This window comes from Salvia splendens, chromosome 6 (assembly GCF_004379255.2).
Source record: "Salvia splendens isolate huo1 chromosome 6, SspV2, whole genome shotgun sequence".
Taxonomy (NCBI): Eukaryota; Viridiplantae; Streptophyta; class Magnoliopsida; order Lamiales; family Lamiaceae; genus Salvia; species Salvia splendens.
The window spans coordinates 7,880,554-7,952,041 of NC_056037.1; the positions used below are offsets into that span (position 1 = coordinate 7,880,554).

General features: G+C 38.5%; 6 protein-coding genes across 8 annotated transcripts; 3 read left to right on the top strand and 3 right to left on the bottom strand.

Annotated features, from left to right (window-relative positions):
* Positions 1-7,083: 7,083 nt before the first annotated feature.
* On the top strand, positions 7,084-10,119 carry LOC121808187 (transcription factor TCP24-like). The gene is made up of 2 exons (XM_042208574.1): positions 7,084-8,213; positions 9,896-10,119. The coding sequence occupies exon 1, from the start codon at positions 7,331-7,333 to the stop codon at positions 8,186-8,188; it is 858 nt and encodes a 285-aa protein (XP_042064508.1). The 5' UTR covers positions 7,084-7,330; the 3' UTR covers positions 8,189-8,213; positions 9,896-10,119.
* Positions 10,120-14,355: 4,236 nt separating this feature from the next.
* LOC121808163 (F-box/kelch-repeat protein At1g30090-like) lies at positions 14,356-16,743 on the top strand. Its single transcript, XM_042208540.1, has 2 exons — positions 14,356-14,503; positions 14,867-16,743. Exon 2 carries the CDS (start codon positions 15,365-15,367, stop codon positions 16,580-16,582), a length of 1,218 nt encoding a protein of 405 aa, XP_042064474.1. The 5' UTR covers positions 14,356-14,503; positions 14,867-15,364; the 3' UTR covers positions 16,583-16,743.
* Positions 16,744-18,217: 1,474 nt separating this feature from the next.
* Positions 18,218-29,894, bottom strand: LOC121808135 (cullin-4-like). Of its 2 annotated transcripts, XM_042208504.1 has the most exons (18): positions 29,386-29,894; positions 28,254-28,369; positions 27,840-28,186; positions 27,494-27,674; positions 27,215-27,337; positions 26,837-27,124; positions 20,917-21,042; positions 20,706-20,807; positions 20,559-20,612; positions 20,286-20,392; positions 20,139-20,199; positions 19,915-20,046; positions 19,688-19,825; positions 19,536-19,616; positions 19,356-19,436; positions 19,181-19,261; positions 18,439-18,568; positions 18,218-18,355 (listed from the first exon to the last, which is right to left on the bottom strand). In XM_042208504.1, the coding sequence occupies exons 1-17, from the start codon at positions 29,714-29,716 to the stop codon at positions 18,455-18,457; spliced, it is 2,463 nt and encodes an 820-aa protein (XP_042064438.1). In that variant the 5' UTR covers positions 29,717-29,894; the 3' UTR covers positions 18,218-18,355; positions 18,439-18,454. The 2 variants fall into 2 exon arrangements, with proteins under 2 accessions (XP_042064438.1, XP_042064437.1); XM_042208503.1 differs by having other exon boundaries at positions 18,218-18,568.
* A 6,564-nt stretch (positions 29,895-36,458) lies between these two features.
* On the top strand, positions 36,459-37,917 carry LOC121808177 (glucan endo-1,3-beta-glucosidase 11-like). Its single transcript, XM_042208558.1, has 2 exons — positions 36,459-36,583; positions 36,778-37,917. Exons 1-2 carry the CDS (start codon positions 36,520-36,522, stop codon positions 37,773-37,775), a joined length of 1,062 nt encoding a protein of 353 aa, XP_042064492.1. The 5' UTR covers positions 36,459-36,519; the 3' UTR covers positions 37,776-37,917.
* Positions 37,918-38,055: 138 nt separating this feature from the next.
* LOC121808162 (katanin p60 ATPase-containing subunit A-like 2) lies at positions 38,056-42,881 on the bottom strand. Of its 2 annotated transcripts, none has more exons than XM_042208539.1 (11): positions 42,635-42,881; positions 41,704-41,853; positions 41,561-41,616; positions 41,310-41,375; positions 41,106-41,213; positions 40,963-41,029; positions 40,745-40,829; positions 40,115-40,275; positions 39,191-39,292; positions 38,756-38,978; positions 38,056-38,377 (listed from the first exon to the last, which is right to left on the bottom strand). In XM_042208539.1, the coding sequence occupies exons 1-11, from the start codon at positions 42,671-42,673 to the stop codon at positions 38,244-38,246; spliced, it is 1,191 nt and encodes a 396-aa protein (XP_042064473.1). In that variant the 5' UTR covers positions 42,674-42,881; the 3' UTR covers positions 38,056-38,243. The 2 variants fall into 2 exon arrangements, with proteins under 2 accessions (XP_042064473.1, XP_042064472.1); XM_042208538.1 differs by having other exon boundaries at positions 41,704-41,880.
* Positions 42,882-53,465: 10,584 nt separating this feature from the next.
* On the bottom strand, positions 53,466-54,797 carry LOC121808718 (gibberellin 2-beta-dioxygenase-like). The gene is made up of 3 exons (XM_042209312.1): positions 54,469-54,797; positions 53,907-54,231; positions 53,466-53,717 (listed from the first exon to the last, which is right to left on the bottom strand). The coding sequence occupies exons 1-3, from the start codon at positions 54,795-54,797 to the stop codon at positions 53,466-53,468; spliced, it is 906 nt and encodes a 301-aa protein (XP_042065246.1).
* Positions 54,798-71,488: the final 16,691 nt, after the last annotated feature.

Sequence of the window (71,488 nt, forward strand, 5' to 3'; positions counted from 1 at the left end):
GAGAAGATATTGAATAAATTCAAAGCCTATGATGGCGCGCCGGTTAAGACTCCAATTGAACTCGACGTTCACTTGAGCAAAAACAAAGGCGAGCCCGTTGCACAAGAAGAGTATGCACGGGTCATCGGGTGCATTATGTACTTGACTAATTGCACTCGACCTGACATTGCTTGTGCCGTGAACAAGTTAAGTCGTTACACGAGCAATCCAAGCAAAGAGCATTGGAGAGCTCTTGTGAGGGTTTTGAGATATTTAAAACACACTCAAAATCTTGGGCTACACTTCTCGAGATACCCCCCGGTGCTTGAAGGGTACTGTGATGCCAATTGGATATCCGATAATAGAGACTCACTTTCAACAAGTGGATATGTCTTTACTATTGGGGGTGGTGCTGTATCGTGGAAATCCACAAAACAGACCTGTATAGCCCGATCAACAATGGAATCGGAGTTCATTGCCTTGGATAAGGCTGGTGAGGAAGCCGAGTGGCTTAAGAACTTCCTTGAAGACATTCCATGTTGGTCTAAGCCAGTGCCACCAGTGCTGATTCACTGCGATAGCCAAGCGGCTATTGGAAGGGCAAACAATGGTTTTTATAACGGTAAGTCTCGACATATACGTCGACGACATAACACCGTGAGACATTTGATCACAACAGGGGTGATTACAATTGACTATGTGAAGTCAATAGATAATCTAGCGGATCCGCTAACCAAAGGGTTAAACCGTGATCAAATGAATAAGTTGCTAGAGGGAATGGGTTTGAAATCCACAAACTAAAGAATTGTCATAGTGGTAACCCAACCATGATGACTGGAGATCCCAAGAACTTGGTTCAAAGGGACAACTAAGCTATGAGAGTTCATGGAAAAACACTCAAACTATATCTATTCCCTAGAGAGCAATAGAGTGTTGGAGAACTTGCCTCGTGGTAAAGGCTAAGTCTATGACTTTTAATGGTTCTTAAGGATCTCAAAGAGATGGAATTCTCAAAGAGACCAAGTATGACAAGGTACTTGACTAAGAATCACCTATGTAAGTGCGAAGTGTGGTCGCTTCATAAAAAAAACGCACTTATGAATCCAAAGTGGTGTCCAAGACCGCAATGGACACAAAACGTGAGAACGGATGAGGTTGAGGTGTTTAAGTGTTAACACCATTGTCTCGGTGCACGCCGTGGGGGATTAGTTCAAAGCATCGCGCTACTAAGCCGCCTGTGTATCCGATGGTGTCGACTATGGAGGGTTCAAAGTCAACAACTACCTATCCTTATGCTTATATACCTCGCGAGGGTTGAGCTTGTGTCTGCATGCATATGCATTCGGCTATTTCCACTCATGTGGGGGATTGTAAAAAATCATGGATTAAATATGCCCGGTCAATGGATTTTGACCAAATAATAAATGTGACGAGACATTTAATTTTGTGAAATTAAATGACATAGCGTCGATCTACATTTTACGTAGGTAAATGTAGTATATTCACTTTCTCAAATCCGATTTCCGGTGAGTGAGAAATAGTGGATTAAAGTTGGGCATAATTAGCTTTTAATTAAAGCTTGGAGATGGAGCTTAGGGAATAATTAACTAGTATTAATTATCCCACATTGGAGGATTAACACATCTTTAATGTGTATAAATTAAGTGACTTTATGTTACTTAATAATTATAGTGGACCAAGATGGGTGAAAGAGCCCACACGCGCGCACACGCGCGCGCGCGCCGCCGCCGCCCGCCCGCCCGAGCCCGTGCCCGTGCACGTGCTCGTGCTCGTGCTCGTGGTCGCGGGCGCGGGCCGCGGGCCTCGGGCCCCGAGCCCGAGCCCGATCCCGATCCCGATCTTGGACTTGGATCTTGGCAATTGGTCTTTGGGTGGTCTTTGGGCTTGGTGCTTGGCCCAAACTATTCTTTTTGGACCACCGCCGAGTCAGCAATCCAAGTGGCTTGACACGTCGTCAAGCGAGGCACAGTCACGGTTGCCACGTGAGAAATCCACACGCTCCACACACGGGTGGCACATTACAGCCACACGCCTGTAACCGACGTCGGTTACGTTTTTGCCATGATGAGGCTTCAATGGCTGGTTGACCCTGCATGGTGGTTGGCCTATAAATAGGCTAGCCATACCACTGCATTAGGACACACACACCTACAAGCATTCTCTGCATAAGCTCTCTCCCTCTCCCTGCATTGTCTTTCTGTCGAAGCTCTGCCCTCTCCTCCATCCCGTTCGCCGGAGCTCTGCTGATTGCGGTGCTGCATCAGAAGAGACATAGCCGTTTTACCTTTGGGGACGACACGCCAAACCGAGAGCACTACCGGGGCGTATCTCGTCTTGCGGGAAGAGGCCTCCTCGACTCGGCTGTCATAGCATACTGGTTTAGTTGTTCCATTTTCGTTGTAACTTCAGTTCATTTTTGTATTCCTTCTTTTGGGTTGTATTACGCCCGGTTTTGTTATCTTGTAATCCCAGAAACCAACAAGCTGAAAATGGCTTTTGCATCTAGTAACTATTTTATTTGTTTCGTGGATCGATTAACATACATTAATTAGTAATATGTACTAGCATATTCTAGGATATTTAATTGTACTACGGTATACGTAGTGATTTTTGCCCAAAAGGTCAATGTGACCAACCTCTATTAATTTATTTGATGCTTTATGAATTACGCTATTATTCTTTCATTTGAGTTAAATAAGTAACCTATTAATTATTTAATTACTAGTACTAATATGCTAATTAGTTTTGTGACTGGATATATATGGAGTGTTAATAAAAATAAAACGCAAGTTAGGAGTATGTTTAAAGATGCATATGTCCAAGACACAAATATTTTTTGAGCTTGCAATCGTTTCTCTGCCATAATAATTAGTATCTTCTTTATCTAATCTAATCATATATTCCCTGCGATGGAGAAAATGATTTTAATTTATACCCTTTAATATGCATTCCTAACTGTTAAACGGATTTTTAGAGTTTTATTATTTCAACCATCTTAATTGCTCACCTTTCAATATCTCTCTCAAAAAAAATTTGTGCACCTCCCACGTATACGTATGAATAGTGAAAACCAAAAGAAATTTAAAGTACTATTAAAAGTAATTGTTATGTTGAGATGAAATGAAGAGTTACACATGCTTCGAAGAAATTGTATTTGTCAACTTTCAAATAATACTAAGACAACGACATTTTAGCTTTGCCTAATACATTATTGGATGTATTTAACTTTAATATATCATACTACCAAACAATGAATTATATTTAATTACATAAAATAGATATTTTAATGCTATTATACAGATTTGGCATTCATATAGCAATCATATATTTAATTACATAAAATAGATATTTTATCACTATCATACAAATATGACGTTCATATAGCAATCATAATCAGTGAAATCTATCACACTTTATTGCATACTTACATCTCCCTTGAGACCTAAAATGATATCGTTTCATTAATGTGAATCGTGATCATATAACACCATTTCAAAAATCGTGCAAGAATTACATTATCAAAAAATATTGTGTTATTTCCAAATGTTTGTGACTTCACGGAATCAAACTCCATATGTTACTGCTAATATTCATTGAAAAAAATTATAAATTAATAGAAAAATGCCCATTAATTAATTCCTTTAAAATAAAAAGAAATCGATACTGTCTCATAGTATTACATTTAAAAATTAGGATCAATAATAATTTTCCATTTATCATCCTATACTTACTAGGGGTGGGTAGGTACGATATACCTTACCGAAACCATCATACCGTATACTTTACCGAAAATTCGATATGAGAAAAAATCATACCTTTACCTTGTTAGGGTCGACCACATACCTTACCAAAATTTTCGGTATACCTTATTTTTGGTATGACAAATTTCAATATCGATAACATACCTTATTTTCAGTATGTCATATCTAAATTCGGTATACCGTACTTTTGCGGTATACCAGAGTTTTACGGTATATCGGACTAAAATACGACATACCAAAATATCATTATTTTGTAAATAATTCTAAATACAAACACAAATGAAAATAAAATTAAAAAAACACTTAGAAAATATGAAATTTAATCAAACTCAAACATATTCAATAAAAAAACTGCAACAATTAAACTCCACGCAATCACATAACGTTCAACGATATTTGTTTGGAACTAATTTAACTAAAATCTTATATGTGTTTAAAACTAATTGATTCAACGATATCAAGTTTTCCTAATTGAGTTTATTTGATTTTATATTTACATGATTACCCGACAACTATAATGAGACAAGATTTGATTTCTACATGTAAATATTTATTTGTTTGGTAAAAGTATGAATTTACTTGATATAATTTGGCATCTATTGACATCGGTATATACTGAAGATTATGGTATATACCATATTTTCGGTATATACCTAAAATTACGGTATATACCGTATTTTCGGTATACCCACGTACACCTCGGTATATGAAAATTCATACTGTTATCGTACCGAAATAAATCGGTAAGGTATGATACCTTACCGGAAATTGCGGTATACCGAAAATCCGGCATTTTCAGTATTTTTTCGATACGGTAAGGGCGGTATTTCGGTATTTTGGTATTTTTACCCAACCCTAATACTTACTGACTTGAACCTTGATTAATTAATTAAAAAGAAAGCGCATCAACAATTAATTAGTTGAAAAATATACACTTCCTCCGTCCCACAAGAATATGCACTCTTTCCTTTTTAATCCGTCCCACAAAAATATACACTTTCTAATTTTGGAAATTATTTTCTCTCTAATGAGATGAGACTAATTCTCCACTAACAATACTGTATTTACTTTTTCTCTCTAGCTACCCATCTCTTACTTTACCAATTTTGCATTAAAACTCATGTTGAATCTAAAGTGCATATTCTTTGGGGACGGAGGATTAATATATAGTACTCCGTATTAATTAAGGAGCGCATTATGAATATAGGACACACCAACGCACCAAGATAGAGTTGAATAACCTCTAAAGATGACTAGGAATAAAAGTGAATGCAACATTCATCCCTTTCTTTTTGCTACCTTTGATACTTTTTCTAATCTTCAAACTGTGTCACCTTCTTTTAATGGACTTTAGATTGAAAGATTATTCTAAATATAAAAGTAAGAAATTCTAATAAGGTAAGGTTACTTTATGTTTTTTTAGGTTTAATTGACAAAGTATAGATGACTAGGAATAAAAGTGAATGCAACATTCATCCCTTTCTTTTTGCTACCTTTGATACTTTTTCTAATCTTCAAACTGTGTCACCTTCTTTTAATGGACTTTAGATTGAAAGATTATTCTAAATATAAAAGTAAGAATTCTAATAAGGTAAGGTTACTTTAAGTTTTTTTAGGTTTAATTGACAAAGTATAAGAGAGAATGAAAAAATAATTGACAAAGTATAGGAGAGAATGAAAAAATAATTAAAATAGTGTTAGTAGATAGGTAAAAGTAGGGATGTCAATTTAGCCCGCAACCCGCGGGCTGGCCCGAATAGCCCGCCAAATTTATAGGGTTAGGAAATAAAATTACAGCCCGATTAGCCCGCACTCGATTAACACCCGAAAACCCGATGGGCTGGCACGGAAACCCGATAAAATTTATATTGTTCTATTAGTTTGACTCTAATTCGACCCTTCGTTGATTATTTTATAATATAGATTACTGAAAAATTAACTTTCCATTTTATATATTAAATATATAAATTATATATTAAGTTTTTATTAATATAATAATAGATAAATGAATTAGAAACTTTAAATTCACAAAAAAATATATTTAAATTTCTAAACATGCTTTAAAATTTCTTAATGTTTATGTTTTATTTTACATAAATCTCAAATATTAGTATTTGATCATATTTGTGTTTGAGTTTAAGCATATATCTCAAATTTATCATAATTAAATATTTTACATTTTATAAATATAACTAATTTTCACCATTATTTATTGGATTGATAGCATGTTAATTTTATAAGTAGCAACCCGATTAACCCGATGGGCTAGCCCGAAACCCAAGCTTTTAGGGTTAGGGTTGAACTTATATAACCCGAAAAAATCACAACCCGATTAGCCCGCACCCGATTGACCCGCAACCCGAATAGGGCTGGCCTGAAACCCGGTGGGCTGGGCCGATTGACATCCCTAGGTAAAAGTAGTGTAATGTGTGACGAAAAGGTTTTTAAAAGTAGAAAATTAACTAAAATATACTAATACGAGACTTGTATTTCGTGACGTAGAGAGTATATCTTACTAAAAAGTTAATCTATATTCATTTTCAATGCTCTAAATTAAACTTTTTGATTGCTCTAGTTTTGAAATTATTAGTGTGACATATCATTATGTAAGTTAATTAATTATATTAAACCAAAAATTATGAATTGAACTCAGCTACATTTTCTTAATTAGGCTGCCATGCCTAATATATAGAAATAATTGTCATTTAAAATATAAAATTATACTCCTACTTATTAATTCTTTAAATTGTTCTATAATAGCCAAATTAAAACTGATGTGACATTAGACTACCACATTTTGAATAAATATGTGTCGTTTTAATTAATATTTAGAATAAAATTATCTCATCATTTGTCCATAACATCAACAAAATTAATAATTTAAAAATATATGAACACATATACACAAACTCACACGCATGGTAGTGATAAAAATGCAAACTCTAAATATTGTGGAAATTCTAAACTATGATCTTGACCGTTAGAAAATGTCAACAGATAACAAAATAATAGCAACAGAAAATGTAACACAGTTTCAACACAATGTCAACACAACATCAACTGTTGACATTGAGTTGACATTTTTTGTTGCTGAAATTTTGTCATCTATTGATATTTTCTAACGGTCCAAATCATTGTTTGAAATTTGTATAATATTTAGAGTTTGCATTTGATTATATCCATATGTGATATGTAGAGAGATGAGGTGGTGCCTGCAGGGGTAGCGCAGTTGGCAATGGAGGGACAGATATTGCTCCAATAGAGAGATGAGGTGGTGTACGTATTTGGTTTTCTTGTTGCAGGGTTAAAGAGGGAAGAAAGACAAAGGCTCTGTGAGCAAGCGCTTTGGATTTTTGTTATTAAAAACAACTGCAGAAAAAGCATTTTCTCTCTTCTAAATTCACCAACCCTTTATGTCTCTTTTCTTCAATCTCTCACCATTTATACATTTAACTCAAACAGTTCTCACCACATTTAATCCATCCCTACTGTTCTAGCTGCCTAGCTAGCTCCTTTTTTCAGCTCAAAAACCCTAATTCTCCAAATTCAGTATGCGACTCAAACTGTAAATGGAGGTGGATCAGATCCCGTGTAAATTCCCCAAAATTAGCAATGGCGGCTATGCTTCAGCGATAGTAAGCCAGAGAGAGAACAACGAAATGAACGATGAGCAAGGGGAGAATCAGCGGAGCGGAGCGGCCGATCCAGGAGGCGGAATTGGCGGATTACACGGCTGGCCGTCGTCGCGGATAGTTAGGGTTTCTCGAGCCACCGGCGGGAAGGACCGCCACAGCAAGGTCCTCACATCGCGAGGGCTGAGAGACCGCCGCGTTCGATTATCGGTTAACACCGCGATCGAATTTTACGATTTGCAGGACCGATTAGGCTACGATCAACCGAGCAAGGCCGTGGAGTGGCTGCTTGCGGCAGCGGCTAGCTCGATTGCAGAGCTGCCGCCGATCAATTCCCCCTTTCATCTGCCGGATTCCGCGATGGCGGCGGCGGGAAAATCCTCTATCGGTGGTAGCAGCAGCTCCGAGACCAGCAAGGGCTCGATTGCCAGATCTGAGAAGGCGGTTAAGGAAAATGAGAAAGAGAAAGAGAAATCTTCTTATGTTGCTTCCTTCACCGAGCTATTGAGCGGAGGCAAGGATGCATCCGATGAGAATTCCAACTTCTTTCCGATGGATTACTTCACCAGCGGTTTCTCAGCGGTGGCGGAGCTACAGCCTCATTTCTCATTCCCCTCCGATCAATCGAGTAGTAGGGGGACCCTTCAGTCCAATTCTTCGCAATTTCCTGCGAAATTGTACGGCGGCGTAAACCAGCGCTATTTTTATCCCGGATTGGAGTCGCGATTGCAGCTCTACTACGGCGATGGGGATCAGGGAAATGATGGTGGGCAGAAAAGCAAAGACAAACCCTGATTTCAGTCACTCTCAAAAACAGCTGGTAATATAATTAATTAAACAATCTCGAATTTTGTTTGCTAATTTGGCCTTGATCATTTCGTCTGCTGCATTGATTGATTGCTTATGTTATGTCCCTGTCTAAATTCTAGTCCGGATTTGACGTTTTCTTAAACTATGAATCATTTAAGAGGCCGGATATGAACCAAATCATTACTTGTTTGCTTCATTCTGCATATTTTTCTGCCGATTATTTGATTTATTTCAAACTTCGTCCCAGTACTTTATGCTGTTTTATGTTGAAGAGCAAGTCGAAAATATTTTTAAAAATTACATAAATTCTAAATATATAATATTCTTAATTTTAGTTTATTTTTAGTGATAAAATTTAATTTTTAAAATAATTTTATAACTTATCTTTTAAATATATTATTACATATTTTATTTTTTTATTTCTAGTTTTTTACTTTATCTTTCGTGTTATTCTTCTATATCTTGTTTTCTTGTTTTTTTATTAAATTTTCTAAAAACTCATGATCATGTATATATTATTACTACCCAAGTAAACTGAAAACACAATTACAATAGATAGATTCCACTGTTTTAAGAAACAATGAAAATGATAAAATTATTCTAATTCATTAGTACATACAATTATGTAATTTATCACTACCACTGTTAAAAATAGCTTGAGATATTTAGCTTGTTTATACTTTAATCACTTCTAAATAAAAATTGCAAATATATTAGATTTTGCCGGACATATTCTCAAAACCGCCCCAATATTTGTAACGGCTAAACATTTGTTCTGGAATCAAATTTGATAGTACTTTTGAAAATAATGTGTAGGACTAGGGATTCATCCTCTTCCAATTGCGTTTAAGAAATTATTATTTTTGCCTTGTTAAATATCGACACATTTTTAAGAGTACATTTAAACGTTAGGACAACATAGGAGGAGTATGTGTTTTTCTCAAATACTATATAGGAGTACGATTTTAAAAATAATAAAAGAGCATTAAACTTTTGAGGGAAAATATAAACACTCGTATATGATTATGAGTAGCTACGAATGATAATTTTTAGCGGGATTGTGAAAAGTGATTTGCAAAACGGTGTCCTAGATAATAGAGGCATAGATACCTACGAATGGGGACCGTTATGTTTGGTTTGAACTTTGAAGCATGAGACAGGTGTGCGCATGTTAGCGCAAACCCAGAAAATCCTTGCTTATTTTAATCGATGATTACATTAAATAATTAGCTGCGCTCTGACGGTTACACACAGAAAAACCTTTAGCTGGAGTTCAACAGTTGTCAGTGCTTCGGCGCTCTGTCTCAGTAAATATATGTGATTCTATAATAATATCTGTATGAATAGGGAGGGGGGCATTGTAATTGATGGTTTATGCCAATAAAGATTGTATATTTATTTTGAGAAGTTTAGTACGGGTGATTTGCTTATAAAATGTGATTGCAAGTTATAAAAATATTAGATCAGATATCTTACTTCGTAATTCACTTTGTAAAGGAATTTGGATTGATTAAATTAAATACTACGAGATTAAATGATGAATAGAAACACAAATATAGGTTCTTATGTTTTCTGTTAGTGGTAATACAGATAAAAAAATTACTCGTAAGAAAAGAGTATGACCACATAGATATGAGATATCATATCCAATATTGCAGCTAACAGTATTTATTTCATGGATGATATATGCAGATGTAGAGACAGTCAGACAGGAGAGGTAAGAGAAGCAGCCTAATTTCGTAAGCAGAAAAGACTGGTACTCTGTACTATAATTGAGGCTCTAACTATTTATTTACAGAAATTCTTGTTATTTTATATATATATTTTACGGGAATTATATGCACACAAAACCCTATATATATAGTACTCCTATCAATATTATGAATTTATGAAAACAATAATATGTTTCATATCAATACTTATATACAACAATACTGTTTATATTACAGCAATAATTTTTAATGACAATTTTAAATCATCAAAGATCAATGGTCTAGAAAGATTCCTAGCTAATTAATTAGGTAAAAAATATCTTGATGGCCGTGTGTATTGTCTATCGATCTTTTCTTTGACATACACTCCACTTATACACATATTTACAGTTTATACTGTAACAAATATTTTGAGTTTCTAGATATTGAATGGGAGAATAGGCACAAAAATTAGTTTTCATTTTCTTTTCTTCGTTTTTTCTTAGTTTCCATCTTCTGGTACAATGCTTGGTTATTGAATACTACTCCCTCCGTCCGTCATTAGGAGTTCCATTTCTTGGCGACGTTTTTAAGAAATGTTAAGAAAAGTGAGTGGAAAAAAGTTAGTGGAATATGAGTCTTAGTTTTATATATTAATTTTAAATGAAATGTGAGTGGAGTGTGAGACCCTATTACTTCTATTATTTATGGTAAAAGTGGATTGAGATTCTTATTCGCATACGAACTAAAATGAAAAAACATGACTCCTATTCACAGACAAAAGGTGTACGTCATATTCTATTTTAAGGGTCCAAGGCCCTTTATTTTGAACTTAATGAATAAGTTTGCCTTTCACTCTCCTCCTGCACGATAAACCCCTGAATTTACAATTATACAAAAAATGATAAAATGGCAAAGGATAAAATCCATAACATCTAGAACATCAAAAATGTACATTGCCAGAAAATAAATAATGGAAATTAACGATGGCATGAAATGAAAACACATACTCCTCCCGTCCACAAAAAAATAGAGCATATTTGTCATTTTTGGTTGTCCACGAAAAATAGAGCACATTTAAAAAAGGAAAGTTTTCAACAACTTCTCTCTTCTTTTTTGCCTTTCTCTCTTACTAATAATATGGACCCTACATTCCACTAACACTATTTCTCTCTTACTTTTTTTCCCTTCTCTCTTACTAATAATATGAACCCAACATTCCACTAACACTACTTCGCTCTTACTTTTATCTCTCCTCTCTTACTTTATCAATTTCACACTAAAGCTCGTGTCATTTATAATGTGTCCTATTTTTCGTGGACAGAGGGAGTAAGATATAAAGAAACCAAAATCTATAATGATCTCTACAATAGAGACAAAGCTTTAAGGCTAATACCAATTGAAGATAATGTTTAATGAAGAACACTCCAACCTCGTGGGATTAGATACGATATAAAATTCTCAATAAATTAAATATTGAAATAATTTTTCGAAAAAGCAATGAGCGAAAAATATGAAGAAGCATAACTTTTTAAATATTAAGCATAAAAAAAAAGAAAGTTATTATAAATAATTTCATGGCACAATACAACAATATTATTTGTCAAAATAAAAGGTTAATTAGTGATCAATTATTTAATAACCTGATGGAATTGATATTCAGATTTCAAATTTTAGGGAACAAAACCTTTCCCATGCAAAGCATATTTCAAAGCACTGCAGCAGAATGTCACAAACACAAGTGGTGAAGTGGCTTTAGTAGATAATAAAAGGGCACGTAAAAGGGCTAATGGGCTATGCTCATGGGCGGACGGTGGGGTAGGTCGACCCCTCCGACTCCACCTAACTCTGCCCCTAGTTGAGACTATCGACTTTAGATTATTATAAATAAAATTCTATAGATCTTAAATGCATCCTAAAAAACAAAAGGATATAAAGAGATCCTAATTATGCTTACTAATGAATAGAATTGTATACCCTTGTAAATTGCTTGCGCCATCTTCACATGTCGATTCATTTGAATCGACCTTAGATCTTCTAACAATTATTCCTAAGGGCTATTCGTAAGGGCTGGTTTGCTAGCATCAATTAACCCAGAAAAGAGTCTCGTTTCTTAATTATTTTCAATGTTTGGTATACATTTGATTTTTCTCAAAGTCACTAAACTAAACTCGGCCCGCAAGAAGCCCGAGGAATTATGATGCCTCTCATCCGTCAACTTTTCCAAGGAAAATTGGAGGTTTTGCTTTACCAAAAAAAAAAAATCTGACCAGCGTTTTTCTGAGCAGTATTTTTTTCTTACTTCTACTATTGTATTATCCCGCGATATTTTTCTTTTAAAATATTTCTCTTTTTTTTTCATTTTGCTATAAAATAATTAGGTTAGGCTAGGCCAGGATCAAACTAGCTTGAGTTCAAGCTTTACCAACTGAGCTAAATACTGATTAGATCGAGTTCCGATTTATTCTCAGTTTAAATGAATATTAATTTGAGTCACGAAGTTAATAATGAGAATAATGCAAACTACTTTTTTATTATTTATATTATCGTATTTAAGATATTCAATATCTGTTAACTACTTTTAGAGAAATTTCGGAATAAGGGATTAATTTCGCTGACCTTTCGAAATTTAGGATTCAATTCGCGGACCTTTCGTAATATAAGATCGAGGCATGCGAATTTTTCAGAAGGAGGGTTTTTTTTTCTTTTTTCTCTTTTTTTCTCTTCTTTTTTTTATTAAATCCTTCATAAAATATATGAATTGACCATAATATCCCACATAAGATTTCTTTTTGTAATCAGTTTTTTCATCTTCCCTACGCTAATCGTTAATCTTGATAATGAATCCTCAATTTTGAACCTCAAGCTCGCCCATAACATCCTCTCCTTCGCCTTCTCTCTCCCCTTCATTCCCCACCCTCATCTTGTTATTGTACACTGTGTATTTGTTTGTGCTGTAAACTATATATTGTTGTTATTTATATGTATATACATATATTATTGTTTTTTTTCTTAAGCTGTAGAAAGAAACTGAGCAACAACACTATATCCTTACATATCAGTAGGGTTAGTTTTCAAATTAGAAGTCTGCTTAATATCTAACTGTTAAGATTACTTGATGTTGTGGAAAGTAGAAATACTCCACCTGATTCTTGGCTTCTGGAAAGGCAAACGTGAGAGTTTGGGGAAACTGGGGTGATATGCTAAATTTAATAAATGGATAGTTTGGTCAATATATATATATTTTGTAAGGAAAATAATAAAAAAAAGAAGATAAAATCACAAAAGTCCCCCATTCTGAAAAATTGGTATGCCTCGATCCCATATTATGAAATGTCAGCGAATTGAATCCTAAATTTCGAAAGGTCAGCGAAATTAATCCCTTATTGCGAAATTTCTCTCTTTATGAATGATCTTGGTTTAATTTAACTAACTTATCTTATTAAGAATTTTCTAGTTCAAAACAATTAATATGGAGTATTAAATTTTAACTTAGCTAGAATTTTAGAAATGAGACTATTTCTATGGAGGTAAGGAGTATATCCTATTATAAGTGTGTCATATTTTTTTGGTTATCCTATATAAGCGAAATATTTTTTTAATAAAAAACAACATATTTATTCTTTGTGGTATAAAAATAAGATTTTTTTTAAACAGAGGGAGTATAAGATAACATGGGTCATAATAAGAAAACTTGACCCGTTTCTAATTAAATTAGAGCATCTTCAAGGGGAGCTAAGTTGTGGAGTATAAAAATAGGTATATCTTCCATTTATTTTCTCAAAATGAGAAATACTCCTATATCCTTTTGAAAAGTAACAGCATAAACCTCAAAATGAGAAATAGGTATATCTTCCATTTATTTTCTCAAAATGAGAGCATCTCCAAGGGAAAAGGTGGGTAGAAATATAATTATTTTCTAAAATATAAAAATAGTAAAAGAGCATTTCAAATATAAAATATAATACTTTCTCAAATAACTTCTCCATCGAATAATGATTTTCATACTCCGGAAAAAGTAAGTAAATATGGTACTTATAAGATTTACCTCTCCATCAATTAAGAAGTTCAAAATGAGAAAATACATTCCAAATACTTTCCCTTTATAAAATAATTTCCCATAAAAAGAAGACAAATATGATAATTAAAAGACTTTATCGCTCCCTTAATTCTCTTATAAAAATCTATAAACATTTAAACCTTAGTAAAAACCATACACTCAAAACAATCAAATCCACAAAATCCAGCTGAAATCGAAATGTGAAAACGAAGAAGCCAAACACATAGATACAAACGTCGCTTTAACGCGCCGGAATCATGAACACAAAAATGGCGTTTGCCGCATATAATCTTCTTTAATCTAAGTTATTTAATCAACTAATTGATTAATTAATTTTGTAGTTAAGTCATTTAATTTAATTGAAGCTGGACCATTAGATCTTGCACGAATGAAGATGCCATTCTTTTAATACACTCAACCATGATAAATACCAAACAGTTTCCCCAGCTGAAAACGCCAAAAATCTCCATAAAAAAGTAATCTTTCCGAGTAAATCATTCGCTAACGTGAAATCTGCATCAAACTGCTTGTTTGATCAACAAGCAATCCGTGAGTTTGATTTTCCCTTTTTCCTTTTGTGCCCTTTGAATTTATTTTATTTTAATTTTTGTTGTTACTGTTTGTTTGCCCTAATAATGAAGTTCCTTTCTTGAGCTACTTTCTGCTTTGCCCGTGCCTTATATGTTTATTTTTTACTTTATCTTATTTTGGCTTTTTGACATCTGAACTATTGAAATCTTGCATTTTTCGGTTTGTGGGTTTCTTGAATTTTGAGCTGATGATACTGTGTTGGATGTGAATTGGGAGTTTTGTGAATTTTTTAGTATTTTCGTATGCTGTTATTGTGAATCTTGAATTGTACAGTTTTTGTTTATGATGTTTGTTGCTTTCTTTTTCATTTTTCTTTCACAGCTGCGTGTAAAGACTTTTGTGATTCTTGGATGCTGAAAAGTTTGTAGCTTTGATGATGTGAAATGGAGATGTGAAGGAGTGGCTGAGGTTTTGGTGAATAAATTGAATCAGTTTGGTTTTATTTGTTTGAAGCAAATGAGGTTGGATTGGAGAGTTTGATGATGCTTGGTATCGTGAATCAGAATTGTGGGAGAACATAGAGGTGGATAATTTTGAGAGTTTGTGATTTTGGGGTTTGATGCTTTGTAATTTGGCCTGAAATTGAGATTTAACTCCCATTTGATGCTGTCGTGGTGGTTGTTTTGCGACAATTTTGAACATTTGTAGTGCGAGGGAAGAAGTGTTCCTCAAGCATTAGGTTGTGTATAGTGATTGATTTTGCTGTAGCATTATTGTCATTGTTGTTTCCCCATGATAATTTTGAGTGTTAGAAAAATATATTGTGGCGAAAAAAGTATGCTTGAACATTAGGTTCTGTATAGTGATATTTAGGAAGAGATGCAAAGAGTTCGAGTTTCATCACATCAGTCTCCGGTGCATAAGCTGGGGGATTCACAGATGACTTTGTCTCCGAAGTTTAAGTTAGCTGCAACATGTTCTGCCTTGCTCGACCCTGCACTACAGTTCGAGCTATCTATGAGGGGGGAGCCTTTGATACCCGGACTTCCTGATGATATTGCTCTACAGTGCCTCCTTCGGTTGCCGGTCGATAAGCACACAGCTTGCAAGGCTGTGTCCAGGCGTTGGTACTCTTTGTTTGGAAGCAAAGAGCAATTTTTCACCCTGAGGAAGGAGCTTGGGTTTCACGATCCATGGCTTTTTGTATTTGCTTATCACAAATGTAACGGGAAGATCGAGTGGAAGGTTCTAGACCTCACCCACTTGTCGTGGCACACAATCCCGGCTATGCCTTGCAAGGACAAGGTGTGCCCACAGGGTTTCCGGTGCGTTTCCATCCCACACGAGGGGGCTCTCTTTGTTTGCGGGGGAGTGGTTTCCGACGTTGACTGTCCGCTTAATTTAGTGTTGAAGTACGAAGCGCGTAGGAACCGTTGGACGGTCATGAAGCAGATGATCACAGCCAGGTCATTTTTCGCGAGTGGGGTTATCGATGGTATGATATATGTTGCTGGAGGTAATAGCACGGACTTGTTTGAGCTTAACTCGGCCGAGGTATTGGATCCTGAGAAAGGCATGTGGCGGCCTGTTGCTGGCATGGGGACAATGATGTCCTCGTACGACGCGGCAGTTCTAAACGGGAAGCTTCTCGTGACAGAAGGCTGGTTTTGGCCCTTCTATGTTGTCCCTAGAGGTCAAATATACGACCCATCGACTGATAAGTGGGAGGATATGGCTGCTGGGCTCCGAGAGGGATGGACAGGATCGAGTGTTGTGATGCATAGTCGCTTGTTTGTGGTGACGGAGCATGAGCGGACGAAATTGAAGGTGTATGACTCAGGGGATGATACTTGGGATATTGTAGAGGGCCCGGCTTTACCTGAGCAGATATGCAAGCCATTCCATGTCAGCTGTTGGGAGTCTAAGATTTATGTCGTTGGACGGCATCTCCATGTGGCCATTGGCCATATTGTGAAGCTTGGCCCGAGTGCTACATGTGAAAAGAAATGTAGATTTTCTGTTCAGTGGCAAATGGTGGACGCTCCTGGAGCCCTGTTTGACCTAACGCCGTCAAGTGCACAGGTTCTATTTGCTTAGAAGGTGTTTGTTTTTCGTTTTTCGTTTTTTGCTTTATGTTCTTGTTTTGTCATGTTCGTGCTGCTGCATGAATAACTATATGAGGGTCTATGAATTAGAGGGAATTGCTTTGTATGGATTGCTTTTGTTATATAAATATATACATCATATATATGTGTAAAGGTTATGAATATCTATACATGTTTACTTTTGGCTTGTATCAATTTCATGATAATGCATCTTTAGAAACTCTCCATGCATATTCTTGTTCATATGCTACTATTTGTAATCGAGGTTGCGAATTCGTGAGTTCATTTCATCATGCTTGCTCTTCATAATCGAATATAAATATTTGGGAGAGTCTCCACAGCATAAGCAAGATTACAAATATGCCCTTGAATCCAGATAAGCATCTTGGCCCCATTACACAAGCATCTGAGAGTTTTGCATGAATATTTGGCTATTGCTGTCTGTTATCACATTCTTGATTGTTTTTGCTGTTTCATGCTTCTCATTAACCACATAAACTAGTAAAACTTTTCTGATCATAAATGACTCAATTTTCTTTGTTATTTCTCTTCCCTTGTAATTCTTCACTTTCTTTATGACCCATGTTCGTTTCTCTGCGTCTTCGTTTTGATGATGAATCAATTGTCGTGATGGCCTTTTGCTTCTTTTCATCGGTCTGATATAGATGTACAGAGGTTTTACAAAGGACTCATTTTTCTTTGCTGCTGTACTGTTGTAATTCTTCTGCATCTTCCTTATGCTGGAACGATGATGAATCAATTATCATGGACTTTTGCATCTTTTATCAGTCTGGTGTAGATATAGAGGAGAAGATTACATAAGCAAAATCTGATGTTTGAATTATTTGATTTTTGTATTTGTTTTCTGGCTTGTGTTGTTTTTGCTCTTTGGGACCTACAAATGGCGGTTCTCTACTTCCATTCTCTCTCTCTATTCGCCTCCAAAATGATAATGTTTTGGATGCCAAATGTAACAGTCAAAACGACAGAGCTCGACGGTGGAGAAATTCAAGCATACACATTGTTTAGACATTTCAAGAGTGGTGTTTAACTTGCAAAATGATGGGGAAAATGTCATTTGATCTGAACTAGAGTTGTTAATATCAAATTTTGCTATTCTATCATGAAATTATGAATTTCAATCTCACTCTACTTCATTCCTAAGATAAAATAAATGAAAATGATCGATAGTTGAAGGAGTTCTTGCAGTAATTGTACTATAATCCATATACCCAAAGCATGCACCTTATGATTTCTTTGGTCCTCTTAGCTTTTGTCATACGAATTTATACAGTGAAACTGAAATTCTCTGACCCATGTGCGTTCATGAAATGGAGGTCAGGCAACAAGTGGCATCAGAGCTCGGCCCGTGTTTGTGGAAGAGGTTCCCAACGGGTTGATGCGAATGTGCTAGAGACTCGATTACTTATTTCTCGAGACTCGGACTCATCATGACAGCCCAAATCATGGCGAAATATAACAAGTACCCCACAGAACGGCATTAAGGGAGTGTAAAACCACTATAAACATTACAAGAGCGGAGTTTTTATACAGTACAGCCCCGACAAGAGCTGGGAACGCAGAGCCACAAGCTTTAATAAATGCATGCTGAAACTGGAAATAGAAGTGACAGAGGAAAATGATAAATCTATTTTAATGATAATATTAATTCTTCTTGGACACAGCTTTAAGACAACCTTTTTGAGGAAATATACTTGCATTGAGCATAACAAAAAAAGGGGAGGAGAGAAAGACAGCTGAGTTCCTGTACAAAGGTTTCTATGATCGATAAGCTTCGAACACATTGATCAGACCATGTCGATTATACAAGGAAAAATGATGATTTACCTTGTGGTGACTTTTTTCAAGCAAGGTAGTTGTATATTTGTGGGTTGTTTTTGTCACGTTCCAGGTACTCTCGGTCAATGAGGCTCTCGATCCTCTTCTTCAGGTCACCCGGTTTTATCGGAAACTTCAGCTGCATCACAAAAAATGACATGTCAATACTATGTAGTGTATTTCCCTTTTATGCTGGGAGAGTAAAACCAAACCCAAACCAGGAAACCAAATCAAACCTTTCAATTTGGTTAGATTTGATTTGGCAATTTAGGGGTTCAAAAGTTTATATGTAACCCGAACGAATACACTCTTGTTTGATTTTATGGCCGGGAAATTTGGGCGGAACCAAACAGACTGGAATTTCTAATTAAATGCAACTTTTTTGTAGTTATTTCACAGTTAGCACAAAAGTAAAATAAATTTATAGTTGGTGCAAAGATTACTACTTAAAATTTTAAAAACTAGGTTCAGTGTCACTTGTAACTGACCGAACCAAACCTGACAGAACATTTTCGTTTGGGTTTGGGTTTGGGTTTGGGTTTGGGTTTGGGTTTGGTTTGGTTTGGTTTGGTTTGGTTTGGTTCGGTTCGGTTCCAGAGCAGACTCCTCTCAAACAAAATGCCAGTTTTTCCTACTGCCATTTTCCGGGCTGGGGTCAGTTTGGACATGAACCACCCAAATGGTCTGCCCTTGCAATAATTAGACACGGCACTAAGTCAGTATATATGTAGAGTTTGAGCATTTTCGTTACCTGCTGAAAGAGTTCGGTGATCAGTAAGGTGTGGCTCAGCACTTTTCTCGTCTTCATTATACGAACGATAGCAGCATCAACCTGCACGATCATGAATAGTTAAGTGCAAACTAAATTAGTGTCCAAAACAAGATGATCTCCATAAGAAAAACAGATTAGATGTCTTTGACCGCACCTGATATTGACGATCTTGGAAAACCCTTTCCGTTGTGCTCGTGTTCTCCTCAACTGTTTCCTTCATTTGGATTGCATTTACCTGCTTACAGACTCAGTCAGCAATGTGATCTGCTAAACTAAATAAGACTGATATTTGCAAGATATCATTTTGCCAATGAGGAAAGAAACGATACCCAACCTTTATACGATACAGTGGAGCAGTAAATTGATCGTTGAAGACAAAGGAGTCGTCATCGTCCACATCTTTGCCTTTGGGAATCTGCAAGAGCAGTTTTATTACTCTACAAGAAACATTTTTGAACAGTCAAGAAGAAAAGAGCGAAAACTCACTTTTTGGAGGACGCGAACCTTCCCACATGCAAGGGACTGCAAAGTCCTCCTCAGCTCTTTATCCTCGATACCCGTAGATTCTTTTATATCTTGAAAGCAAAGATTTTGTGCATCATTGAACAGCATCAATACAACAGTCTGTCACAGAACACACGTGATATTATACGTTAAAGGCAAAGAGGAGAAATTTATATAGCTGCTATAATTGTAATAATTACAAAACCAACCTGAAACAGAGAAACTGCGAGTTCTTTTTTACCCTTCGGGAAATCTGCTTTAAGAACACAATGACCTAACGAGTTTTGCCACATCAATCGCCTCCCACTATGCTTGCTCAAGTAAAACTCCTTAAAAATGTCCTGAAGAAAAAAATTGGCACAACAAGGGAGATGGTTATTCTACGGAGCAGTGGTATTTTTTAATGTTGAATTTAATCACAAAGGTAACAAACCTGGTAAACATTGAGCTCATGTGGGAGCCTGACATCCATGGGTGGATATGTCGGCCAGTACCTGCAGAATTTATTTATTTTTTTCGTAAACAAGTGAATATTATGCAAGGTTGATGTAAATAGGGGAGGAACAAAATAGAGACTTACCCAGTTGTTAGGACATGAACACTCATCTCGATCCCGGATGGGAGTTTTGTCCGAGCTTGAGATGATTGCTTGAATGATTCGTTAATCTCTTTAGACAATTCGATGTCCTGAATTGTGGAAAAATTAATTCAAACATATTGCCTGGAGTGTTATCACTATTTGGAAATAGAGTCAAGAAACCAAAACTAATACGCATTTCGAATATTTAAAATACGAAATTCTGGTTGTAAACACATTAGCCGTTGAGCTTATAAACCCAAAACTAATACACACCTTGAACATTCCTTCGAGTTTGTTAGTAAATTGACTGCCACACTCAGTTTTCAACTGCAATAAAGTATCACAATAATTTACTAGCCCGCTAATAAAAATAAAATAAATTGGTGGGAGTTGGGGAATATACTGAAAGGATAAGCTTACCTTAGTAATCATAGACTTCTCTGCATCAATAGAAGCACTTTTACTCAACAAGAGCCTTTTAGCAAGATCTTTCTTGTAGAAAGCTTCAAATACATCCTTGCCCTAAGCAAGGAGTAGGAAATACAACTTAGCAACATAAATTTGTTTATTTTGATTTTTGAAGTAAAAGAACAATGACAGAATGCAGATCATAATTAAAGCTTGCATCTACCTGTATATATCTGAACAAGACTAACACTTTATCAAGTGTACCCTCCAATTCCTCTTCTGAGGTACCCTTGTTTCCAGCACGAAGCTTTTCGTCAACAAACTTTGCGATAAGCTCAGCAGGCCGATTCTGGGAGAGAGCATATTATCAGGCAGTTACTAAGATAAAATGATTGGATCAGTAACACACAATTGAATGGCTATGGAAGTTCAGCTTCCAATCCAATGTAAACCCAGAATATATCCTAAATCCTAATGCATGAAACAAACCCCAGGTGATTCACACTCAGCACATTGCTTCTGTAGCTTTAAATTTATGACTCAAACATAAATGTTAACAATAAGACCAATGTCAACAACTTAAGCTCGGCATTTTATTGATAAGAGTACAGTTGCAGCCCCCCTTTCTCAACTGGAAAACAATGTAGGTGTAAGTGGTGTGTCCCATTGATACGGTCAACAGCCTCGGTGGATGGAAGGTGTACACCCGCCGCAAAAAGGGGAAAGAGGTTGGAGTCGGCGAGGAAAAGAAGGGAACCGACGCAAGGGTTTGAAGAAGTCAGCCTTGAAGCTCTCGGCAGCAGTTCAGCCGTTTGCTACTTTCATGCTTTCCTAGTTTTATGCTTTTTAGTTGAGCTGCTTTAGTATAAATAAATGTAATTAGGGAGTTCTTATTATCTTGAATAGATCATTGTAATTGGACGACTTGAGTCGTAGGCCTCTGCGGAGGAGTGTTCTTCTTTATTCGGCTTGCAATACAAGTGATCGAATTCCTATCATTACTATCTTTACAATTTACATATCATAAAACAGAGCATAACTCGTGCTCCCTCCCTTCCTATCGCCTTTCACTCCTATCAATTGGTGCGGTGAATAATGGTGAACTCTAGGGCGGACACGCGACTGGATGAGTTGGAGAAGGCGACGGGTGACTTGCACCAGAGCAACCTCTCGTTGGACGCGGCTGTGAAGGAGCTGAATACTCAGTTCCGTCACACGGAAGAACAGGTTGCAGCCATGCTTCAGGAGATGCGCGAGGGCTTCGCATCACTGAAACTCAAGGACACGACCAACCCCGACGACGGATCGTCTTCGGCAAATCACGGTTCAAAGAATTCGACGGCCGGGGGTACGTCGGCATCACCTATGCCCACGTTCGATGGCTCGGAGGCCCTCGCTTGGCTGGCGCGGGCTGAGCAATACTTTTTGATCGCGGGGACTGCTCCCGAGGATAGGGTGGGTTTGGCAATGGTGGCGCTAGCGGGCCCAGCCCTCCCTTGGTACCAGCTGCTGCGACATCAAGTCCCGGATCTGCCATGGGCTCGGTTCGCAAGAGAGTTGATGAAACGTTTCGGAGGCACCGGGGCCCTGAACGAATATGAAGCATTCGCGGCGGTAAGACACACCGGGTCGCTGGCAGAATTTGTGGCGGCCTTTGAGGCGCGCCTTGCACAGGTACCGGACATCTCGTGCCAGCAATACCTGGGTTTTTTTCATGGCTGCCCTCCGACCCGAGGTGCGGCTGCAAATGAAGGCCGCCAAAATCACGACCTATGAGGATGCGGTCGAAATGGCCCTAGACCTCGACATCATGGCATCGGCCCAACCTCAGCGGCCTGCCCCCTCCCAAACCACGGTCCAGACGCACTCCTACCAGAGCCACTCAAATAGGTCAGCCACGAAAGGGTATTCTCCGAACCCCTCGTACTCGACAGCCTCGTCGAAGCTAGTCTCCAAACGCTTTCGGAATGTGTCTCCGGAGGAATATAGGCGGCATATTGCGGCAGGGACCTGTGTCAAGTGCGGCTTAAAGTTTGGCCCAGCCCACCGATGCCCACCCAGGACTCTCAACGTCATGATTTGCGAAGACAATGAGGATTCAGCTGCGGACTCGGACTCGGACTCCGACCCCGACGAAGAGGAAGTGCTGGAAACCGTGGCGGAACCGCAACTGTCGGTGTTGTCCCTGAACGGTCTGGACACGGCAAACACGATGAAGCTCTTTGGAGAAATCGCCTCCCATCCGGTCAAGGTGATGATTGATAGCGGGGCAAATTACTGCTTCATCTCCGAGCAGTGCGCCCAGCGGCTCGCGCTGCCGGTCACACCGACCTCACCATACTCGGTGGTCCTGGGAGACGGCTCCACCCGACAGGCTGCAGGGATGTGTAGACACGTATCCCTAGTATTGGCAAACGAGGAGTTTGTAGTATCGTGCTATGTATTTCCCCTCCGGAACATCGACGTCATTTTGGGGGTCGCATGGCTCGCGTCCCTCGGCTATGTCATGGCGAATTGGCAGCGTTCGTCCATGGACTTCAGAGTACACGGCCGGCCCGTCTCACTCAAGGGCGACCCGTCCCTCATGCGCCGGGCTTGTTCCACTCGCGACCTCCGCGGCCTTGAGGAGGGAGACTGTTGTTGGGTCCTTCGGGCAATGGAGAAGGCGGCAACGTCAGAGCCTTTTGGGCTCGATTCGGCCTTGTCTGCGACGGCCAGATCGCAAATCCTGGAGCTGATCGGGGAGTTCCCAGACACCACACGAGAGACCGCCAGCCTGCCTCCTCACCGCCGCACCGATCACAGGATCCCGCTCGTCCCAGGCACCGACCCGGTTTCCGTGCGGCCCTACCGGTACAATCACCTGCAGAAGGACGAGATGAAGAAGCTCGTGGCCGAGATGCTGGCTTCCAGAGTCATCCAACCTAGCACCAGCCCGTTCTCGAGCCCGGTTCTCCTTGTACGCAAGAAAGATGGGTCGTGGCGCTTTTGCGTGGATTACAGGGAGCTCAATAAGCGTACAGTGCCGGACAAGTACCCTATCCCAGTGATACAGGAACTCCTGGACGAGTTACACGGGGCCAAGTGGTTTAGCAAAATCGATCTCAAGGCGGGATACCACCAGATTCGGGTAGCAACGGCCGACGTCCCGAAAACAGCCTTTCGCACCCACTCCGGCCATTACGAGTTCCTAGTGATGCCATTCGGACTCACCAACGCTCCAGCCACCTTCCAGAGCCTGATGAACGACATTTTCCGCCCGGCCCTTCGGAAATTCGTCTTAGTATTCTTTGACGACATCCTTGTCTACAGCGCCACATGGGCGGAACACATGCGCCACCTCCGCAAGGTCTTCGAGGTGCTCAACACGCACTCCCTCATCGTAAACGCAAAAAAATGCCTTTTAGGCCGGACTAGCGTCGAGTACCTCGGCCATATTGTGTCTTTCGACGGGGTGAGGATGGACCCAGCCAAGGTCTCGGCTGTCCTCCGCTGGCCGACGCCGAAAACCCTGAAGTGTGTGCGCGGGTTCCTGGGCCTAACAGGGTACTACCGCCGGTTTATCAAGGACTACGGCAAGATCGCCGCCCCGCTAACGGAGCTCCTAAAGAAACCACCAACACCCCACTCCAAGCCTGCCTGGGCTTGGCCCGAAGCGGCGGCGTCCGCGTTCGAAGCCCTCAAAGCAGTGTTAACATCAGCCCCGCTGCTCAGAATGCCGGATTTCTCGAAGGAATTCGTAATAGAATGCGATGCGTCGGGCCGTGGCCTCGTGGCCGTGCTCATGCAAGACCGCCAACCGGTGGCATATTTCAACAAGACGCTAGCCTCACGTTGGCTAACTAAATCGGCGTACGAGAAGGAACTCATCGCCCTCGTCCTCGCAATCCAGCATTGGCGGCCCTACTTACTTTGCCACCATTTCGTCGTCGACCAGCGTAGCCTACGCCAGCTACTAGCCCACCCTCTAGCTACCCCGGCACAACAAAACTGGGCCGCCAAATTGTTGGGCTACGACTTCACCATCATCTACAAAGAGGGAAAGCTGAATCGGGCAGCAGACGCCCTATCCCGCCGCGACGACGACACGCTGGAACTATCGGCGATTTCGATCCCTTCGTGGCCTGAGTGGTCCTCGGTCCAGTCGACTATCGCTTCCGACCCGACACTCGCAAGGATCAAGGCCGCGCTGGAGGCCGGCCAGCCGAGCTCCCCTCACTACGAGCTGATGCACGGAACCCTGTTCTACAAGGGCCGGATAGTCGTTCCACCCGGCTCGCCATGGATCCCGCGGCTGCTCGGCGAATTCCATGTCACGCCCACAGGCGGCCATTCAGGAGCCTACCGCACGTATCGCCGCATCGCCTCGAATGTTTACTGGCCCGGGATGGTGAAACAGGTCACGAACTTCGTCGCGGCATGCGCGACGTGCCAGCGACACAAATCTGAAACCAAGTCCCCGGCCGGACTGCTCCAGCCATTACCGATTCCGGATCGGATCTGGGAAGACATTAGTATGGACTTCGTGTCGGGGCTGCCTAGGGCGGGGGGTCTGGACTGCATTTTCGTCATCGTTGACCGCCTCTCCAAGTATGCTCATTTCGTCGGCCTCCGGCACCCTTTCACGACCCGCCAAGTCGCGGAAGTATTCACGCATGAGGTGGTTCGCCTCCACGGCATTCCTCGGTCAATCGTTTCAAATCGCGACCCTATCTTCCTCAGCTCATTCTGGAAGGAGTTGTTTCGGGCCACATGAACCACGCTTAAGATGAGCTCCGCCTACCACCCCGAGACCGATGGCCAAACGGAGGTCCTCAACCGTTGTCTGCAAACATATTTGCGGTGTTTCTCCTCTGATCGGCCCAAACAATGGAACAAATGGCTGGGCTGAATACTGCTACAACACGAGCACGCACTCGGGTTCGGGCATGACACCATTCGAGGCGGTGTACGGCCGACCCCCGCCCACGCTGCACGCCTTTCTGCCCGGGGAGATTCGGGCGCAATCCGTGCTAGATACTCTTCGCTCTCCCGACGAGATGCTCAAGCTGCTGCACCTTCACTTAGGGCGAGCCCAGGACCGCATGACGGCGGCCGCAAACAAACGGCGTCGGGACGTCGAGTTCAGCGTGGGGGATATGGTCTACTTGAAATTTCGGCCGCACCGTCAGTCCTCCCTGTTCAGTGGCCGCAACAGGAAGTTAGCACCCCGGTTCTTCGGCCCTTTTCGGATTGAGGCGCGCTTAGGCACGACGGCTTATCGCCTGAAGCTCCCCGACTCGGCCCGCATTCACCCGGTGTTCCATGTCTCACTCCTCAAGCGAGCCGTGGGAGACGCATTGGTGGAGGCCACGCTGCCCGATAGCCTGATCGATGCCGCGCCACTCTTCCTTCCGGACAAGGTGCTGGCACGCCGGACTGAGCGCCGAGATGAAGATACCGTCGACCAGGTCCTCATTAGCTGGGTCGGCCTGGGGGATGACGAGGCAACTTGGATGGACGAGGCGGACATCAGCGGACAGTTTCCTTTCTTCAGCCTTGCGGACAAGGCTGTTCCGACGGGCGGGGCAATTGATACGGTCAACAGCCTCGGTGGATGGAAGGTGTACACCCGCCGCAAAAAGGGGAAAGAGGTTGGAGTCGGCGAGGAAAAGAAGGGAACCGACGCAAGGGTTTGAAGAAGTCAGCCTTGAAGCTCTCGGCAGCAGTTCAGCCGTTTGCTACTTTCATGCTTTCCTAGTTTTATGCTTTTTAGTTGAGCTGCTTTAGTATAAATAAATGTAATTAGGGAGTTCTTATTATCTTGAATAGATCATTGTAATTGGACGACTTGAGTCGTAGGCCTCTGCGGAGGAGTGTTCTTCTTTATTCGTCTTGCAATACAAGTGATCGAATTCCTATCATTACTATCTTTACAATTTACATATCATAAAACAGAGCATAACTCGTGCTCCCTCCCTTCCTCTCGCCTTTCACTCCTATCACCCATTGAAATGATGTCACAGAGTTGAAGCAAGCTTAGGTGGGAACAATCAAATGCAATATGTGAAAATGAAATGAAACTGACATGATTTTACTGTTTGGTTGAAATGAAAATGAAAGCAAACTACAATTATTTTTATATATTTTTCCTGCTCAAATACCTGCCGGATATTAATGAGATGCTCAAATGCATCCTTGATGGTGTTGCTAAATGCTTCATTTTTGGAGAAGCTTTCTTCCCATATTCTATCAAGATTAGCCTTAAATTCCAATAAGCTCGATACCATATCTCTGTCCTTCTCCTCATCCATGACAATACTCTGGCCAGTTATTCGGATGTATTGATTCAGGGATTGCCTTAATGATTCGAGGGCGTCAACTCTAGAGAAGAGAAGATACATCCTCTGAAGGTCTTCAATACGCTTCCCATCCATAAGTATCATGAAACCCTGCAAAGAAGATCGGAATTACTAGGCCATTCATGCATAAGCACTAGGAAGAAAGTGAGTATTGATTGTAATTGTGTCCACAACAGCCACCTTGTCGAGAATGGCAGTTACATGACGCACGAGCAGCTGCCTTTCTGCAGTTGCTACGAGTGGCTTCCTTGTACTTGCATCCAGGTAAATTAGACATCTTTCATTTTCTTCTTGCAACCTCATCTTGAAAAACATAAACAGCCAAATAAGTTGCTTACAATGCTCAGGAAGACTATACGAAGTACCAAAAGATGCAAGCCTTTAACTCAACAAAGGATGCAAGACTAAATGTGCGAGGAACGACATAGCAGAAAAAAAAAGTGCAGCATGAATTCGTACCTCTACGTGCTTTAAATAATCTGGAACATCTGCTTGCTGCATGTATTTGACACCTTCGGCTGCATAAAACTCAGTTGTACCTTCAAGGAATGGCTTCTCGAAGCTTTCTGGATAAATACCCAATGCAGTAAACATCTTCAATAGATGATTAAGGAGAGTTCTATCAACTGCTTCGCCTAATCTTCACGAACAAACAAACATGTTGGTGTTAAAAAAATTGGGCGATGGATATAAAAAAGAGACAATTCTGAAAACCATGGAAGAACTCTGCAGTTATAGGAGAAAGCTGTAAGCACGACCATCAATAAACAAAATGTGTAAACAGTTTCAGAAAGCTGCAAAATACCTTTCACTCTCAATCATTTTTAAAAGACCAAATACGGTTTTGCGCTCCACTTCTGAAGCTAGGGAAAGATGTTTGTGAAAAAGCTGCAAGCCCATGTCCCACAATGAGCGAACATTCGACGTTTGCTTCACATATGTTCTATCGAGATATAAAGCTATACCCCGGATCATCAGCATCTGGTCGCAAAAATCCTGCCACCGCTTCTGGACAAGTGATAAGAAAACCACCAGGTCTTCACTTTGGCCGACCAAAGATTGAAGGGAAGCGGATATGTAGCTTTCGCACGCCTTTTCGATCCGTTGATAGAGACTTCCCCCCATTTTGTGCAGGCAAAGGTCATTTACCGCCTAAGATGAAATTTACCCAGTCAGCATTTAATGTACCATAGAGGGGGAAAAGAGAGCATAAGTTTACCTGATAGAGTTTCTCCAGGTCACATGGATTGGGTTGCTTCAAAAATATGGCGCTGATTGCCGACTTAAGTGTTGCCCATGTATTTTCCTCAAAATTAGCTGGTAGCATCGGTTTGGCTGCAGACACAAAATTCAAGTATAAATAAAAACCCGAAAACTATCATAGATTTAGATATAATCTTCTTTCAATTTCCAAACTTTACGATTCCATTTTAACTGCCGGTTATACATGTTCAATCATACTACATATTCAAATTAGAATTTTAGCAAAGTATGTCCTGATTCACATCCTTCACTTTGTGATCAACTATTTTTTTAAGAGGATCAATCACTTTGTGCTCAACTATTCATTACAATATATGTACTTAACATCAGGGTAACATTCATTAATAGATGTGTATGAAATGAACATCCTAAAATTATATAATCTGTGGTAATAAATCTTCCCGACTTATGAATACAGCTTCAATTTATGCCTTGCCAAGATAGCATGCATTTCAAATAACTACTGCCACAGCAACTTGGACATCCGACTTAAAGCAGATTATTTGCCACCATTTAAACGTGAGGCGCATCCACGTAATTCTAAAGCCAAAGAACCAAAATCTGATGATTGGTAAATTCCTATCCTATTGCTTACATGTCAGTTACTTCAAAAGCATTACAAGATAAAACAATCAGAAATCTCAGCCCAATATTAGTATTAAAAAAGGATACATATTCCAGCCCAATATTAGTATTAAAAAATCTGGACACTAATCTAAAACTCATAAACTTCATTTTTTAAGAGTACATTTCAGTAAAACTTAACACTAAAGAAATAAAAAACACTCATTTCATTTTTAAAGCTAACAATAATCCCAGATCTCCCCACAATACAAACACATTACAATCCGATCAGAAATGCTTCAAAAAAATTAACTGATTCACCTCAAAAAAGTCAATTCGATCCCAATCAGGTAAACACATAAAAACCCTAAAATCCCAAAACAAGCACAAGCTGTAAAAATTGGGACACGAAACTCCAAATCTCTCACTAAATTCATCCGACTCGACACACATTAGACAATTTCCCAATCAGCAGCATCGAAATCCTTAAAGAAAATCCACCCCGAATTGAATAAAAATAAAACCTTTATTGAGCTTAATTACGAGCTTCTTTGTTGGCTGCGGGAGGGTGGCTTTCTTCCGCGACAAATTGGAGGTGACGCCGCCGGCGGAGGCGGCGCCAGTGCGGCCGAAGGCGCTGGAGGGGGAGGAGGCCTCGAGCGCGGCGTCGGTGGGATCGTCCTCGATCATCGGGGAGAGGGCGGGGGAGTCGGAGAAGTGGACGTGTGCAGTATTGTGCGACTTGGCCTTCTTCATCGAGGAGAGAATTGGAGCTGCGGCGGCGGAGGAATAAGGGGAGGAGGAGGAGCGCTTGCTGGGATTGGAGGTGGAGGTAGAGGAGGTGGGGTGAGACATAAGAGAAAGAGTGATGAATCTATCAAGGGAAGCTCGAGCTCTTCCTCATTATAGGAGCGAAGAAGGTCTTTTTTGGTTGTGCGTGTTTTGATTTTTGCAGTGAATTGAAATCGAGAATTTTGAAGAAGATGAGATTGAATTTGAGGGGAAATAAATGTTTTTTTTTTCTAGTAGTATCTTGGAGTTTAATTAATTTGCGATTAATTCTTGAGTGAGAGGGGATTTTGTTTTATGTTTGGATTTTTTAGTGAATTTATTTTTTGGGGTTTTTGGGTTGACATTTGGTAAGTGGGGATTTTGTGGTTATGTGCTTTAGGGTGGAACCGTGGAATATTGAGTTTATTAAAAAAGTTACCATATTCTTTACCAAAAAATTTTTTACCATAATTTTCGACTCTGTACTCACAAAAATTTGTTTGGTTTTTACAATGTTTTGTGTCTATTAAAATTGATCTGAAACATGTTCTCATATTTTTTATGGTTGTATGTCTACTTTATTTATAATTCATACTCGCACAATTCAGTAATTATTCCTCTCACTAGATTCAACGACTAATCACGTAGATTTTTAGTTAATATTATTTTAACTATTTTTTTCTTTTTTCGTATATTAATCATTATGCGTTAAAATATGGAGTACTTTACTACAATAATTATTTTTATTGGCATAGTATATTATCTAATCTTTTGGTGAGAGTGAGTCGTTTATTGAGCACTATAAGTTTGGTCTATACACAATAATTTTGAATCGGGGTGGAAATTGTACATCTATTTATTGTTTCTATCAACGCTATAAAATTGTCACATGTATTATGATGAATCCGCGAATTTCTGATGTTAGTGAATGCAGGAAAATACAGATCACGACACAAAGAATTTACGTGGTTCGATTTACTGAAGTAAATCTACGTCCACGGGAAGAAAAGAGGGCAGAGTTGTATTGCTTGATCTGTTTTCTACAGCTTACAAATACAAACTTGCTATTTGATATTTTATCTCTAGAGAGCCAGAGAGAGAGAGTCCCCCCAATCTATTTGATCTAAGTTTTATTTATACATTGAACTAAGATCGTGGCTTGCGTCACCACTAATGATGGTTGTGGATGTCGTGGAGGTCATGCGATCCTGCATGGGCCCACTATCCTGCATGAGTTAATGACTGCTTGACACCACTAAATAGATCGTGGGTGTAGTGGAGATCGTGGAGGTTCTGACATGAGTTGACTATCTCCCAGTTCGGTCAAATACTGAGACCGAACTGCTGAACTATTGCCGAGCAGCTTTTGCCGGTCTGAGAGTAGAGCTTGATTGGTCGGCTTTTACCGAGCTGTAGGCTGGGGCCGAACTCTTTGGTAATGCCGATCTGATACTCTTCCTTGGGCTTTGGGCAGATGGGCCGTCACTGCTGTTGGGCTTGTTTAGTCCGTACTCCATCACTACCCCCCCCGAAAAGCGAAGTGAATTACTTCGGCGAAGCGAGTCACTTCGGCATTCTGGATAAAGGTACGGGGTAAGTTGATGTTTGTCTTTGGTCTGATGAAATAAACATCTTTGACCGGACTCGTCTTTGGTCTGATGAAATAAACATCTTTGACCGGACTCGTCTTTGGTCTGATGAAATAAACATCTTTGACCGGACTCGTCTTTGGTCTGATGAAATAAACATCTTTGACCGGACTCGTCTTTGGTCTGATGAAATAAACATCTTTGACCGGACTCGTCTTTGGTCTGATGAAATAAACATCTTTGACCGGACTCGCCTTTGGTCTGATGAAATAAACATCTTTGACCGGACTTGTCTTTGGTCTGATGAAATAAACATCTTTGACCGGACTCGTCTTTGGTCTGATGAAATAAACATCTTTGACCGGACTCGTCTTTGGTCTGATGAAATAAACATCTTTGACCGGACTCGTCTTTGGTCTGATGAAATAAACATCTTTGACCGGACTCGTCTTTGGTCTGATGAAATAAACATCTTTGACCGGACTCGTCTTTGGTCTGATGAAATAAACATCTTTGACCGGACTCGTCTTTGGTCTGATGAAATAAACATCTTTGACCGGACTCGTCTTTGGTCAGATGAAATAAACATCTTTGACCGGACTCGTCTTTGGTCTGATGAAATAAACATCTTTGACCGGACTCGCCTTTGGTCTGATGAAATAAACATCTTTGACCGGACTTGTCTTTGGTCTGATGAAATAAACATCTTTGACCGGACTCGTCTTTGGTCTGATGAAATAAACATCTTTGACCGGACTTGTCTTTGGTCTGATGAAATAAACATCTTTGACCGGACTCGTCTTTGGTCTGATGAAATAAACATCTTTGACCGGACTCGTCTTTGGTCTGATGAAATAAACATCTTTGACCGGACTTGTCTTTGGTCTGATGAAATAAACATCTTTGACCGGACTCGCCTTTGGTCTGATGAAATAAACATCTTTGACCGGACTTGTCTTTGGTCTGATGAAATAAACATCTTTGACCGGACTCGTCTTTGGTCTGATGAAATAAACATCTTTGACCGGACTTGTCTTTGGTCTGATGAAATAAACATCTTTGACCGGACTCGTCTTGTGTCCTAATTTGGCGAGTTTTATCGCTCGGATCGGACTTTCCGTTGTCCTAATTTGGGGATCGGACTTTCCCTTGTCCTAATTCAGGCAAGTTTTATCGCGAGAATCGGACTTTCGTTGCAGTTCGTTTCAGACGAAGTGCTTGATTCTTAAGCCGAATTGCGGTCTTGTATCCTCTTTAGAAGCTTTGACTCACAATCGTTGGCTTATTGCAGCTCGTTTCAGACGAACTGCTTGTTTAAGCTGAATTGTGGCCTTGTATCCTCTTTAGAAGCTTGGACTTCACAATCGTTGGCTTATTGCAGTTCGTTTTAGACGAACTGCTTGTTTAAGCTGAATTGTGGCCTTGTATCTTCTTTAGAAGCTTTGACTTCACAATCGTCGGCTTATTGCAGCTCGTTTCAGACGAACTGCTTGTTTAAGCTGAATTGTGGCCTTGTATCTTCTTTAGAAGCTTTGACTTCACAATCGTCGGCTTATTGCAGCTCGTTTCAGACGAACTGCTTGTTTAAGCTGAATTGTGGTCTTGTATCTTCTGTAGAAGCTTGGACTTCACAATCGTTGGCTTATTGCAGTTCGTTTTAGACGAACTGCTTGTTTAAGCTGAATTGTGGCCTTGTATCTTCTGTAGAAGCTTTGACTCACAATCGTTGGCTTGTTGCAGCTCGTTTTAGACGAACTGCTTGTTTAAGCTGAATTGTGGCCTTGTATCTTCTTTAGAAGCTTTGACTTCACAATCGTCGGCTTATTGCAGCTCGTTTCAGACGAACTGCTTGTTTAAGCTGAATTGTGGTCTTGTATCTTCTGTAGAAGCTTTGACTCACAATCGTTGGCTTGTTGCAGCTCGTTTCAGACGAACTGACATCTCTTCGGTACGGAGGAGATGGAGTTCTCCTGTGGTTCCGGTACCGAGGAGACGGACTAAACAAGCCCAACAGCAGTGACGGCCCATCTGCCCAAAGCCCAAGGAAGAGTATCAGATCGGCATTACCAAAGAGTTCGGCCCCAGCCTACAGCTCGGTAAAAGCCGACCAATCAAGCTCTACTCTCAGACCGGCAAAAGCTGCTCGGCAATAGTTCAGCAGTTCGGTCTCAGTATTTGACCGAACTGGGAGATAGTCAACTCATGTCAGAACCTCCACGATCTCCACTACACCCACGATCTATTTAGTGGTGTCAAGCAGTCATTAACTCATGCAGGATAGTGGGCCCATGCAGGATCGCATGACCTCCACGACATCCACAACCATCATTAGTGGTGACGCAAGCCACGATCTTAGTTCAATGTATAAATAGAACTTAGATCAAATAGATTGGGGGGACTCTCTGTCTCGCTCTCTAGAGATCAAATACAAAATAGCAAGTCTGTATTGTAAGCTGTAAGAAAACAGATCAAGCAATACAACTCTGCCCTCATTTCTTCCCGTGGACGTAGATTTACCTCAGTAAATCGAACCACGTAAATCTCTGTGTCGTGATCTGTATTTTCCTGCATTCACTAACATCAGAAATTCGCGGATTCATCACTGGCGCCGTCTGTGGGAAACAGAGAACCAAATTTGTGATAAAGCGAGTTTTTGATCCTCTTCTACCAAAAAAATGCATACCAGATCACATAACACCCGTGCCTCCGTCCGTGATAACCATGAGGAAGCTAATCCAGCAGCCCATAGGCCTGGAAAGCAGCCTCGTGAAAAATCTACTTCCAGTTCTCACGGAGAAGGAACAAGCCGCTCAAAAGGTCCACACACCGAGTCTTCCCAGCAGCCTGATTTGAATGAGGCTGTCAAGCTGTTCTTGGCTGAGAAGCAGGATGAGTTCTTAGCCTTCCTGCAAAAGAGCCAAGAGCCGAAGACGAAAAGGGTGGATTCTCCTTCCTCCTCCAGACATGAAAGTCACTACCGCAGTAGTGCCGTGTCTTCCGGAAAGAAGAATCCTCAACCCCGACATGTTCCTGTTCCTCCTCGGTACCGGAACCACAGGAGAACTCCATCTCCTCCGTACCGAAGAGATGTCAGTTCGTCTGAAACGAGCTGCAACAAGCCAACGATTGTGAGTCAAAGCTTCTACAGAAGATACAAGACCACAATTCAGCTTAAACAAGCAGTTCGTCTGAAACGAGCTGCAATAAGCCGACGATTGTGAAGTCAAAGCTTCTAAAGAAGATACAAGGCCACAATTCAGCTTAAACAAGCAGTTCGTCTAAAACGAGCTGCAACAAGCCAACGATTGTGAGTCAAAGCTTCTAAAGAGGATACAAGACCGCAATTCGGCTTAAGAATCAAGCACTTCGTCTGAAACGAACTGCAACGAAAGTCCGATTCTCGCGATAAAACTTGCCTGAATTAGGACAACGGAAAGTCCGATCCGAGCGATAAAACTCGCCAAATTAGGACACAAGACGAGTCCGGTCAAAGATGTTTATTTCATCAGACCAAAGACAAGTCCGGTCAAAGATGTTTATTTCATCAGACCAAAGACGAGTCCGGTCAAAGATGTTTATTTCATCAGACCAAAGACGAGTCCGGTCAAAGATGTTTATTTCATCAGACCAAAGACAAGTCCGGTCAAAGATGTTTATTTCATCAGACCAAAGACGAGTCCGGTCAAAGATGTTTATTTCATCAGACCAAAGACGAGTCCGGTCAAAGATGTTTATTTCATCAGACCAAAGACGAGTCCGGTCAAAGATGTTTATTTCATCAGACCAAAGACGAGTCCGGTCAAAGATGTTTATTTCATCAGACCAAAGACGAGTCCGGTCAAAGATGTTTATTTCATCAGACCAAAGACAAACATCAACTTACCCCGTACCTTTATCCAGAATGCCGAAGTGACTCGCTTCGCCGAAGTAATTCACTTCGCTTTTCGGGGGGGGTAGTGATGGAGTACGGACTAAACAAGCCCAACAGCAGTGACGGCCCATCAGCCCAAAGCCCAAGGAAGAGTATCAGTTCGGCATTACCAAAGAGTTCGGCCCCAGCCTACAGCTCGGTAAAAGCCGACCAATCAAGCTCTACTCTCAGGCCGGCAAAAGCTGCTCGGCAATAGTTCAGCAGTTCGGTCTCAGTATTTGACCGAACTGGGAGATAGTCAACTCATGTCAGAACCTCCACGATCTCCACTACACCCACGATCTATTTAGTGGTGTCAAGCAGTCATTAACTCATGCAGGATAGTGGGCCCATGCAGGATCGCATGACCTCCACGACATCCACAACCATCATTAGTGGTGACGCAAGCCACGATCTTAGTTCAATGTATAAATAGAACTTAGATCAAATAGATTAGGGGGACTCTCTCTCTCTGGCTCTCTAGAGATAAAATATCAAATAGCAAGTTTGTATTTGTAAGCTGTAGAAAACAGATCAAGCAATACAACTCTGCCCTCTTTTCTTCCCGTGGACGTAGATTTACTTCAGTAAATCGAACCACGTAAATTCTTTGTGTCGTGATCTGTATTTTCCTGCATTCACTAACATCAGAAATTCGCGGATTCATCATATTATTTATCATGTTGAATTTAAATTTGAAACTATTAATCTCTTCTATTTCATTATAATTGAGATTTTTTTGTTACATGAAAATTTGGAAAATACTTAGAATGCGTCGTATCATATGTAAAATGACTCAACTATAGTAAATAGTCACAAAATGGAAATACGGCTTGACTATTGTGAAACGCATGTAATATCATTGTAGCTTATGAAGAAATTGATAACCAAACCAGGTGCTAGTTCAATTAGATAAAATTGAAAAGTAGGTAGTAATAAATAAAGCAGAAATTTGATGGTGCATAAAATACTACTCCTCCCGAATATACATTTTGTAGTCGTATCATGCAAGCTAACTAAATCTTATCTCGAAACAAAGCAGAAATTCTATTTGGCTCATCTAAATGACAATGGTTTTACCATATAAAAATAAATTAATCAATAATTAATGTTGGCATATTAAGATTCTATCCTAAAAAATAGCAATAATTGAAGCATCTGAGCTGAGTACCAAAGCCAAGAAACAAATACTTGTGTCATTAATTTAAATCAAAAGGCAAACAAGCAAAGAAAGGAATTAGCCGACATACAATATATGCATACACACGTACATGTATATGGTATATATATCCCCTTGCGTATGTAAATTCGATTAATTCCAGCATAACTTTTCTTCATAACATTTCTTGGTGTCTTGATTTTTGATAGAAACCAAGAACACCTCTCTCATGGGAGGTCTTGTAAGCATGATTACCATGTTAAAAACTCTTGCATTTGTTTTAACTTTATCCGGTACATACATACATACTCTTTCTCCATGCATAGTGAATCAAAGAGAAATTTCATAATTTTGAGCGTTGCTTATGGCTTCAAACCATATTCATTAGGAATTTGTCAAACACATAGTATGCATATAGGGAATTGAACTTGTAAATATGGAAATTTGAAACGAAATGATTTTGTATTGATTTCTCCATTACATACAGGTTTAAGAGAAGTCAAATCCTTTGGCATCAACTATGGGCAGGTCGGGAATAATTTGCCGCCACCGGAAAGAGTTATCGATCTCCTCCACTCTCTCAGGCTAACAAAAACCCGAATCTACGACACCAACCCGCAAATTCTAAGAGCGTTTGCCAACTCTAGCATTGAAATCGTCGTGATGGTTGAAAACGAGATGTTATCGACTTTGATGGATCCAAACCAAGCTATTCAGTGGGTCATGACCCGTATCAAACCCTACGTTCCGGCTACAAGGATCACTGGCATCGCCGTCGGTAATGAGCTCTTCACCGGTGGTGACACCACTCTCATATCATACCTTGTGCCGGCCATGGTTAGCATCCATGCAGCCTTGATCCAGGTTGGGTTGGACGGGTTCATGCATGTCTCATCTCCAAGTTCGCTAGCGGTTCTTCAAGAATCCTACCCGCCATCAGCTGGTGCATTCCGACCCGAACTGAACCGGATCATGCCCCAACTTTTGCAATTTTTGGCTGCTACAAAGGCTCCATTTTGGATCAATGCGTACCCGTATTTTGCTTACAATGGCGACCCGAGTAGGATCTCTCTGGACTACACATTATTCAACCCAAACCCGGGAGTGGTTGATCCATATACAAAGCTTCATTATGACAATATGTTGTACGCACAAGTCGATGCGGTGATATTTGCCATGGCAAAGATGGGGTATGGAGGGATTGAGGTTCGGGTTTCAGAAACAGGATGGCCCTCCATCGGAGATCCGAGTGAAGTCGGGGCAACCGTTCATAACGCTGCAATTTACAATGGGAATTTATTGAGGAGACAATGGAGAGGTGAAGGGACTCCATTGAGACCTAAGACAAGGTTGGAGGTGTACATGTTTGCATTGTTCAATGAGGATATGAAGCCCGGCCCAATATCAGAGAGAAACTTTGGATTGTTGAAGCCCGATGGGACGATGGTTTACAATCTCGGACTATCCGAAGGTATAGCTAATTGATCAACTCTTCATATGAAAATTTATCTAGTCATACCAAAACCATCCTAGCTTCATGAATGGTAAAAACATACACCTTGTTTAGTCATTAGATGTAGCATCAATAAACAAGTGTACTACTTTCTTTAATTAGTTTTGTCAAAAAGTACAAGTTCGAACAACAATTAATCAACAACTACAGGTGAACTGATATTAAAGAAAACTGATCGGTATCACAATAGCATCGCTTCCAACATATCTAGGATGAAATAATTCAATGAGATAAAAAATGTACTAAGCCTCGTAATTTAACCATCTACCACAGTATATATCATGCATCGACGCAACAATAACATAATCGTGAAATACTAAAAAATGCTCACCATGCAACAGGAAACAACAGATGTTATTTAAAGCCCTTGATCTTCATATGATAACACACCACAGCATGTCAGAAAATAAATAACAGGTAAGGAACAGATGTGCGTGCCTTCATTGGAGTAATTGGCTGCCATAGTCTTCGTTAAATTTCTCATAACGATGTGCAAGGAGATGAGCAGAAGGTCTGGTGTTCCTCAATGCCACCTCTATGTCTCTCTGTGTGATTGGCCCAACCTTTGGCATCTCTACATATGAATGACACTTTTAGCGGTAGGAGAGGAAAAGGGAACGAGAAACTAGTTACTACAAATCAAACAAGACTAAGGTGAATCAAATGTTTGAACATTTTCTTTATTAAGTGTGACAGAATAAATCTCTGACTGTTCCATCAATCAGTAATCACAGATTTTGGAGTTTTTTAGTGTGCTTCATTCATTATTAAAAAAAACAAAGATGATGAGATGCAATGTTTCTTTTATGGGTGGGGGATAAGTGCCTAGTGATGCACATATAATGAACCAGACTGACCAGGTATCAAAGAACTCGATACCCATTGATCACAAGTAACCAGTTTCAAGTGCCTTAATGGCATGTGAATGGGGAAGACATCAGTAAAAACGTACCATCCTCAGGCACCCGTTCTGCTGGTGTCTCCTCAAGAGATGCCATTAGCCGTCTCAATGGTTGCATAGCAGCTTCCTTACATAAAAGGCGAAGATCTGACCCTGAATAACCATCGGTCTTCTCGACTAATAAATCATAAGAAAGTTCCTCGCCATATTTTGATGGCAGTAATTCTTCAAACATCGCTTGTCTTGCTTCTGGTTCCGGAAGTGGTACCAGGATCTAAACATGCAAACAATGTACAGTTTCCCTATCGTTTAGCAATTCTTTTACATTAAAGCTAATCAACATATATATAAGTATATAAAGCTATTAATTTGACTTTGATTAGCAGCTTTTAAGCATCTTTTATTGTTTTCAACAGAATGGAGAAAATAATGGAAGCAACCATAGCAAATTGTTAGGTGAGGCATAAAGCTTTTTTTAAAGCACACCCGCTTTTCCAGACGCCTAAGCATTGCTGCATCTAGTTCCCATGGGAGATTGGTTGCAGCCAAAACAAATACAAGTTCGTCTGTCTTTGCCAAGCCATCCATCTGCAGTTTACCACAAAAACATTAGTCCTTTAGTATCCGTGGAAAATATAGCTGCATTGGCAGAACATATTTAGAGGGTGCCTGGCTAAGATTATAGGCTCCTAAAAATAGCTTTGAGCTGTATAGGATCATATGTTGCCCAATAGTTCGCAAGTCTTTATAAGCTTTTAAACGACTTATAAGCTGTAAAATAAAATCCACAACTTATAACCTCCTCAAAACATGATTTCGTCAACCTCATCTATTTTTTCATAATCTTATAAGCAACAATCAGTTTAAAAATAGCCTTGTTATGGTCTGTTATTTCCAATTTTTTCTCAAAACCTTTCAAACTCATCTTACATTTTCTTCTTCTAACTATGATTCTCTCTCTAACTCGCAACTTCCTCTCAACTTATAAGCTCGATTACTCAAACACTCTAGCGACTTATAAGCTCTTGAGACATTACCTCTTCTAAGCTCTTGAAAAATCTTAAGTTGTTGAGCTTATAAGCTCTTTAAAATAAGCTTAGCCAAATTACCTTCTGTATCTAATTTTACCATATGAATCATTATTCATTAGGATGAAACATATCGAAAAGTACATGTGGAAAATACTCACTTCACTTAATGGTGCAGAGTTATCAATTTAGAGGGGTTCAAGATTTTGATCTTAATCAGGAGAGTTTATAACAAGTTAACAACAAAACATTAAAGTTCACATTCACCCTTCCAGAAGATGAATTTTTTAGTTTGTTCCCAAATCAGACAGATATCTTCCGCTTATGGTGTTTGATTCAATTTTTGTGTTCTGGATTGAACAATTATCAAACAAGTTATCACCTGTATAAGCAGCTCAGTCTTCAGACGCCTGCTTGCTTCATGTTCGCTGCGCCCTTCACCTCGTTGGCTGATAATTGCGTCAATTTCGTCCAGGAAAATAGTTGATGGTGCATGAAACCTAGCAAGCTCAAACAATACTTTTACCAGTTTCTCAGAATCACCTGCAATTAGATGCTTTTATATCATGATATTGATTCATGAGTGGAACACCAAAGACATGTGGGATGCTTGTCTTATTTAAAAAGCCAGCATATGGTCCTCGATTTTGTAAAACTGAATGACCTACCAAACCAGACACTAACACATGCTACAATTTTGAGAAAATGCTGGAAGATGGCAATGAAGAAGCAAAATTACTGTACCAAGAGAATAATGACCAAACCTCAAGGCTCAATGAAAATTAATATTTACAGAGAGAGACGTGATAGTGTATTTTTTATTAGCTAAAAAAGTGGTCTAATGTCAATTGAACACCCACCCATAACTACAACAGAGAGGAAAATAAGAAGTAACAAAAGATAATCACAATAATACAATAGCAAAACCCAGTGCAACCGATAACATGGGTATGGTGAGCTAAGTAAATAACATACAAGAATGTCACAAAACTTATAAAATCCAATATCTCACCCCTCCATTTGCTAACAATTGACGATGCGGAAATGTTGAAGAATGTGGTTTTGCACTCAGTTGCCACAGCTTTTGCCAACATAGTCTGGAATTTTATTTAAGATATATATTTACCACTCATAGTTTATCACAAAATAAAGTAATATTATCAATATACAATAAGACAATAGAAAATGAAGGAGAAAATTATTGAAGCTGAGATGAAGCTGAACACAAACCTTTCCCGTTCCAGGGGGGCCGAAAAGAAGAATTCCTTTCCACGGTGTTAGAAGACCAGTAAAGTACCTATAACATGAGTACAGGTTCAGTTGAGCTCAAAAAACCATAAGTTAATTATTCCAAAGAAATGACAACGATTTACTGTGGATATTTTATAGGCATTACAACAGCTTCTTTCAGAAGCCGTTTTGCATTCTCTAATCCTTTTATTGATTCCCATTTAATATCTGGACTACCACGGATGATATCTCTGCAAATGATAACAAGAGAGTATCCACAAATCAATGATTAGGACTAATACTGATATCCTGCAACACAAATGGGAAAATAGCTTATCCCTTATTACCTACATAAACTCTCCGCCAAAGCACGCACTTCTGCTGACTCAAAAGGAGGAAGTAAAGATCTTTGCCTGAAAGTGAACATTAATTTTTAGAGAAAGACTGCATGGTCAAAGTACCTCGTTCAAAAGGAAGACACCGTTGGTTGTTTGAAATTGGTTGGCATTCTTAGTTTTGGGAAATCCATATTACTTGTCCATGCTATGCACGTTGTGAACATTAAATAATTTGCAAAAGGGAGGGATAAAGGCCATACGGTTTATCATCTTGTGCTAAAGATGCTCCATTAGATTGGACCACATTCCCGCCATTCTGAATTAAAACTGACGTGTCAAAATATCACAACAAGGACCAAAAGTATAGCAAAAGGCTCATTCAGTTCAATCAAAATCATATTACCTGAATCCTGAACTGCTCATAGATAGCCAAGTCAGACGTGTTCTTCACACTGGTACTTCCATTGGCCGTTCCATTTGATTGGTCTCCATTAGGCACAATTTGACCATTTGCAGTTGTATCTTTCTGCTCAGACTCCCTCTTCCTCCCAAACTTGGAATCATAAAACAATTTAAATTCCTATATTGTACACCCAACAAATAAATTTTAGATAAAAATCAGTACTACCACTTTAACCACTCCTACAAATGGAACTCACAGATCAAACACATAAAGTTGGGTCATTTCTATACTGTATATGCATGAACATATATCAAGGAAGAGCAATAAATATTCATGAACTGAGCCTGGTTATATTGATTTACCAACTACTGCCGCACTTCAGAATCACTCCAATGAGGCAATGACTATCAAGCAGGCCACACACACAGATTCACACTCCAAAACAAGTGAAATGTAAATAAGTGGAGCTGCGAAGCTCATAAAATTGTCGTACAACAATCAAAAGCATAGGGTACACTCATTCAGTTCCTGAATGCAGGAATTGAGACAGACAAAAAAAAAAGCGACGATTTACCGAACATTCATTTCGCAGACTCGCAATTGAGTCTGGTTAATTCGATTCACTACGCACTTATGATTCATCAAGTACTTCCGAATAACTCCAGCGACTACAAGCAAACCACACGCATTCACACTCAAAACACAATTAAATGTAAATCAGAGGAGCAACGAAGCTCGTAAGTACAACAATCGAAGCCAAAGGTACACCTAAGTTCAGCTCCACCAATGCAGAAATTGAAAATAAATGCGAATGATTCACCGGAGCAATAATTCAAAGCACAAGTCAACGCGAAATAACTAAAACACACAACGTCGCCGTCGTAGATGCAGCATTGAGAACAGCAGAATTCAGAGAGTCAAAAAGAGCTACCTGAAACGACCAGCGCGTAGGCATAGGTTCATCGGCCATTAAAGAGGTGTAGGTCGATTGCCGATTGGACAAACACACGCACCCAAGCAGATGCTTGTGATTTCGGATCTCCGATCGTCACACTCTATGTACTAGAGTGTGGAGATCGACAATGTGCTTCTTCTTCGCTTCTCAGGTGAAATTGGAGAGAAATTGGAAACTTTAATAAACAAATGAGGAAAATCTGCTCGTGATTTGATGCGGTGAGGTGGAAGAATCTTGAATTCAACCCCTTGTAAAGGGGTAAAACCATCTCCATCGCGTCTCGATGCTGTCTCTATCTTGTCTCGGAGAGACGAGACGCATCGAGACAACGATGCAGCCATCCATCTCGGTCTCATCTCGGCGGGCGTCTCGGCCCGGAGGGTGGGTTGGCGAGACGTCTCGCCACGCGCCAGCGCCACGTGGCGAGCGCTGGCGCTAGGCATGACGCCCACTCGCCGGCCCGCGAGTGGGCGTCGTCATGCTGACGCAATAAATAATTTTTTTTAAAAAAATTGATTTTAATAAAAAATAAAAGTTAAAAATAAAAATTAAAAACGGTAATATTACAGTTCAACGGTAATTTTTTATTATTTTTTCTTTTTTTATTCTATAAATACTCCTCTTTCATTCTCATTATACACACATCTATTCTTCTCAATTCATCTCTCTTGGGTGGTTCCGGTTCCGGCTCCTCGATGCCGGCCACCCAAGACTCGTCGACGTCGGCGGCGTACCAACCACCCTATTTTGATGTGGATGCATACTCTCGTCCCTCCGCCCCGAGGTATGGGCAATCGCAGGGATTATCCCAAATTAGGGAGGATTTTCCGGATGAACCCAATCCGGAAGGAGGACGAGGCAGTGGAAGCTCCGGGGGTCGCGCATTCGACGCCGTGGAGGAAGAGGAGGAGGCGGCCGAGGAGGAGGAGGAGGAGGATGTAGGCCGTCATCCATACAGCCGCAACGACACGATGACTCTATTCAACGCTTGGGTCAGCGTCTCGTACGATCCCATTGTCGGGAATCAACAAACCCGCAAGTGTTTTTAGAAAAAGGTCACCGACGCCAACAACGAGAACAAGCCAAAGGGGTCCCGCCGCAGCACCATGAAGATGCTCCGCAGTCATTTTGACCGAGCCGACAAAGATGTCAAAAAATTTTGCGAGATCTACAAGAATGAAGCAGCGAATTACCAAAGCGGAGCCAGTGGAGCCGACATTCTGAGAGCGGCTATGCGAGTCTTTTTTGACGACAACAACAAAGAATTCAAACATGTCGATATTTGGGAGCCGGTCAAAGACATTGAAAGGTGGGCTGGCGGTGTCCAGTCCAGCATGACTCGAGCTCGAAATGCACGAAGCACACGGTGGGTGACCAATACTCGTCTAGTGAGGGCGGGTCAAGCAACACCTCACAAGAGGTTGGAGGCACGGCCACCGATGCAGGGGGCTCCTCTAGTGGGCGCCGTCGTCGCAAGGGACCAAGGCGGAGAAGGCGGCTAGAGGGAGGAGGGGCCGAGGCGAATCAAGCCAGGCGGGCTCGGTCTCGGGCTCGAACACCCTATTGTTCATGTACTTGACCGCCACGATGGCTGACACTTCTCGCATGACGCCTCTCCAATATCAAGCCCATCTTGCCGGAATTGAGTATATGGCAAGACAAATTGGGGACTGCTGTTCAGGGATGTTGTTACGGGACCACCCTCCGCACGGCTAAAGGAGCGAGAGCTACCTCCGAATGAGGAGTGCGACGCCGACACAAGGGTGCCGGCGGAGACGGAGCAGCCGGAGGCGATGCGACGTGAGAGATCGACTCGACGAGAGACGAGACGACCATCGCGTTATGGTGACTTCGTTTCCCATTAGTAATAGGTTTCCTTCTTTTTTTCGGTCGATTAGTTAAGGTAATTAGTTTATTTATTATTTTAGATTATTATTACTATTTTAGTTAGTCTATAAATAGAGGTTTAGTTTATCTTTCAAAGCAAGCAATAAAATTTACTTTCTCTACATCTCCTCTTCTTCTCGTGCAAGAAACGCACAAAACCCTAGAACTCGACGCCGGATTGATCGACGGGCAAAGCTCCCGCGACGTTCGACGCGAATTCCAACCGTTAAGGAACTTCATCCTAACAAGTGGTGCTTTCATCTTGATCTCACTCAACCATGTCGCAAAACGACCGAACGGAGGCGATGACGATCCGCGGCCTTGAACCGCTGCCGTCGTCTTCCAATTCATCTGACCCCAGCTCGATCATGCTGGAACATATGCTGACGGCTATGGCTCGCATGAAGTCACGCCTGGAGGCGCGCATAGACGCGCGGCTGGAGGCTCAGGACCGCGACACATCTAGAACGGTTCCGCCGCCGAGACCCGATCCGGAGCCGCCGTCGGGAGGGCTGCATCAGTTCGGCCAGTATCCGGTGTTTGCACAGGCATCCGGAGGGGCGCAGGCAGGGACGCAACTGCTGGGGGGTGGCGATCCGTCGGGCAGCTTCCACGCTGGGATCTTGCTGAACCCTAACCCAAATATGGGTTTGAATTCTTGGGAGAATCTTATCGCACCGAGAGCTCCCGAGTGGGACCCGCCGGGGTCTAGGGCAGAGTACGCGGGTGCTCGGCAGCCAACGGCCTAGGATAATCCGGCGGCTAGGCAGCCCGGGGGGCAGCAGCTCGATCAAGCGAGACAATTCAAGATGCACCAGCCGTGATTTGACGGCTCGGAGGCGGCGAGTTGGATCTCAAGGGTACAATATTATTTCAAGCACTTGCTGATGCCGGAGGAGCACAGATTACATTATGTGGTTATGTTGTTCGACCCGCCGACCTCGGAATGGGTGTTCAACTATCGTGCGAACAACCCACAGGCAAGATGGACAGATTTCCTGGAGGATGTGAGGCGACGTTTCGACCCCCAATACTTTCAGAATTTTATTGGATTGATCACCAAATTGAGTCAATCCGGGTCCTTGGCAGAGTACCACACGTCGTTCGAAACGATGCTTAATCGTGTGCGCGGGGTCCCGGAGTACATTTTGCTTCCAATTTATGTGGAAGGTCTGCAGCAGCCAATTAAGAACAAAGTTAAGCACCAGAGCCCGTCGTCAGTAGCAGCAGCTATGGCACTGGCTATTGAGTACGACAGTTGCACTGAACGCCCTCCGGCAACGTCAGGGGGGCCCCGTCGGCCATGGCAGAACCGTGATCAGCGTGCTATGTCACACCCGGCACAACAATCATCGTTGTCCCCACCACCCAATCAGCTGAATCGTTCCAATCAGGTGAAAGGGTCGGAGTATTCTAAGTTACCAGTAGTGCGGTTATCAGCTGCGGAGAGGGCGGAGCGTTCAAAGCTGGGCTTATGCTGGTATTGCCCCGAGATATGGGTTGCAGGGCATTCCTGCAGGGGCCGATTTTTGGTCTACATGGGAGAGGATTTGGAGTCGGATGAGGACTCGGGGGACGGCCAGGAGGAAAATAGGGATCCGCCGGTGATATCAGCCGACTTGTCACATATTTACGCGCTGGACGGACGGCAACGAGAGGATGACATTGAGTTGAGGGGGACAATTGGGGACATACCGGTCCGGGTCTTGGTCGACACGGGTAGTTCGCATAACTTCCTACACCCTGACGTGGCGGAAAAGTTGGCTCTCCCTCTGCAGCAGATTTGTCCTTTCCGAGTGTATGTCGGAAATGGTGAGTCATTGCTATGCTCCTTTGCGAGCGTTCAGACTAGACTGGTAATTCAGAAGCATGTGTTTATGGTGGATTTACACATTTTGCCGGTGCATGGGCTTGATGTGATTCTGGGGAGGATTTGGCTTAAACAGATGCGCAGGCTGACAAGTGATTATGTCGACGGTACGTTGGAGTTTTCTCGAAATGGGAAACGGGACCACCCTCCGCACGGCTAAAGGAGCGAGAGCTACCTTCGAATGAGGAGTGCGACGCCGACACAAGGGTGCCGGCGGAGACGGAGCAGCCGGAGGTGATGCGACGTGAGAGATCGACTCGACGAGAGACGAGACGACCATCGCGTTATGGGGACTTCGTTTCCCATTAGTAATAGGTTTCCTTCTTTTTTTCGGTCGATTAGTTAGGGTAATTAGTTTATTTATTATTTTAGATTATTATTATTATTTTAGTTAGTCTATAAATAGGGGTTTAGTTTACCTTTCAAAGCAAGCAATAAAATTTACTTTCTCTACATCTCCTCTTCTTCTCGTGCAAGAAACGCACAAAACCCTAGAACTCGACGCCGGATTGATCGACGGGCAAAGCTCCCGCGACGTTCGACGCGAATTCCAACCGTTAAGGAACTTCATCCTAACAGATGCGAATGGCCTAAATATCACCTAATCCTTTTCATAATATATTTCTTACTCCATAATAAGAAAAACATGAATAATGAGAATCAATGAGTGTTTAGTATTTTATTTTTAATAAAAGATTTTATTGTACTAAAACATATTGAAATGGTTAATTAAAAGATTTTGTTCGAATTTAAATTAGTATCGTTGAATATTTATAATATTTTCCATCATAAACCCCCATAATCAACTAAGATGAGGTCAAGATGTTTCCTGACATATATTTAATAAAGTTGGAAAATAAAATAAATAGATGTAGTATATTCTCCAAATGAAGTACTCCAGTATTACAATTTATTATACAGTTTAGATGGATTAAATGGGCCAATATCTACTTGATTAAGCCTCACTTGGCCCTGAATAGAGCTTTTGCAGCCTTTTTTTATCTTGGAAAATTGATGTAAAATTGTAAATTATTTCCTCATTTTATGTTTCTTGCTTGCCGTTACATTTCACTTATTTAAATAGTTTTCTAATTTATCCACAAAATTTATTCTTTAATGCATCGATGAAAAGGTTACACCCACATGGCCACATTGTGTCACGATTATTTATTTAAAAAATGACATGATATGGTTCTAGCTAATACGTTAATATTTGCATACATGTAGCACGAGTTCGATCCTCGGATGCTAAACTATATTTTTCTTGAATTAATTAATGACAGTTCATCAAAAAGTATTCACCAACTTGTTTTTATGTTGTTTATACGATAACATGATTGGTAAACTGTGTGAGAATGCTATAAACATGTCAAGTGGTGGGATCGATGGTGCACACCCGAACTCCACATTAGTATGATATTGTCCGCTTTGGGTAAAGTCCTCACGATTTTACTCTTGGAGTATGATAGGATTTAAGGTCCTATCGTTGATTGTATGCAAGATGTTCCATGATTTGCCCCAGTGGAGGTGCTGGGAATTTTGTGCAGAGAACTAGGGATGAGACAATAGGCAATTTGTATTACTTATTTCTCAAGACTCGATCTACGGGAATTCTATAATATATAGAATTCCCCCTGCTTGATTCGGACTTACGATTCGGGAAAGAATCAAGAAGAAAACCCGAAAAGATTTTACTCTATCTATCTAAGCAAAAATAACGATAATTAAGGAAACCAAATAATATCTCTCAAAATAAAGGAAAGCGAATAAACTCTTGCTGGTCATCTTGATACGTAATCTTTGTACTTGCTGGGTCGAGACACATTGCGCTTGGGTTGTTCTCGTCTTGGTTGGGCTGACTTCTTCACGGTTCTGGGCTTGGGCTGTTGGGTTTGCTCCATGCGAGTTGGTTCGGATTCATCCTCGGCAGTATGATCCTCTTCCTCCGTTGGCAAGTTCCTATCAGAGTACTCCACAAAAGGCTTCATACTAATGGAGTTATGGTAGCCCTTATATATGCTTATAACTCTTGTTCATTCTCCAACGTGAGAATTGTTTGCCCTCACATAAAAAATTTACATTTTAATTATGTAAAGTAAGTAGGCGCTATGGGATATTCGATTGGTCATTGATGAATTACACAAGTCTTAACCCTCTTTTAAAAATAATCTTCTTCTTTTTTTTTTATCTATTTTAGTTTTTTAGCAACTTTTTTCTCTTTTAGAAGATGAACTCATGAACCTCATTTTATACTATCAAAAATTCAATTACTCTTTCTTTTTATTTTTCTCTTACTTTACAAGTTTAACATTAAAATTCATGTCTTCTCTAAATTTTCTATTTTTATAAGATGGAATGGGTAGTTTATAATATGTTGGTCGGTTAGATTTACTAGAAGATATACATATTATTGTCATAGTTTTTTCATTATAGGATCAAATTTGTCTTATGAATCTGCCTCTCAAATGCAACAAATTAAATTAATATTGAAATAATTAATTTTAGATAATCTCATACCAAATGAATCTCAAAAACTGACAGATTCATAATTAACAAATATGTATGCCACTAAATATTTGACATCTCTTACAACATTTGATTTGTAAAAGTGTGTTACACAAAATTTTGTTCAACCATATTTGATGCTATGGCCCATTGTGCTCACTTAACTATCAAAACTATTATCATGAATCATCAATTGTGGATATTTCTGAATATAATTATCTTGTTTTTTGTAAATTATACCTAAATAGAAGGTTTTGAAGGGATAAAGTTGGTAAACGTGATTTCAATTTACCAATTTAAGGTGTTCTACATAGTTAGAGTGGTAAAATTAATGGAGAGGATAAGAGTAGAAAATATCTAAAGTAGACAGATAAGCTTATACTACTAATTAATACTCCATCTAACTTGTCTAAGTTCTACCTTAATTATTATTATTACTATAACACATAGATAAAAGTTAAATGAAAATCAAACTTCACTATGAGATTATGCATTTTGCCCAAGATAGTTTTTAATCTTGTCGCATACAATGGATTAGTAAATTTAGTATAAGTGAAAGTAGTCAATTAGTACATCATAATGAATATTGATTGTTACTCCAATGTTTTCACATCCAATTCAATGCACTTGCTAAAAATTCAATACAGTATGCATTTTTTCTTAAGTTACATAAATTTCTTCTATAAATATAATATAGTACTCTCTCCGTCCCCAAATAAGAGTCGCTAATTTCCTTTTTGGGCCGTCCCCTATTAAGAGTCACTCTTCATTTTTACCATAAATGGTAGTAGGTCTCACATTCCACTAACTCACTCCACTCACATTTTATTATAAAATCAATATAAAAAAGTGGGTCACACATTCCACTAACTTTTTCAACCAACTTTTCTTTACATTTCTTAAAACTCGTGTCCGGTCAAACAACGACTCCTATTAGGGGACGGAGGGAGTATTTTTTTAAGGACTTGTGTTATTATTATCATCTAACCTTGAAGTAGTTATCCTCGATATATCTACGACAAGACATTGAAACTGAAAGACATACGGTAAATCTTTGTTATACTATTTCCACTAAAGTCATTTTCTCAAATAAGACACGGAAATGCACATGTTAAATCTTCCTTATTCTCTTTTCACTCAACTCATTTTCTCAAACAAGCTATTAATTAAAATATAGTATATGCTAAATTTTTGTAATTCTCTTTCCACTTAACTTTTTAAATATTATTTTCTAAAATCTTGCCTCCAAAAAAGCATCTCGCTTATGACTGAACGAAGAAAATACATGTTTAAAGAGTTCCATATTTGAGTTTAAAAGAAGAGACTCGAGAAATCCGTGAATCTTTGAAATCAAATATCTTAGAAATTGTTTTGAGAGTTCGATGGCTATATTGGGAAATTCTGAGGGTGAAAAGAATCATTTCTGAAGCACGCTGGGTCTATTTATATAAGTTGAAGTGATATGGTATGCTCCACTAAAAGACAATGATTGAGAGCATTATTAAAAAATAATAGTCCCTCCGTCCCTCTGTAATAGAGGCGTTTCATTTTGAGCACTTGTTTTGGAAAAATTATAATAAATAGTTAAAATGAAGAGAAAGTAAAGTAAAAAAAATAATAATATAGTTAAGAGTCTTCACTATATCTTTCTTTCTCTTATTTTACATTTTCTCTATTTTAATTATTTATTATTATTTTTTCAAAACGAGTGCTGAAAATGAAACGTCTCTACTACATAGGAACAAAGGGAGTACTGCTACTATGTCTATGTATAAATCAACGTGAAAAGCCAAGTCACCATAAAAGTTTTAGGATCATGTCTGGAATGGTTCATGTACCTTCACCAATATACAAGTTCCTAACTACAAATGTTAAATTGCCTTTGTCTAAATTTCATACTTCATTCTCTTTATGGAATATGAATTTTATGTAGGAAAAACATGTGGGAAATTAGAAAGGACTCAAAACCTTTCCTTTTCCCAAGTCTTTTGGCTTTTCAACCTCCAAGTGTTTATGAGGTGCCTTAAACCCGAGACCTCTCGTGTGGCCACTCCTAGCCTATAAATAGGCTTGTTTTGAGAGATGGAAGACACACAACACAACCTACAATCCTTTTCTCTTCTCTCGTAGCTCAAGCACTCTAGTTCGCATCTTAGGAGCATCGCATTGCTCGGTTCTCGCCTCCAATTCAAGTTCGCCGGAGCCTACGAGTTTGAGGTGCTTCAACTCGATAGGAGGAAAGTCGTTTCATCTTTGGGGACATTACGCCAATCCGTGAGCACTAGCCGGGGCGTATTTCGTCTTGCGGAGAGAGGGATACCTCGACTCGACTTGAAGAATACTATAGTTTGCATCTCTTTACTTTCGTTGTAATTTATATTATTATATTTACCTTCCAGTTTTGTTCTTTTGTAATAGCACGAGTTTTCCCGTGTAAAGGCTACAATATTTCCAACATTTTATGTAGGATCGTAGGTAAGATTTCGCCATTTTGGGACCATGGGCGCAAAGGACAAAAAATCTCCTTTTTAAGAAAACGAATACAAATTAGATTCCAGAACAATTGAATTATAGTATTTCGGTATTTCAGACATTTTTGTTCTTTTAGAACAATTGAATTATAATATTTCGGTATTTCAGATAGTTTTGTTCTTTTGGCATTTTTTTGAATTGAGTGGCAAATTATTCATTGAATTTCGCATACTAGTAGATAATCAATAAATAATTTTGCCTTTTGGTTCGAAAAATGGTAAAAGGATAAAAATATCCAAAAATATAAGGATATACAAGTAGATATTATCAAGCTAAATTCAAGTAATAAATGATCAAAATATATCAAATCTAAAATCCAACATAGGGTAAAATCGGAATCACCATCATAGTAAAAACTTGAGTCATAAATAGGTGTTGAACTAATGATTAATTTTAATGGAAAATTTATGAAATCAATGCATTTTGAATTCCCTTATTAAATTGAAGATATCATCAGTGTTTTGTTTGCTTTCTTAGTTTCTAAATAGTTGTTTCAGTTTTAATACTCCTAGTTAGTAATGAATCTTCACATCTAGTAGTCTAGATAATATGAGAGGTTCAAGTAGTAATTAAAATTAGATTATTAGTATCCGTGGATATCGTACTTTTGTTTATCATAACTATATTGTAATAGCATCGTACATCTTCAGTAACATTATAGGTTGATAAAAATGCATCATGGTTCGTAGTCCTCGAAATTTTAAACAAATTAACTTTTTCTATTTCTTTGATTGTATCCCACATTATTTGTTGATGCAACAAACAAAGATAATCTGCTATTATTAAAAAAAGTTGAGGAAAGAAATTAGGATTTGAGCCTTTTTCGGTTTATATGCTAAGATTTCATATTTGGGCTGATGGATCGACCCATTTGATTGGTAGTTGAAAGTATAATTTTTAAAATTTAATTAAAGATTCAATTTTTATCGTTATTTTTGCTTATGTTTATAATTGATAAACATTAATATCTGAAACCAAAAACCATAATCGGATCAAAATCGTATTATGGCATAACTGATAACCGACTAACCATTTATTCTGCCCCAACAAAAATAACATTTTATTTTTTTGTTACAAATCCATTTCCATGATAATATATATTTTAGTTATATTTGTGACATTGTGATGAAACATAATACTTCATCTGCCCTATTAAAAATGAAACATTTCCTAAAATGACAATATCTCTATCTCTACTTTTACATCATTCTTACTTTACTCTCTTTTCATTAACTCATAAAACAATATTATATAAAAAATCATGCCGATTTCTAAATATTGCATATTTAATGGGACGGAGGGAGTGTAACATATTTGCTTGTGTAAAATTTTCAATTTTCCAAAATAAGGAGATGGTTGCTTTAGAATTAGGGGAAAATAATTCATTTTGCTTGCAGGATTGCATTTTTTGAGAGCGTCTTGTTCAAGTTGTTCTCTAATGTAATCTGAAGTATGCTTTGCGTACTTACTTTGTCCTTTAAAGTCGGGGAGAGAAAAACAAGTTGGATACTTCACATGATTAGGTGAGCTTATCAGCATCACTAAGCTCTTTTTTATTTTTTTAAGTATTATAGTAATATCTTAGAAAAATATTATTGAGACTATCAAATTAAATATTGTATAAAATTACAAGTATATAATTTATTATTTTATGTATCTTTTTGGATTTAAAAGAGAAAATGGATAAACTTAATCTATAATTTGTATGTGATTTGTAAATTACATATCATCCTAGTACTATAGAGTGATCAATATGTTGTTTACCACTTTTAAAGCACCATTGGTTAAACATTGTTGCCATTTTGTGCATGTTAGAATCTATCTTTTTTTTCAAAAATACTTGTTCCTTATTCTATAGCTTAAAACTAATTTTTCCAGATCATCTTTGAAGTGGGAGAAAAAATTGAATAATTAAGTTCACTTTGTATTTATGCAATAACTTAGTATTAAAAGTGGTTATTAACGTAATTAATTTATTAAATAAAATACGTCAATAACTGGTTTTAAGTAACATCAGTTGTTTTTGTTTTTGTGAAAACGCTTCAACCTATCTTCACCCAATATTGACTTGTAAGCTGATTTTTTGTATTCGGACCACGTGAATTTCTTGTACATGCTCTCTTCGCCTTCCTCCATTAATGAGCATATAGGTCTAATCTTTTCGGTCAATGGTGGCCCTCCAAAATATATCATCGACACCCTTGATTTGATGCAATTAGTCAACACTCTATGCTTCACACTCTTAAACCTTCCATTGGTCATAACCTGCATGCCACGAGACACACGATATCCCCTCGATTTCTATGCAATTTTAAATATAGCGCAAGTCTTTGTTTTGAAAAGAGATTTTGATTAATTAGAATATTTCCGTTTTCAAGATATTAGGGTTTTCCGAATTATCTATCAGTTCAGTCATTCTTCGCATCATCTAGCAGTAGCAAGAAATGAGTTTACCTGGAGAGTATCTCCAACAGCGAAATAGAATGCGTTTGGATCGGATGGGACGGGATCCCAAGAACCATTCTTGAGACAAATTTGGAGGCCCGGAGCGTCGCATGATCTCAAAACAGACATGATCTGAGGGTCCGTATGCTCACCAAATCCGATCTTATTCAATGCTGGGCACGGCGGATAGTGATTCACCCGGAAACACGAATCACTTCTCTCGTTCCCGATCAGCCCGCTCAGAGCAGTACCGATTCCCAGCTCCTCACAAATACTATCGAGAACACCCATCAGCAGTTGCCTCACAGCTGAGGTATACTCTCCCATCACAAGCCTGATCATCTCACAATTCAATTATAAGATGACACGAGTTTTGATGCAAAATAAGATGACACGAGTTTTAATGGTTAAAATAGTGATGTTCAAAATGGGATCTATATACTAATTAGTAGAGTTTCGTTATAGAGAAATTTTCCATTTTCAGTACTATATGATTATGAGAATAATTTCAGAGGATCGAAATGAAAAGAAAAGAATATTTTTTTTTGGATTGAGAAAGTATAACTTTTACCAGAATGGTTCTGGAATGGTGGGAAAATGGGGTTTGTGCAACATGAGTTGGGGCTGGGAGGAGAGGAGGAGGTATTCGACCCAGCCCGTGTCACCGTTGGGCCCGATTCTAGTGTTACCGTAGCCGAACGGGCTGGGAGGGCCGGACCTGTCCTTTTCATGTTGGGGTAGTTCGAAGAAGTTGACAGCCTCGGATTCTAACATGGCAACGAGCTCCCTTGAGATCCCATGGTTGATAACCTTAAAAAATCCAAACTCTCTACATGCTTCAACTATTAGCTTCTTAGCATTAATGGCGTCTGACAGATCGACGACGGGGATTTCTACCATGTCTTTGGAGAGAAGATGAGAGAGGGCGTGTCTATTTGTTAAAATCTTTGAGAATTTATAGACCAAAGAGAGGGTGGTGGCATTAAGGAAAGAACAATTTATTTTCTTTTTAAGTAAACAACAATAATTGGTACCAATATTATCAAAATATCACTTACAAAACCTAGTTACCAGCCTCTATTCCACTCTTGGCATTTCACTTTTTCTTTTTAGGTTTTTAATTATTTTTTCTTTAATTATAATTTGTTGTTAAAGTATAATTTTAAGATTATTACTTAGAGTTCGCTATTTAATTTATTTAATCATTTTCTTGAATGGTATGAAATTTAATACTATGAATCTGTTAAGTAAATTAATAGTAAATTTTACAAAATATATCTATTGAGATAAATTGTATGAAGAGATATTGGAAGAAATTAAATAGATATCTATACTAATCTAAAGTGCAAGTTTGATGAAAAGTCCTTAATACCCTTTTTGGAGGGAAAATGGAAAGATGAGGTGTCTTCTATTCAAAAATAATTTTTTAAGGCAAAAACAATTGGACAAATAATATTCCAATAAAATGCTAACTTCTTGAAGAAGTGTTAAACACATTTAAATAGTGCACTACCATTAAATTTTTTTATAATTAAGTTATTAAATTTATATATTAATTAACCTTATATTTGAGTTAAATTGGAATTGTGCTAGAGAGTTTAGTTTGCCTTCCATTTATTTAGGTTAAAATTGAGATTTAATCATTTATTGCAATACTTTTTAATATAAAGAGTAGTGTAAATTCTCACATTATTCAAAACAAACAAGATGCATAAAATATTATCGTTATTTTAAGTGATAGTAGTAATTTACTTTTTATATGTATATGTGGCGGGAAGTAAGAAATTTATTCTTTCCAATATAAAAAATTCATTTAGTATTTGGAAATGTATATCAAGTTATGCTATGGTCTGAAATTAAAAGAAATAAATAAACAGTCAAGTAAAATGTGATTATTGGATAATACAAATTTTCTAACTTGACTTCTCAAAGAAGTTTTAAATTTTTATGATTTAAATTATTCATATATTTAATGTGGATATGTTTAATATTCCATATATTTTTTTTAAATTATTTTTTTATAAATTAAGCTATTAAATTTATATATTAATTTACCTTTTATTTGGATTAATGACTTGCATAGCACTTTCAATAAACATCTTTACTCACATATATTTTCTTTATTTGTATATATTATTCTAATTAATTCATACTCTTTGATCATTAGTCACACATCTTATTTTTGTCATTAATTTTATTATTTTTACTTCACTTAGATTATAAATTAAAATTGCATAAATGTTTCATTCACTGTGGAGTAGTAAATTCTTCATTTTGAGTGAGACAAGATAAGTACTTTTCTGTTTTTTTAAATCTCCATATTTCTTTCAATTCTTCTTTTCTTTCAGTTGCCATTATAAACAGCTGATACGAGAATATCTCTCGAATATCCCTGAATCTCTCTTATTTAGTTTAGTATTGATTTAGCATATCCTTTCATATCTTTTGCTTATTATAAATAGGGCTATAGTTATTCTTTTTAATCAATCAAGAAATACATAATATTTTCCCTAGTTCTTTCTTTCGTTCTCTTCTTTATTTGCAAACTATAAACCGGAGCTGATCTCAGGAAGAGCCTGAGACGTCCACTGATACGATTCTTGGAGCTGATCTCGGGGCGAGCTCGAGACGTCCGAGCTGATCTCGGGGCGAGCTCGAGACGTCCATCTTTATTCCTCATCGTCGATCACTCGTCGACGTCGGTATCACGTTAAGGGAGAATTCCCTTAACAATTGGTGCTTTCATTGATGAACTCATGTCAGATTGTCGCGGTCGAGTCGTCCTCCCTCGATCCGATTAAGGTGATGATCGAGCATATTCTGGAGCGTATGGCTCGGCTACAGACTCGCATGGACAAGTATGATCGCCGCCAATCCTCACGCCATACGCTGCGACCGGATCCGGAGCCACCGCACAGCCGCGCACACTCACGCCCGCTGGAGGGTCCCTTGCCGTTCACACAGCCGTTTGCGGCTGTACCAGTCACTACGCCGCCGCCACCGGCGAACGCAACCTTTTTGGGCCGGCCCGAGGGGTTTCGCCCTAACCCTAGTTGTGCGTCGGGCCCGTTTCGGGCTGGTTTCACACCGCAGCAGTCGTCGACGTGGGAGTTGCCGCCGTCGACGCGGTCGCAGCAGCTCCATCCTTGGGGCAACCGGTTCCCCGATCACCAATCTCACAATGGGCATGAGGCGTGGGACCAGCTGGGTCAGCGTCAACCCGCGCCACCACCACCCACATACGAGCCTAATCCCTACCGCCAGCCGCATTCGGTGCCGCCAGAACAACTGACCTATTTTGGCCTGAGTTCTTACGTGCAACAGCAAGATTCGGCCACGGAATACCACTCATGGGTCCACCAGCAGCTACCACCGCAGCCCGTGCTCGACCAACCGTCGCCACAGCAGCAATCGTTCTCCGGCCGGAGTTCGACTAGCCACTGCCATCCGGCAGCGCCGCAGCCTGCTGATGCTCCAGTTTCAGTTGCGACGAGGCAGGGAAAACCTGAGGAGACCATATCTCAGTCTGCACCATCTGTTGCCTCTGCTTCTCAATCTTTGCAAAACGCACATATGGGTGTGGAGGTAGTTACAATATCATCTATGACTGTGGCCGTTGATTTAAATGTTCCAACAATGAATGAGAAATTCAAGAAGGATAAAGTTTTGGGCTACATGGGAGAAAATAATAGGTTCCAATTTAAGAGTACAGATGGACATGGTGAGGCTATGGATCATCGATCAACATCGCTCGACGCCGATGCACGATTGATCCCTCCGCGCCACGACACTCCATCAACCCAGCTCCGTGTTTCTCCTTCTTGTTTCGATATGTTCGTGGTTAAGGCAAGAGGGAGAACCTTCAATGTAGTTGTGCGTGAAAACACCAATCTTGTGGGTGCTGCGAGGGGAGTTGTAATTTTGTTCGGAAGGGGTCAGCAGATGCAGATTGATAAGCATCACGAGTTTCATGAGGTGTTTCTGGATGGCCTGATTTCTGAGCCTAAAATAGACAAAGAATAAAAGAAGAGAGTAAATGATTAATTAGTATGATCAAAGAATAAAATAGACAAATGAAGAGAGTAAAGTATAAAAGAAAAATAAAGTACGAGAACATAAAATAAAAGAGAGACTAAAGTGGGCATAAGTGTGTCGAATTTTGCGAAAAAAAAAAATCACTCATTGAATGCAACAATCCAAAAAAAAATAGACTAAATAAGAAGTACTACTAATTATATATTTCTTGAAAGTCATTACGTTCATTTCTTTGTCGTGTCTACTTACTTCACTGTCAAGTTAAAAAAACTCATATAGAGTTACTTGTAGTACGATTAGTTATTGGCAGTGATCTAAAAATGTGTAGTCTTTCTGGTCCTATTCTTAGGAAAATAAAATGCTCAAAGTCAATATAGAACGGCGAGCTTGAAAGTTCAACAAGAATAACAACTAAAACCAAAAGAACCAACAAGAAGCATAATGACAACCATAGCTCTGCAAAAATACACTAACAATTGACAACCATAGCTCTGCAAAAATTCACTAACAATTCAAGCAACAAGAAACGCTAACTAGTAAACCGTTAACAAAGTAGTAACAAAGGAGGCCAATAATCACCTTGTTGGAGATTTGGCCGAAGACCAAAGTTGTCAAGATGGCTCGCTTTTCATTTGGTTCCCCCACCCGACAAGGTCCAAAATTGCTGAGATTATTAGTCATTTGACTCATTGAAATGGGAAATCTGGGGGCTACTCTTTAAACTAGAGCTGGTAAAAAATACCGAAATATCGGCATTATTGTACTGAAAAAATATCGAAAAAATCGAATTTTCAGTATACGGTATTTCAGTATGGTATGGTACCTTAACAAAATATCTATTTTTCCTTAGATTTCTACATTTCCTTTTCCTTTGTTCTTGGTAATGATACACGACTAATAATGCTCAAATGTGAGTTTTTTGGCTACATAATTTTATCGGGTCTTTCAAAGTTGTAGGAAAAAAATTGCTTTTAAGATAAATGTTGAAGAGAATTGTGTATTCCATTATTAATTCCAATTAATTGTATGGTTAAACTTAATGGATACTCAGCCCTTAATGTTACGTAGTACTATTTATGCCCTCTAACTTCAAGCAATAAGTCTCATATTTCACATCATTATAAATAATAATCACGAGCTGTATTAGGTTTTTGCACGGAAAGAGTTGACTTTAAATTTAAAAGAAGAAAGTAAAAGAGGAACTATACTATCTTTGCAGCAACACGGGATCTTTCATTTGATATCATGTTTATACAAGAATTAATAAAATCAATAGAGAGAATATTACTGTTTTTAATAAATGTATTGCTGCCTGTAGTACTTTGTATAAAAACAAAACCTACATATATATAGTATACTCAAAAACGAAAAAAAAAGAATAAAGGAGTATTACTAGTATATATATGCCACTCATCACCATGTCAATCATATCTATACAGTATACATGATTCATGCATAAGTAGAAATATTAGTATTACGTGAGAGAAATGCAGTTACATTTATTATGAAAGTATTGTAATGATCAAGAATAATTTTAGCTTGTGCAACTCAATTATATAACACGAGAATTATTCTATCAAGAACGATCAATAATTAACAATTCAATAATTTCAATTTACATATCTGCTGACTCATATGTCAGTGCAATATCTTATTTCATTTCTCGGATTGTAATTTTCCAGTAAATACAAATGTTGCCCTATATAATCACAAATAAAATTATTGAACCTTTAATAAGTTATATATACAGGTCAATATATTTTTCAACCGCGGCGGCCACAAAAGAAGGTGATCGAATTCGGGTAAGCGTTGTGGCAATGCGATGATCCGGAAGGTGGTACGTGGCCCTTTGGGAGCATGGCAGAGAACGTCCTTGTCTCGAATTTCTTCGTCTTCATCCTCATACTCAACCTCTTTTTCTTCATAGTATTTTTGAAGAAATCATGCTTTTGATTCTTGATTTGCATAGCTTTGGAATTTGTGTTGGAAACACGACCAACGGCGTGGAGCTTTTGATCGGAGAGGGCAAAAGAGATGATCATCAATGAGAGAAGTAGAAGAAGAAAAATGCAAACTCTAATTTTTTTGGTATTTTTACCCATGAAAGATTAATACTAATATGTGTGGAATAAAATAGGGTTTGTTTTTCCTAGATATATAGAGGATTGTAGAATGGAAGACAGCTCACATCATTTATAAGTTCAGTGAATTGGATTTAAGCTTTTTCTTGAGTTCATATGATAAATTATTGATTATAACTTTATAATGGTGTTACGAGATACAGGTAAACTTAAATTGATATATAGTGTGTGTTCGACTTGTAAATTCTTTGGATTTAGGTTCTGTGTTCTCTATTTTAATTACGAGAGGTTTGAATTAATTGGCCATCTGACTTTTTTCATGGTACTTATATTTTATATATTGCTTGGTCTTAAAATTTACTAACAATTTAGATAATTGATTATAGACAATAATAGATTATTTGATTAAAGAGATGATCAGGTGGGAATAAAAATGGGAGAAATAATTGTGATTTAGGGAAATTGAGTGGTACTTCATCAATTTGCGAGGGTTTATGGCTTTTTGCATTGGGAAATGAATTGGCAATCGGAGTCGACATTCTATGGAATATGCATTGGTAAATTGATGTATATGTGTAACGATTCGAGGATAACTTTCCACAGATGAAAATACTTATATTTTTATGGGATTGACGAAAATGTAAAGTACTATTATGGGACTGAGGGAGTATAAGTTATGGATTTGTTCTTTTGCATCTCAAAGAAATATCGCTTCATTAATTTGAGGAAAATGCCCTATTAATCGAAAGGATAACGTTTTACCAATTAACTTTACGCTTTATCTTAATTGTTATTATCCAGTTATGTGGATTATTTTGTTTTAATTGATATCAATCTCCTTTATATTGATTTTGTACGTATAAGTAGTAAATTAAATGTTGCTCTTTATGTAATTAATTGAACACGTAATCCACGACATTCTCCTTGATTTCAAACATATACTCTAGTACATTTTAATTTGTCGTAGAGGCTTACTTTACGTGGTCGAATATGTATTTCATCTGTCATTAGTTTTAATTGTAATTAGTTTTAATACATGGGTTTTCTAATTAAATGCATTATCCAAGAAAATTAACACGGCAGTTATTTATCATCGTATTACAAATATTATCATCATTCTAATTTAGCGATTGGTTTAGAGTAATCAAATAGAAAATTGATAATCAGATATCAAAAGGGCACAGTGTACAAGTAAATTTTAGGATCAATAGTAGTTTTCAATTCTTGAATAAATGGAATTGCTAGTACAACAAAAAACTTCGGCCCGTTATATGTTTGGATTAGTTCGGCCCATTATGAAAATGTGGCCGAGACATATTCAATTGTGGGTTCCACTGACAACACCAAACCACAGTACGTTGGGTCACAATCACGTGAATTAAATGAATAGTAGTACCATTAATGAAATTAATGTACTACTCCCTCCTTAAAAACAGAAATTATTTTAATTTTGATTATCTCCTAAAAATAGAAAAAAAATATCTATATTACTTTTATTAAATTTTGTATTTTTTCAAAAGTTCTTATTTTAGGGGATAACGGGAAAGGGAATTTTAAATTATGAGTGGTGCTAAATGGTCATATTATGGCTAGCCATAATTTATCTTTTAGCTGAAAATTAAATGAGTTCACTTAATAATTAACTCTTAAGTATCAAAACTCTTAAGATAATTGTACCCTTTACCTTAGTTTATAAAGTAAGTACTTTATATTCACCCATCCAACAATGTTTTTATTATTTTTAGAAGATATTTACGTTTTATTAGAGTACTTTATATCCTATTGCTTTTTATTCAGATTTTTATTTAAAATAATATTACTCGACATATACTATAATCTTAAGAAATATTTTTATCATTACTATTATTATTTTTATTTTTATAAATTAAGTATGACGAAAAAAGCTATCATAAATTCATAATTTAGTTATAACTTAATATTAAGTTCAATACTATGTTGTCATAATATTTCCTAATCTAATAATCGTATATCATAGTACAGTATAATATATTATTAGATTATAATACACCTTAGTGTTTAATACATAAATTATTGATAGGGCTCGTTACAAGCATGGTTTTGTAGGGTTTATTACACTAACATGGCTGATATTGTGCGAAAAGAATGGTGAATTTGAGTGTGCAGAGGCTATATAGTGTAAAAGCGGCAAATGCAGGATCGACTTGATCAACTCAGGAAATGAGTGAAGAATGGCCAGAATTGGAGCTAAGTTGATCAGTTGCGTACGAGCAACGGAATTGCCCAGCCGACTAGTTGATCAAGTGGAGCTCACCCCATGAAGTGATGAGTCACAGGAGAGAGAAGAAAAGATGTCATCTCAAGGGGCATAAATGTCAAGATAGGATGGGCTTAACCTAGGAATTCGGGCCCAACACCTTCCTATAAATAGCAAGGAGAATGCATGCAAAAAGAGTGCTCGACCTTTCAAGTCCAGTATCACCTCAGTTATCACACAGTCCTCTTTACATATTCAAGCATGGAGAACGAGAGCTAGGAGTCATCGGAGTCGCAGTTCTACTTCAACCGTCCTCTTTTCTTCCTCATCGGGAAGAAAAGACGCATATCCGCCTTAGAAGCCTTCATAGTTTGTTTTTCTTTAAAACCCCGAGGGGTTGAAACAATTGTTGCTCAGTTTTCAATCATGTTTTCTTCCGTATTTTAGCTGTTATTTTGGTTTAGTTGATACTCTGTTCCTTGTTGATGATCGTTCTTCTGATTTTGAGAATTGGGATTCTGTTTTGTTTGTTGAAGATCGTTTATGAAATGGAGTTTTCGATACAAGCTACCTTGGATCTGATGTCATCTGTCGTGCTTTCTTTCGTTTAGCTTAGTTTTGTTTTAAATAAGAAATATCTCTACGCACTCTGTGATTGATGTTCAGATCTGAATTTAGGATGAAATATGTGATACATGTTGAGCTGAGTTTGGTGTTTTGAGAGTTAGATCTTGTTTGGATTGCCTTTGTTGCTCTGTTTTTCATTCTCTCTTGGTTCGATCTAAGTTTCAAATCTTTAACTTGCATGAGTTTAGTTTAGGCCCCCTTAATCTGTTTTCTCTTCAGTTAAATTGCATGGATCCGTGTCTGATTTGCTTGTTTCTTGCTTTAATGTCGCATGCTATGTTTCCTTTGACGTGATGTTTATCGTAGATACTTAGCGAAGAAGGTAGTCATAGTTAGTTAGGATCGCAGTCCATGTCACATTTTCGTTGCTTGCAGCTTTTTGTAGTGCGCTTTTCTTTCAGTGGTCCGAGCTGTTATGTTGACGTGTGATTTCTGTCTAAGTTGATCAGTTCAAGTTATTTTGTTTCATGTTGATAGTTTAGTGGATCAAGTTAGTTTATCGCTTTAGTAGTTTTAGTTAACCCACTCGTAGTAAAGCGTGGCAGCAGTCAATCACCAACATGTCTCATACACAACTCCGCATGCCTCTGTCCCTATGGGATTCGACCCTTACTTCCCTTTACTAGTTTATAGTATTGTGGGTTAAGGTATTGAAGGCCCTAAGCCTCTCCGTTTGCATAACCAACGACTGGATAATTGCCTACTTGATCCTTTCATCATTGACTGGATCAGTTAAGCAGTATCCACATATTAAAAACCTGTTGTGTGAATTAGAGTCCTTAGGTTGAGAGGAATCACCTCTCTGCATAATTGTATTGCACAGTCCTTCAATTATTAACTTGTGTATTATGATATAGTGGAGAATATATTATAATCATAATTAGTGTATATACTATATTAATTATTACTATTATATACGAAGTATGTCACAATAAACTTATTATTTACTAGTATGTGTTTTAATGTGTCACGATTATTAGTATTACATTCAGTTGAGTAATCTGGGTTGTCAATTAATTTTCAATTTAATTATGTAATAAAAATTTATAAATCGAATAACAATTTGCTTTAATAAATCAGTGAAATAATTGAATAAAATAAACCTATTATATTAATATACTACTCACTTCATTTCCTAAAAATAGAAATTATTTGCCTTTTGGTTCGTTACCTAAAAATAAAAACTTTAAATTTTAGGAAATGGACCTCACAATCTACTAACACTAGAACGCATAATTATATTAGTTCGCAATTACATTAATATTTATTGACGTCACAAAACATATCAATCATGACTCAATATCAGTTCGTTGATTCATAAATATCCGTTTTTTTACTCAAAATCAGTTACTGGCTAACTGATATTAATGTATCAAATAACTGCTATGATTTTCAGTTTTTAAAGGTTTTTTTAAAAAAGTTCTCACTGAAACCGCTTCCTATGGTACTCCCTCCGATTTCTAAATTAAACTTTTGCACTATCGTTCTGATTTTTAAGTTAATCTATGATCAATTGGAAGTTGGAACTATGTAATGGATATGTATATTGATAAAATGTTATGAAATTTACTTATTTATACCCCCTCCGTTCCCTAAAAATAGGAACTTTTTGAAACGATACGAGTTTTAATGTAAAATTGGTAAAATAAGAGAGATAGAAACAAAAGTGTGTTACTAAAAAATGAGTCTCACTTCATTAGACAGAAATAAATTTCCATAGATAGAAAGTTTCTATTGTAAGAGGACGGATCAAAGGAAAATAGTTTCTATTTTTAGGGAACAAAGGAGTATTATATATGAACACAAATATATGTAAGGAAATGTTATGCTATAAATTGATACAAATCTAATGAACTTCAATATCAGTTAGTACAATCCTAAAGACTTAAAGTCCTAAACCGTCCAAGTGATATCTAAAATCAGTTAATATATTCAATCAATTGGTCAATTTATTTAAATAATCAATATAAAAATAAGTTGAATATTACTATTAAGTAAACATATTATAGAGTACATAAAAATAAATTATTCGAAAATCACGATATCAAAATCGACGAGATTGAGACGGTGTGGGAGAATTTTTGTTTGACAAAGTGGGTGAAGGCATGAACATCGGTATATTCCTTTTTTTCTTCAATTTTATTTAATTTCATGTTTTCAAATTTTACTAAATATATGAATTAAATTTAAACTTAAAAATAATGCTTCCATCTTTAAAACAAATAGCAAAGGGTAATAGTGTAAACAAACTTGATCATTAAATAACATAATTAAGTAGTTATTGTTTTTATGCTATATATTGACCTAAATACCCTTTTATGGCTGGCCATAACGTTGCCACATAGCATTACCCTAAAATTATTGTTATCTATTGTACCCTAAATTTTTCCAGAGCTTTGATACCAAATGGATGATCTTTTGATCATAAATTGTTACTCTTATCAGTTAAGTCATCTCGTTGAAAGAGTTTATACCATGTACTTTTATTTTATCTGTACTTCTTTACAAAAAGTGGCACTCCTAATATGGTGTGAGATAAGTGATCCTATTCAAATTCAAAATCATATTTAAAGTATATTTATAATGATTAAAAACAAACAAAATAATATATGCAAGAGTAATCGTGCAAAATTTTCGAATTTTTTTGTGATACAAAAATCACGACAGTTGGTTGATTATTTTACTAAGCACAACCATTTTTTGTACTATATGAGAATGTCTCTATGTGAATAGATCAAGATTCAAATTCATATTTATATTTCAATAATATATTTATAATTTTGTTGATATTTGTATTTATGAATGTGCAACTAATTAACCTTAGTATGTCATTGTTGTAACTGAAAAAAATATAGAGACAATCATTACATGAATATGTTAATTTGAATCATTAATATTTGAACAATCATAACATATTGCATTATGACGATTCAAAATATATCCTACGCCTAGTTATTCATTAGCAAACTTGCCCAATATTTATTTCTTGGTCCATTTAGCAATATTTTATTATGACAGATACACTCATATACGTATATAGATCGCCTATAATTAACCTAACAAAAGACATTATTACGATAATGTGGGCTACGAAATCATCCGTGCTCTAAATTGGAGTACTATACTTTATATTGAAAATCATGATTACTGATTACGTACATTCATAATATCATCACAATAAATATTCCTACATTGATTATTTAATTTCAAAATGTTTTGACACTCTATTTCACATTATAATTATTTATTTTTGGCACAAAATAACAAACATGTTTTTAATTAATTAAGGACAAATTGCCTATAAAGTCATGAACTTTCAAAATAGTTTGGTTTTTCCCGTGAACTTTAAATGTTGCATGAAAAGTCATGAATTTTACCGGATTGTGTAAATTTCTCATCCGACCCGACCCGATAGATTTTCGACACAAACTTATACTACGTGGCGCGCTGGAGGCGTGACTTGACAACTCCACTAATTCTGATTGTTTCTCTTCTATCGTTGCAATCTCTAACTCTGAAATTATCACAAACATATAAATAGCACAAATGAAAACATACAAATCGAATTCAGCATACAAATCATACCGATCGAATTCCAAAAATCAAATTCAGCATAAAAGTAGCATTAATTCCACAATTCGAATTGAACCCTAAATTTGCCATTTGCCAAGTCACGCCTCAGGTGCGCCACGTAGGATAAGTTTGTGTCGGAAATCTATCGGGTCGAGTCGGATGAGAAATTTACACAATCCAGTAAAGTTCATGACTTTTCATGCAACATTTAAAGTTCACGGAGAAAACCAAATTATTTTGAAAATTCATGACTTTACAGACAATTTTCCTATTAATTAATAGGTAAAAATACATTTTGATATCTACGAGATATCCAAACTATGTAGTATTATAGTACTCCTTCTGACCCATTAAAAATGAAACGTTTTCCTTTTTGGATTGTCCCATTAAAAATGAAACGTTTTTCTTTTTGGATTGTCCCATTAAAAATGAAACGTTTCCTAATATGAAAATATCTCTATCTCTACTTTTTTATCTTTTTTATTTTACTCTCTTTTCATTAACTTACAAAACAACACTATATAAAAATATGTGTTGATTCTCAAATACTGCATATGTAATGGGGCGGAGGGAGTATTTTTTTTATCGACCAAATTTTTGATCCACCAACTGGCTATCAACGAGATATCCAAAAAAATTTTATTGTTGCACATTTTCTTCGATCTTACACTGATTTCTTGAACAATATTACTCCACGTTGCCTCTCCTCCCCTCATCCATAAATAGAGAACATCATTTATTTAAGAGTGAAAATTGCTACTCCCTATTGAGGGCAATCGACACTCCAATTTATTTATTTATTTTCCTGTCATTCAGGTTCATATCGACATGACAAGTAGTCCTCCAAACACGGTACAAAACAGGCATCAATAATATATTTCAATTATCTTGGTTCAGTCATGACTCTTATGGCCTAGTATTAAATGTGTCTATTCCGTTATTCAATTTTTGTTACATAATAAGAAGTATAAATCTGCTCTAAAAATCTACTACTCTCCCGTCTCATTCAGTGCAGTATTTTTAATTCAGTACAGAAATTTTATGTAATTTGTTTTATAAATAAAATGAAAAGAATAAAGTAAGAGATGGAGAGTGAGACATCTTTTTAAAAAAATGTCATTAAGAATGGGATAAAGGAAGTCCTACTTTTCTTTAAGTTACTTTTTTACTACTAGTGTTAGTATATTTTGGGATTGGACACATGGGATAAAGGAAGTCCTACTTTTCTTTAAGTTACTTTTTTACTACTAGTGTTAGTATATTTTGGGCTTGGACAGATTGGCTGGACTAGAGAATCTTAAGAGCATTCGCAGCGGTGAGTGGACATCCGTTCATCCGTCCGTGCTAGCGGTGCGGCACCGTCTGCTCGTCGCTGCGCTCTTGCCACTGGAGCGGCGCTGCTCGATACATCGAGCACGTCCGTGTCAGCGAGCAGCTAACGTGACGCGTTCTGATTGGCCAACGGCATTTCCGTTGGAATTTTTTTTTTAATTGAAAATAATACCAAAAATTAAAAAAAATCAGATACCCAAAAATATGACCTTTTTTTTACTGTTTTCCGGAATTTTTTTGATTTTTTTATTCCCAAAATATCATCTATAAATACACACATTTATCATCCATTTTTCACATCAAATCATCTCACATTCATCTCTCATTCATATTTTTTCATACAACTTATTTACATCCTCCTCTCTCACTCAAACCCTCTCAAATGGATTTCGTCAATCTCATTGCAGAAGCGGAGCGTGAAGAACACAATGCGCGATACCCGAGCTCATATTGAGCTACAAGAAGACCTAATCGAACACATTTGGGCGAAATTCGGTCACGAGTAGTGGATTTTTTTAATTTTATGAATTTAATTATGTAATTTTTAATTTTAGGATTTTAATTATGTACTTTTTAATTTTTAGGATTTTAATTATGTATTTTTTAATTTTTTTGTAATTTGTAATAATATTCCGGATATTTTTAATGCATTTTAATTTTGTGGAAATATTTTTATTTAAATTGAATAATAGAATAGTGAGACCCTTGAGCTTGTCCTTGCGAAAGAGCACGGGTGTGGGTGTTGTGCTCTTGCCTAAGAGCATGGAGTAAAAGTGGGTCCGGGCCCACATCCGAGCTCGTTGACAAGAGTACGGATGAGGATGCTCTTAGATGAAGAAATGTTACTGGTCTCTAAATATCGACATATATCTTGTTATTATATTATGCATGACTTTAAAAATTGTCACACAATATGTGAACTTTTAATTGATTTGAATTTATCACTGGCTGAAAATGATCTCTAAATTAAAACGGACATGGATACCAAAATTTGCTAGACAGAATTGATCCGTGAAGTGTTGGTGTGTTGAAGGAATTTCAGTCCTGCAACAAAATGTAGGTAGTTTAGATATTCGTACTCAATTTTTAAATCCATGTCCAATTTTGAAAACACTTGTAATTCATTTATTTATAGGTGAAATATCAGTAAGAAAATTGTTTTAAAATGAAATATAATAAACTTTTAGTTATTCATAATATAAAGTCAAGTAATCATGGTTATTCCTGACCACTTTAATCAAAATTCCTAAAGTTATAAACGTGATTTGTAGCATCCCAAAAACACTACGCGGCTGTGGGGCCCGCCAAACAAGCCGATACAATCCGAATTATAAGAGCATCTCCAATGGTCGGCGTCACCACCGGAGCGCCGATTTTTCGCCCACGCCGGTTTGACGCCGAACCATTGGAACCGGCGTGGGCGAAATCGGCGTCAAAATCGGCGTCGCCATGCCGATTCCCGCGCTGACGCCGGTTCCCACGCCGATCCTCACGGGCGCCATTGTGGCTCCCGGATCGGCGCCAAACCGGCGTCGGATTTAAATATTTTTTTTTTTTTTTCGCAAAACACAATATATACGCGCGTTGAACCTCATTTTCATTCGCACCACTTGTTTTAACGAGTACTCTCTCTCTACCTTACTTTCTGTACAAGATCAATAACGAGCAATGGAGAACAACTACGAAGGTACTCCAGTTAATCCCGGGGGATGGTCTCAGACTCCCCCGGCTCCCGGTGTAGGGTCTCAGACGCCCCCGACTCCCGGGGCAGGGTCCCATACTTCCCCGGCTCCTGGGGGAGGTGGTTGGCCTCCAATGAGCGGGTACTACAACGTGTACCCGTGGCAGCAGATGATTCCGGGGTGGGCACCCGGCATGCAGCCCCCTATGCAGATGATGCCGGGGTGGGCACCCGGCATGCAGCCACCGGCGCAGCAGATGATGCCACCGGCGCAACATATGATTCCACAGTCGCAGGCGACGCACGGGGGGGACAACGCCTATCGGCCGACTTTTGATTTTTCCACCGGTTCTTCGCACACATCGACCCCAACGGATGCACAGTATTCGGAGACCTTCTCCTTAGCGGACTTGGGTTTTGATATTAACGACGTTTCTGAAACTCTCATTCAAAGCCAGGGAGTAGGGCGGGGTAAGAAGAAGGGCAAGGCGAAGAAGGTCGGCGAGTCGTCGCAGCCCCGCGCCGAAATCCGGGGCCGGAGGAAGTGGACGGACGCGGAGAACGTTGCGGTTGCCAAGGCGTGGGTGAGTGTTTGCGACGATCCTCTCGTTTCAAACAACCAGAGGATCGTCAACTTGTGGGCGAAGATAGCTGCAGCCTACAGGGCATTTTGCCCTGAAGGGAGACCGTGCACCGGGGAGGAGGTCCGGAAGTGCTGGGACCGAATCAGGGCTGGCGTCTCTCGATTTTCGGGTTTGTACGCCAACGCCCTCCGCATGCAGACCAGTGGCCAAACAGAGGAAGACTGCAGGAGGATTGCGGAAAGAGCCTACCCCGATCCGGATAAGAAGTACTATGAGTTCACCTACTGGAACTGCTACGTTGTGCTCAACGAGTCGGAGAAATTCCGGGCAGGCGTCGACGCTGGCTGGCCGAAGAGGCTACCCCGATCCGGATAATGAGAACTTTTTATAAATAGAATAATTTTAATTTTTGTTAAAGATTCAAATTTAGTAGAGTAATTTAAAGAAGTGCTGGTAGTGTATGAATATGGACTTTAAGAGTCGGGAATATCCACTTTATCTTAACTCGAAATAGTATAGTTTGAACGGTAAATCTCCTTCCTTAAGCGAACAAGGTTTTGTGACTTAAAGTTATGCCGCTCCCTAGTCCCTAGCAACCACAATGGAGGTTGTTACATAAGCAAATAATTACAAGATGAGAGTATAATTCTAGAACACTAGCATTATGCGTTATGAGAAATTAAATAAATAATTACATAAAGCTTTATGTAATAATTAACCAAGAACAACTTAGAAGAATAGAAATTATAGAGCATAAGCGTACCTTAATCTATGTTGAATTGATTGTGGAATTGCTTTGTGGTGGTTATGGATCTTCCAAATGATCAGAGACGTTTTTCATAATAGTCTGTAGAGAGAATACGGAGATATCAAATCGTTCTTTTGAGGTATGGAGACCATAATCGTATGCTTCATTTATATAAATATAAAACACTTTATTTTATATTCGGTCTCTCGACAAATAGAAAATCTTATATGATACCTACACTAATTTTCATAACAAATTAAATACACTTTAGCTTAAATTTTAATCTTTATTGAATAACTTTAATTGGATAATTTTAATTGGACAATTGAAAGAGAGTCATACATATTGAATTAGTCATATGAAAATTCAAATTAATCTTAAAATTTATATGAATATAATAATATAACAAAATTACTTTGTCCCAGGAAATTACAACTGATGCCAAGAGGATTCGAACTCGGCACCTCATACAATAATATCTAAGTTCATTGCCGCTAGGACAAAGGCTCTGGACATGTTATCATTTTCGTTTGTCCACCAATAAACTTCTCATTTGCTTTTTGCTACTTTTGGCAATGGTCCTACACTTCACTAACTTTATTTCACTCACATTTTATTACTATCTCCATCTCCAAAAAATAGATTAGTTTTATCATTTTAGGCAGTTGCAAAATCACACATAGTCTAAATATTA

What these genes read in the sequence shown, in the direction of transcription:
- LOC121808187 (XM_042208574.1), top strand. Translation starts at nt 7,331, where the DNA reads ATGGAGGTGGATCAGATCCCGTGTAAATTCCCCAAAATTAGCAATGGC.
- LOC121808163 (XM_042208540.1), top strand. Translation starts at nt 15,365, where the DNA reads ATGCAAAGAGTTCGAGTTTCATCACATCAGTCTCCGGTGCATAAGCTG.
- LOC121808135 (XM_042208504.1), bottom strand. Translation starts at nt 29,716, where the DNA reads ATGTCTCACCCCACCTCCTCTACCTCCACCTCCAATCCCAGCAAGCGC. An exon ending in CTCCACTGTATCGTATAAAG is followed by an intron (nt 19,437 to 19,535) that starts GTTGGGTATCGT and finishes GTCTGTAAGCAG; the next exon opens with GTAAATGCAATCCAAATGAA. An exon ending in TCCAAGATCGTCAATATCAG is followed by an intron (nt 19,262 to 19,355) that starts GTGCGGTCAAAG and finishes ATGATCGTGCAG; the next exon opens with GTTGATGCTGCTATCGTTCG.
- LOC121808177 (XM_042208558.1), top strand. Translation starts at nt 36,520, where the DNA reads ATGGGAGGTCTTGTAAGCATGATTACCATGTTAAAAACTCTTGCATTT. An exon ending in ATTTGTTTTAACTTTATCCG is followed by an intron (nt 36,584 to 36,777) that starts GTACATACATAC and finishes CATTACATACAG; the next exon opens with GTTTAAGAGAAGTCAAATCC.
- LOC121808162 (XM_042208538.1), bottom strand. Translation starts at nt 42,673, where the DNA reads ATGGCCGATGAACCTATGCCTACGCGCTGGTCGTTTCAG. An exon ending in AATTGTTAGCAAATGGAGGG is followed by an intron (nt 40,276 to 40,744) that starts GTGAGATATTGG and finishes ATCTAATTGCAG; the next exon opens with GTGATTCTGAGAAACTGGTA. An exon ending in TTAGGCGTCTGGAAAAGCGG is followed by an intron (nt 38,979 to 39,190) that starts GTGTGCTTTAAA and finishes TTGCATGTTTAG; the next exon opens with ATCCTGGTACCACTTCCGGA.
- LOC121808718 (XM_042209312.1), bottom strand. Translation starts at nt 54,797, where the DNA reads ATGGTAGAAATCCCCGTCGTCGATCTGTCAGACGCCATTAATGCTAAG. An exon ending in ACCATTCCAGAACCATTCTG is followed by an intron (nt 54,232 to 54,468) that starts GTAAAAGTTATA and finishes TGAGATGATCAG; the next exon opens with GCTTGTGATGGGAGAGTATA. An exon ending in CTGTTGGAGATACTCTCCAG is followed by an intron (nt 53,718 to 53,906) that starts GTAAACTCATTT and finishes CGTGGCATGCAG; the next exon opens with GTTATGACCAATGGAAGGTT.